At 54.3% G+C, this 65,890-nt stretch overlaps 14 protein-coding genes across 14 annotated transcripts; 7 read left to right on the forward strand and 7 right to left on the reverse strand.

Annotated features, from left to right (window-relative positions):
• Nucleotides 1-3,219: 3,219 nt before the first annotated feature.
• Nucleotides 3,220-10,280, forward strand: MONBRDRAFT_22491 (uncharacterized protein; the record flags this gene model as incomplete). Its single annotated transcript, XM_001742352.1, has 27 exons — nt 3,220-3,325; nt 3,417-3,523; nt 3,645-3,800; nt 3,884-3,939; nt 4,036-4,120; nt 4,219-4,299; nt 4,398-4,626; nt 4,714-4,886; nt 5,065-5,172; nt 5,261-5,312; nt 5,388-5,567; nt 5,680-5,801; nt 5,955-6,071; nt 6,186-6,259; nt 6,365-7,047; nt 7,165-7,220; nt 7,325-7,582; nt 7,667-7,717; nt 7,869-7,964; nt 8,082-8,135; nt 8,178-8,344; nt 8,498-8,671; nt 8,784-8,847; nt 8,961-9,050; nt 9,210-9,514; nt 9,739-10,072; nt 10,176-10,280. 27 exons carry the CDS (start codon nt 3,220-3,222, stop codon nt 10,278-10,280), a joined length of 4,083 nt encoding a protein of 1,360 aa, XP_001742404.1.
• Nucleotides 10,281-11,611: 1,331 nt separating this feature from the next.
• On the forward strand, nt 11,612-12,769 carry MONBRDRAFT_1400 (uncharacterized protein; the record flags this gene model as incomplete). The annotated part of the gene is made up of 4 exons (XM_001742353.1): nt 11,612-11,995; nt 12,117-12,227; nt 12,439-12,537; nt 12,659-12,769. Coding segments are annotated over 4 exons (705 nt in total), but the record flags the coding sequence as incomplete, so codon positions are not given.
• Nucleotides 12,770-13,329: 560 nt separating this feature from the next.
• MONBRDRAFT_22493 (uncharacterized protein) lies at nt 13,330-14,558 on the reverse strand (the record flags this gene model as incomplete). Its single annotated transcript, XM_001742802.1, has 6 exons — nt 13,330-13,392; nt 13,491-13,528; nt 13,681-13,765; nt 13,883-14,005; nt 14,115-14,345; nt 14,430-14,558. 6 exons carry the CDS (start codon nt 14,556-14,558, stop codon nt 13,330-13,332), a joined length of 669 nt encoding a protein of 222 aa, XP_001742854.1.
• Nucleotides 14,559-15,203: 645 nt separating this feature from the next.
• On the forward strand, nt 15,204-16,883 carry MONBRDRAFT_13314 (uncharacterized protein; the record flags this gene model as incomplete). Its single annotated transcript, XM_001742354.1, has 7 exons — nt 15,204-15,272; nt 15,368-15,412; nt 15,570-15,669; nt 15,767-15,816; nt 15,936-16,046; nt 16,151-16,220; nt 16,318-16,883. The coding sequence occupies 7 exons, from the start codon at nt 15,204-15,206 to the stop codon at nt 16,881-16,883; spliced, it is 1,011 nt and encodes a 336-aa protein (XP_001742406.1).
• Nucleotides 16,884-17,930: 1,047 nt separating this feature from the next.
• MONBRDRAFT_22495 (uncharacterized protein) lies at nt 17,931-21,837 on the forward strand (the record flags this gene model as incomplete). The annotated part of the gene is made up of 4 exons (XM_001742355.1): nt 17,931-18,275; nt 18,360-18,420; nt 18,515-18,709; nt 18,866-21,837. 4 exons carry the CDS (start codon nt 17,931-17,933, stop codon nt 21,835-21,837), a joined length of 3,573 nt encoding a protein of 1,190 aa, XP_001742407.1.
• Nucleotides 21,838-22,317: 480 nt separating this feature from the next.
• On the reverse strand, nt 22,318-27,417 carry MONBRDRAFT_22496 (uncharacterized protein; the record flags this gene model as incomplete). Its single annotated transcript, XM_001742803.1, has 16 exons — nt 22,318-23,568; nt 23,953-24,020; nt 24,154-24,256; nt 24,361-24,474; nt 24,586-24,753; nt 24,901-25,005; nt 25,143-25,210; nt 25,294-25,360; nt 25,545-25,632; nt 25,732-25,943; nt 26,042-26,176; nt 26,284-26,376; nt 26,512-26,781; nt 26,910-26,960; nt 27,049-27,111; nt 27,220-27,417. 16 exons carry the CDS (start codon nt 27,415-27,417, stop codon nt 22,318-22,320), a joined length of 3,054 nt encoding a protein of 1,017 aa, XP_001742855.1.
• A 1,186-nt stretch (nt 27,418-28,603) lies between these two features.
• On the reverse strand, nt 28,604-29,330 carry MONBRDRAFT_22497 (uncharacterized protein; the record flags this gene model as incomplete). The annotated part of the gene is made up of 4 exons (XM_001742804.1): nt 28,604-28,669; nt 28,816-28,889; nt 28,987-29,069; nt 29,209-29,330. The coding sequence occupies 4 exons, from the start codon at nt 29,328-29,330 to the stop codon at nt 28,604-28,606; spliced, it is 345 nt and encodes a 114-aa protein (XP_001742856.1).
• Nucleotides 29,331-29,892: 562 nt separating this feature from the next.
• MONBRDRAFT_5363 (uncharacterized protein) lies at nt 29,893-37,685 on the forward strand (the record flags this gene model as incomplete). The annotated part of the gene is made up of 9 exons (XM_001742356.1): nt 29,893-33,669; nt 35,279-35,498; nt 35,596-35,738; nt 35,908-36,302; nt 36,441-36,580; nt 36,676-36,809; nt 36,987-37,190; nt 37,281-37,412; nt 37,527-37,685. 9 exons carry the CDS (start codon nt 29,893-29,895, stop codon nt 37,683-37,685), a joined length of 5,304 nt encoding a protein of 1,767 aa, XP_001742408.1.
• Nucleotides 37,686-38,373: 688 nt separating this feature from the next.
• MONBRDRAFT_13685 (uncharacterized protein) lies at nt 38,374-40,405 on the reverse strand (the record flags this gene model as incomplete). Its single annotated transcript, XM_001742805.1, has 6 exons — nt 38,374-38,791; nt 38,886-39,502; nt 39,599-39,670; nt 39,826-39,983; nt 40,103-40,205; nt 40,316-40,405. 6 exons carry the CDS (start codon nt 40,403-40,405, stop codon nt 38,374-38,376), a joined length of 1,458 nt encoding a protein of 485 aa, XP_001742857.1.
• An 889-nt stretch (nt 40,406-41,294) lies between these two features.
• On the forward strand, nt 41,295-51,597 carry MONBRDRAFT_22501 (uncharacterized protein; the record flags this gene model as incomplete). Its single annotated transcript, XM_001742357.1, has 37 exons — nt 41,295-41,480; nt 41,589-41,656; nt 41,766-41,886; nt 41,981-42,109; nt 42,251-42,567; nt 42,809-42,880; nt 42,938-43,079; nt 43,176-43,232; nt 43,344-43,507; nt 43,641-43,996; nt 44,151-44,166; nt 44,350-44,523; nt 44,670-45,606; nt 45,790-45,903; nt 46,052-46,579; nt 46,700-46,794; nt 46,880-46,958; nt 47,393-47,479; nt 47,566-47,817; nt 47,899-47,974; nt 48,101-48,172; nt 48,268-48,331; nt 48,442-48,568; nt 48,698-48,841; nt 48,921-49,062; nt 49,163-49,272; nt 49,443-49,526; nt 49,639-49,790; nt 49,879-50,039; nt 50,148-50,248; nt 50,338-50,403; nt 50,485-50,586; nt 50,724-50,798; nt 50,894-50,989; nt 51,088-51,144; nt 51,224-51,312; nt 51,432-51,597. 37 exons carry the CDS (start codon nt 41,295-41,297, stop codon nt 51,595-51,597), a joined length of 5,778 nt encoding a protein of 1,925 aa, XP_001742409.1.
• Nucleotides 51,598-51,731: 134 nt separating this feature from the next.
• Nucleotides 51,732-54,017, reverse strand: MONBRDRAFT_19354 (uncharacterized protein). Its single transcript, XM_001742806.1, has 11 exons — nt 53,827-54,017; nt 53,665-53,747; nt 53,488-53,589; nt 53,304-53,401; nt 53,145-53,211; nt 52,975-53,064; nt 52,763-52,882; nt 52,498-52,654; nt 52,175-52,285; nt 51,947-52,065; nt 51,732-51,859 (listed from the first exon to the last, which is right to left on the reverse strand). Exons 1-11 carry the CDS (start codon nt 53,951-53,953, stop codon nt 51,797-51,799), a joined length of 1,137 nt encoding a protein of 378 aa, XP_001742858.1. The 5' UTR covers nt 53,954-54,017; the 3' UTR covers nt 51,732-51,796.
• A 5,546-nt stretch (nt 54,018-59,563) lies between these two features.
• On the reverse strand, nt 59,564-60,789 carry MONBRDRAFT_13656 (uncharacterized protein; the record flags this gene model as incomplete). The annotated part of the gene is made up of 4 exons (XM_001742807.1): nt 59,564-59,767; nt 59,936-59,966; nt 60,429-60,484; nt 60,691-60,789. The coding sequence occupies 4 exons, from the start codon at nt 60,787-60,789 to the stop codon at nt 59,564-59,566; spliced, it is 390 nt and encodes a 129-aa protein (XP_001742859.1).
• An 86-nt stretch (nt 60,790-60,875) lies between these two features.
• MONBRDRAFT_31020 (uncharacterized protein) lies at nt 60,876-62,169 on the forward strand. The gene is made up of 3 exons (XM_001742358.1): nt 60,876-60,946; nt 61,535-61,637; nt 61,780-62,169. Exons 2-3 carry the CDS (start codon nt 61,541-61,543, stop codon nt 62,073-62,075), a joined length of 393 nt encoding a protein of 130 aa, XP_001742410.1. The 5' UTR covers nt 60,876-60,946; nt 61,535-61,540; the 3' UTR covers nt 62,076-62,169.
• A 210-nt stretch (nt 62,170-62,379) lies between these two features.
• MONBRDRAFT_35693 (uncharacterized protein) lies at nt 62,380-65,716 on the reverse strand (the record flags this gene model as incomplete). Its single annotated transcript, XM_001742808.1, has 11 exons — nt 62,380-62,644; nt 62,747-62,809; nt 62,919-62,989; nt 63,155-63,267; nt 63,353-63,467; nt 64,113-64,235; nt 64,397-64,477; nt 64,593-64,718; nt 64,930-65,297; nt 65,394-65,524; nt 65,703-65,716. 11 exons carry the CDS (start codon nt 65,714-65,716, stop codon nt 62,590-62,592), a joined length of 1,260 nt encoding a protein of 419 aa, XP_001742860.1. The 3' UTR covers nt 62,380-62,589.
• Between the last annotated feature and the right edge of the window lie 174 nt (nt 65,717-65,890).

Raw genomic sequence — 65,890 nt, forward strand, 5'->3', positions numbered from 1 at the left:
GAGCGTGGTGTAGCACCAGCGCCCTCAGAAACGGATGAGGCTCTCTGGCATCGGCCTCTGTTAGGCCTGGGTCAGCGGATACAAGCCCAACCAGCGGCACATCGCAAGTTGCGCAGCTTGATCCTGCAGGGTTCTGATCATGAGAGCGACGCAGGTAGCAGCAGCGACGAGGACGCATCCACTGTAAAACGCGAGCCGGTCTCTGAACCCACGACTGATGTGATGGTAGAGGACCTTGGGGACATGGGCGCTTTGCCAGCCCAGCCTGCAGCAAGAGCCATCAAAGTTGAACCCGAGTCAACACCCACAGTAGACCCGGAGTCCTCACGTATCGTCACCAAACCGGTTCAGCCACAAACCGACGACGAAAGCGAGACCGACGAGGTGATAGTTGCCCACCGCGTCGCAGACGTGACAGTGCGCCCTGCACCCAAGGTCTCGACCTCTCAACAGCCCACCGCAGTGGCGCGCAGTGCGGCCGCCGACCACGCGAAAACTCACACCAAACCCGCCATGCAACCGGAAACGGAAGCGAGCCTAATGGCCGAGGCCACCCAGCTTGAAGGACGCGTGCGGCGAGCGGCTCGGACGGCCGGTGATGTGACCACGGAAATGATTCACGATGTGCAGCACATGCTGATGCTTTTTGGCTGCCCGTACTTGATTGCACCCCAGGAAGCCGAAAGCCAATGCGCTCAGCTCGAGCTCTTGGGACTGACACAGGGTACAATCACGGACGACAACGACGCCTTTTTGTTTGGCGCTGCCAAAGTCTATCGACACATGTGCTCCGCCGCCAAGACACCGGCACTCTTTGCTGCTGCTGATCTCAAGCATCTCCTAGGCATGGATCGCGAGAAACTCATTTCACTTGCTTACGTGCTGGGCAGTGACTACAATGCCGGAATTAAGGTGGGTAGGCAGCATGAGGTGGTGCCTTGCCATGCAAGCTATGTGAGTGCTGATGCTTTCTCTCACCAGCGCACTTCCCTGCGTTTTTGCCCTCTCCCTTTGGCTCCCGGCGTGTCTTGTTCTCCAATTGCAGGGTGTGGGACCCGTGACTGGGTTGGAGATTATTGCCGAATTTCCAGGTGGAGCGCAGGGTATGAGGGAGTTCAAGCAGTGGTTAGAGTCTTGCACTGGGCGCACTGTATACCCACCCAACCAATCCGCCACGCGCTGTCGCTTGCAAAAGCAATTGTTTGGAAAGGTTGAGTTTCCGCCCGGGTTTCCCAACCCGTTGGTGGAGCAGGCCTATTTGCAGCCGGTGGTGGATAAAGGCGAGGAGGCTTTCTCATGGGGTGAGATAGATCTGGACGGCTTGCGGGATTTTGTTCATCAGAAGCTTGGATGGGAACAGCGGCGTGCGGATGACTACGTTGTGCCTGTCATTCGGCGTGCTAATGAGAAGCGGTCCCAGCTCAAGATCCATCAATACTTTTCGCGAGCACGTCTCGAGCGTCCTGCGCGACGAGCTGGCCAAAAACGCCCGAACGTGACAAAGCCCAGTGATGCTGGAGCGGTCTCAACCGCCACAGCCGCCGACCTTGGTAGCATTCGCCTCGCACGCGCCGTGGAGCGGCTCAAGGGTGGAGCCGAGCCGGAGCAACTTACGGCCAACCCTGAATCGCCACGGTCGTCTCAATTATCGCGCAAGCGCACTGCTGGTGACCGCTTGAAGAAGACTTCCACGAAGAAAATGGTCGTGCATACGCCCTATCAACTTTATGCCCTGGCCATGCGCGCTTCTCTTCGTGAAAAGGGCTTAAAGGGCCGTGACCTTGTGAAGCACACGTCGCTAATGTGGCGCTCTTTGGCTGACACTGACCGGGCTGTATGGGAGACCAAGGCCAACGAGGAGCGGGCGGCACGACTGCGACGGTTGGCCGAGGCAGAGGACGATGAGGCGCTCTTGACAGCAGTGGCAGAAGAGGCCGAACAGGAGCTGGCGTCAGCAGCGGCGGCTAACACGGCTACAGCACCCGCTGGCAAGCAAGCAGGCGCACCGCCAGCCAAAGCCCGCAAGGTATTGGACGCAGATGCTTTTTTTGACGCTTTACATGCGTCGCCAGAGTCGGTGCCGGCCATTGTCTCAGTGAATCGTGGTCCCGTGTTGGTGCTTTGGGCTACCATCGTGGCCAAGGCCAGTGGGTACGCTTGGTCTGAAGGATTGACCTTGGGTCGGGCTTTGGCGAATGCTTTCGCAGCCAAGAAAGGACAACATTTGGGTTTACAGCTGCACGGTGGCGAGGAGGTGGATGCGGAGACACTGGCTGGGCAATTTCCCACGGGGCATGTCATCACGTTTATGGGAACCCCGTTGGCCGTAGTCAGGCAAGACGGGCGACTGCGTGCGGCCTCCCAAGGGCGTGTGTTGGATCCATTGGATGTGCTGGCCCACCTGCGTCGGAAATTTGGTGATGCATTGGCCGTTTGCGTCCAGGTCTTGCAACAGCTGGCATCGGCCATGCCCAACCCCTTTGTACTGCAGACTGAAGCTTACCGCTTGTATTTGCAGTTCCGCCCATCCGTGGCGACTGGCACCGCGGGCTGGGGCCAGGCGGGTGACTTTGTTTTGGCGGTGGTGCGCCAGCTCGTGCACGAGCGTTTAGAGCACCAACAGCTTCAGGACCACGACCCAGCAAGTCTGTCATGATTCGTCTGGCCAGCGTTGGCAGTCTGAGCGTTTGTGACATATAAATAATCCAATTTGGGCAGGCCTGAGGCCAATCAGATCCCATATGAGGTCAAACGCATGATGCTTTCTTGTGCCTGTAAGTTGTCTACGTAAAAGCGAGCATAGAGAGTTTAACATTCAAGGTGTCAAGTTCATATTGGAAGGGCTGTATTGAAAATCCAAGGTGTTGCTTTCATGTATTTTTTGAAGGAGAGAGAGGCTGAACCTCTTGGGGCAGACATCACGCTCGTGTTGGCTAGCTAGCTTCCCGCATTGGTCCCGCTGGCGTGGTAGCCCAGCAGGAGGCTGGTGGTCTTTCATCCTGGCCTGCTGTGCTGCAGGCGAGAGGCTCTTGCTGACGGGACAAATGATCATCCACAAGCCTGTCTGAGCCGTCAAGGGCCACAGCGCGTGTTGTTGCCACTGTCCTCGCCGGCTGCTCTTTTCCGCGCTAGGTGCAGCGTGCGTGCGGCTACAGCAGTCGTCCACGGCCAGTGGTGGTACATTGGGTGTACGGCATGACCTGAACCAACACGCCCATGATGGCTGCTCCGTCCGAGCCACCACCAGCACTGGTGGACTTTATGCTGGTGGCTGGCATAGACCCGGAGAAGGATTTGGAGACTGACGTCCAGCTCGATGACCAAGGTATGACCTGCACCTGCTACTGGCTCTTGACCCCGACCCAAATGTTGTTGGTCGAACAAGAACTTCACACCCGCCCGTGATGCATCCATAGCCATGTCCTATAGCCCCACTAGACGTCCGTACTTGGCCCATGTCTTGGATCACTTTCCCCACCACCGCCCATGGCACCCTGATTTTGACCCAGCCTCAATTGCCTTGGTGAGCGTGTGCGACGTGCATCTTGTCGTCTTGTGCCAAGGGGAAGCCCTGCTAATGATAGCAACAGCCGAGGACCAGCTCGCTGCCACCAAGGCTCACATACGAGCCGCCCGCGCCATAGGTCTGTTTTCCGCGTGGTTTGCGCTTCAAGCGAGCCAACGACAGTCGCCGGGCGTCTTTCCACACGTTTGTGCTGACCAAGGAGGAAGGCACACGTATCTATGGCGCGGCGTTGCTCGTGTATGAGAAGGTCACGGACGAAAAGATCCTACAAGCGGTGCGCACAATCCCACTCATGGACTTGCCCAAATTCCAGTGGCCTGTTTCACGTTCCATCTGATCTTCTGCACCCTGTGCTAGATGGCTGTGCTGACCACCATGTACAACGCACAGCAACAGCATGAAGCCAAGAACAAGTGGGTAATTTGGGATGTGGCATAGGCCTCCTTATCATGCTAGAGAGCCTCATAATGCTCATAATGCTTGGTTTGGTTTGGCAACATTTCAAGCAGAAACCGCCTAGCCAGCCCTAGCGAGTCAACGGACTTTGCCACGGATGAGCTTTATGCTCCCAAGGCCATCTGTATTTTGTCTCGCGTATGCCGAAAAATCATTGCACTGGGTGCTTCCGCGCACTTCTTCGTGGGCTCTGCTTACAGCACCCTCACAATAGCTTCTGTGGCCTTGCTCGATAGCTGCCTGCCGTGGCGTCTCTGGAAGCATACTTGCGCCAGCTTTATGTTTTATCACAGCAAGACGATAAGCCGCCGCTTTTGGTGCGTGGCAAAATTCTTGTACATCCAGTGTGCCCTCCCAACACATCTTCTCTCGGCCCTCGTCTAGTGGTCAGCACCAGTTCATCACCGGTGCTTAGGTCGAGCGCTGTGTGGCCAACTTGTTGCACAAAGTTCCCTTTGTGCCACCAGGCTGCACCATCTCCTTTGGCGTGGCCTCAGACATTGTGTGCCACCGGCCGGGCACTAAAGGATTTCCGATGTTTGAGTACTCCATGCAGCGCCTGTTTCTTCTCTTCAGCCCCGACGTGGTTATTAAGATGTTAACGTGTGTTCTTTTGGAGAAGCAACTCATCATCCGGTCGACTGGTACGTGAAGTTTGTCTTGGTGTTGGAAAAGTCTTCGGTGTGTTCACGTCTGCTCACACCTTGGTTGGCTGACGCCGCCTGAACCAGATTACGAGCTCCTTGTGCTTGTGGCCGAATGCATCACCGTGCTCATGTACCCCTTCAAGTGGATCCACGTCTATGTTCCCATCCTGCCCTCAACGGCGCTGCATTTTATTGAGGCACCTGTGCCCTACATTATGGGGCTTCACGCAGACGTTCAGATCGATGCTGCCGTAGAGGTGCGGCTCCGTGGTCACAACTATGGCGTTTGCTTGCTTTCTTCTTTGACTTGTAACCGATGCTTGGTTCTGAATGCCGTGGACGACACTGCTCTTTCTCCCCGTCATAAGCGGTGGTCTCGGGTTGATTTTTTTGACCCTTTTTTTACTGAATCTTGTGCCGGTGCGCGTGAGCTAGGCTCCTTGCGTTGTAGATGTGGTGCGTGGCCGGTTCACCATGCCTGAAGACGTGCCGGCCTTTCCCCATGCCAATAAGCTGGTAACAGCTTTGAACGAACTCATCAAGGTAGGGCTTACATGGCCGTTCCTTGTTCGAACACATTGTTTTGACCTGTGCCCTTGAATCAGTTCATGGGGTTTGTGGTCGCTCGCAGGCCAACAGCAGCGGCAGCTTCTCCGCTTCGATCGCAAAAGGAGGCGTGAAAGGTACGTTAAGAAACACATTCGGCGGCAACAAGGAGTGCGGGGTGTCTTCACGTGCTCACGCGGATCAACGCTCAGGTCTGCGTGCGTTGGTATCCGGTGCCACGCTGCCTCAACAACCGAACAACCCTGGTACATGGGCCGATCGTCAATTTACGCTGGCTGTACGAGCTCTTCTCCTATCAACCTGGATGGATATTTTACAAGGCTACGACACCTACATGGTCACGCCTGAGAGTGCGGAAGATTGGGCTCAAGGTGTGTCACAAATTTTGAGCCATCCTGGTCTTTCAACTCCATGATGTCTGTGATGTGCAAGACTTTTGAATTTCCAAACCTGACAGCATACTGAATGGAACGCGGTGTGTAGGGCGTATGGGTGACAACATCTTTGACAAGCTTGCTTTTCTCAGCGACCAACCAAAGTCTAGTGTACCATTTCTTTCCGAATTTGTCGAGACGACTCTTTTCTCAAATTTTGTGATGGAGGAGGTGAGTGTTACGTGATACAAGGTCCTCGTGCAGGTCGACAGCTTGACAGACTCATTGTTTCTCGCGCGCTCTGATGCTCCTTGCTCGTGCACTTTTTTTTTTTTTTTTTTTTTTTTTTTTTTTTTTTTTTTTTTTTCATAAAACCTGGGGCAGATGGACATTCTCGTGTCTGGTAGCGTGAAAGACTCGCCCTTCCACGCAATGTTGCAACCGCCAGATACCATCTCGTCAGAGACGGAGGCGACCGGTTTCTTGGGCAGTATTAACAAGGTATGTATATGGTGTCTTTTCGGCCAAAATATCGCTTTTATGCATGGCTGTACCTGCTGAGCGGCCCATCTATGCAAAGCCACTAACCTGCGCCCATCGCGTTGTATGCTTCAGCACTTGCCGGAGCTTTTAGCTGATCGCTATCACAAACCCATGATGCAAATTGTGAAGGAGTCTTTGCCTCCTACGTAAGAGTACCATCTCTGCCAAGTGCACATATTCTTCCATGTGCAAGATAGCAGATGCGCACAATCTCACCTTGCTTCCGTCTCCCTTTACGTGCGTGTCCATAGCCTAAAGGATCACGACATTATGGTGGACTATACTGTCCCTCTGCCCGTGGATGCCCATAACGAGTCCACGGGGCTTGGGCAATGTCGTCGCCCTTCTCTCTCAAATGGCGCCAAACTTGAACCCCCCATCCGAATAGCCAGCATCTCCGAAACGGAGGTTTTCACTCCCGAGCCGAGCAGCGAAAGGACGCAGGAGCTAGAGAAGGCGACAGATACCCTTACACCAAGTCACGACGCCCACCTACGACGGGCAGCGTCTGTCAGCTCTTCAACATCGCGCAGCAGTCGACGTCTGCCCCGCACTCCATTGGGCTCGGGCGCTAACACGACAACACACACTGCCAGCTATGTGGGCCCTCCCAAGTCGCCGCCAGCTCAAGCCCCGTCCCGGTTGGCATCAGAGTCGGGCTCGCAGACCGACTTTTCAAGGGATCTGCGCACCTTGAATCACAGCGCAAGCATGGACGACAAAGTAGAAATCCAGAGTGCACCCACGCCACCCGAAGGCACCATCCCAACTCATACGCGGCGTGGATCAGCCCCAGCTGTCTTGTCACATTACGAATACGACCAGGATGCCGTCGTCTGTGGGCGTCTGCCTTTTACGCTGCACAACACACCTGAGATCATGGTCGAAGATGCGCACCAAGCCTTTCCTTCCAACTTGGTGCATCGCAATCAAAGTACGTCGGTAACATTTCTTGACTCGAAGCACTCGCAGAGCAGCAGCCACATGTGAGAAATGGCATCGATCATTCCCTGGTCACTTTTTGTTTTTTGCTGGCTTGCCCTTGGCACAGAAAAGCGCCGCACTTTGCGGCGAGAACGAGCTAGTGCGCCTCAGAAGAAGTCACCGGTACGACGATGCGTGGCGTTGACGTTGGTCTTTTTTCGTTGTTTGGTTTGTTAATGTGCTCTCATTTCACAAAATTCACAATGCGGGGCTTGCCGCTTGTTTAGGATACATCGCAAGATTTTGATTCGGTGTTGGATGCCAAGCACTCGGCCACTGCAGAGGGCAAGGCCCTACCCAAACCTAAGACAGGGCGTGCCCTCGGGGGCTCAGGTCGTCGCCGACCGCCGGCACCGCCGTTACGGGATTTGCGGGCCAAATCCAGCCGACTGGATGCTGTCACACTCAGCAACGCCATCATGACCAACAACGAGACAAGCCAGGCCAAATTTGCTGCTGCTCTCATGGAGGAATGTGCTCAAAAGGTTAGGTTTCATTCATTTCGACTGCTGTGCCGAGCGACCTCCCCCGTTGGCTGACTGCTGGTGCTCATCTTGCCTGCGCAACAGGTGAAAAAGATTGTTCTTGCCACGATGGGGTCTGTCGTTGCCTCCTCTCTGGTAAGCATCTGCTCGTCATTTGCTCGTGCACTTCTAAACATCAAGTCGACGTCGCCTTGTCATCGTACGCGGGCATGGTTCATCTTTCTGATTCGCAAAACTTGAATTGCCTTGCTGGTGTGGCTGTGTTGATCGATGCCAAAATTTGCAGGGTCATCAAGACAGTACTGTTGGATTTGAAAACACCTTGATTGCTGGCTTGTGTGAGCTGCTGGAGCGTATGTGGAAGCATGGCCTGAAAAGCAAGGTCAGTCATATCAACAGGTGACTGCGCATGCAGCTATACCTCGGCGTTCATGTCCTGTCTTAACGAGTGCAAATTTTGCTTTGTTGGGTGTTATGCTGCGCGGCTGCTGCAACGCAGGGCACCATCTGGACAATTGTGCGGCAATGCCCTCGCGCAACCCTGCCGGGCGAGGTGAGCCTTTCTTGGACTTGTGATATTTCCACGATTGCCCAGCTTACATTCGACAACCTGTGTTTGCATCTTCTCTGGAAGGTCGCGCAAGCTTTGGATGAGGTGGCGGCATTCAAGTTTCTTCATTCTGACATCGGACGAGGTCGTGCATGGATACGTTTGTGCCTCGAACGGAAGTGCCTCAGCGAGCACATGGAAGTTATCTTGAGGTGTGTCGGCAGGCACTGTAGCGGAACATGTTGCTATTGCCGTCGTCCGTTCTTTCTTCTTTCTGGCACCACAAAAGAAGAGGAAGAGACTGCGTGCGCTCTGTCTTTTTTCCTCTCCGCATAATCTTGGTCATGCCCCCGTCTTGTGCACAGCCATCAAGGTGTCATTGCGGCCAATTACAAACCGTACGCCTTCCTTTGCCATCCGGAGTACGTGGAGCAGCTGTTGTCGCATCTTCTGTCACTAAGCACCGTGGATGTGGCCGCCTTTACCGTCAATTATATACCTGCGGTCATCATTTACAAAGTCCGCATCGTGACGGAGAAGTACGTGATGGTGCCTTGGCGTCAAACACACACACTAGACTGCATGCCCCTTTTCTCACGGCGGTCTGCGCACAACTTGTGGACGGTGGGTATTGCTGGGGATTACACGCAGGGGATTTCGAGCCGGGACATCTGCCAACGTGTGCATTAACATCAAGGGAGATCACGAAGAGACGGTAAGCATCCCTGTGTGCAACTTGCTGGACTTAGCAAAAGGCCGCTGCCCGTCTCGCGGGTTGTGCGTGCCAGCCTCTTTTGACTGATTTGTATTGCTGGTGGTTGACAATAGGGACTCTTGGAGCGAGGCAAAGCACAGTCTTTTGCTGGGGGTGCTTCCCATGTCTTCGAAATTTCGCACAAAAATCTTGGACCCTTACAGGTTAGGGCTTGAGAAGCCATTCGGGACCACGGTGTTTCTGTCGCCATTTCCTGTCTTCCATACTTTTTTCGTGGAGGATTCATTCGTCATGGTGCTCGTGATGCCCGCAGTATGTCGAGCTCGGCCACGACGGCTCGGGCATGAACGCATCTTGGACAGTTGATAAGTCAGTGCGAGGCCATGCTTCCGGCTGCCATATTGGCAAACCCGCCTCGTCCATGGGATGAGCTTTTGCTCATCCGCGATGCCATTGATAGGGTTGAAGTGACGAACCTTTTGACCAAGCGCATGAGCACCTTTTCTTGCCAAACACGCCTTCAATTCGAGCAGGCCAACAAGGGTCGCTTTCACACGAAACGCTTCTTCGTGGACAACCCCAATGCCATGGGTGAAGACCGACAAGCGATCAACACAAACGCGTCGCATCTCACCGCAGAGCAGCTGGCGAAGATTGACAACCTTTGGTGTGTGGCTCGATTGGCTGGGCCAGGAGTTGCATCGAAATGGCGGCGCCGTGTGTCTGGTTCTGCAATTCGTTTGGCCTGTAATGTACATGTGTATTCCCCTTCATCTTGTGAGGAGGTGCTCACATTCCCATCCGGTTGCCCCGTTTTTTTTTGTTCTGCCTCTGCTTATTGGCAATGGCGCTTTCGTTTCCCCGTCTTTTCTCCAATAACCACATCTATAGTGAAGAGTTTGCAAACTCCATCAATGCGATCGTCAAGCACTTGTGGGAGCCGTCAGGGGAGGCTGGCAAATCACGCTCGCAACGACGGCCCTCGATGGCCACGCCAGAGCAAATGTTGGAGCGCGCAAGCCTGGTGCTAGGGGCTTCGCGGCTATTGCTTGGTCAGACTGTTCTGCCCGAATCCTTGGCAAGTCGGCTGCAAGCAAACAGACCGGACGTGGCGTTGGGGCTGGCCACTGCTCTCCAAAAGCTATTTCAGCATGGCTTCAAAAGCCGGACTTTGATTGGCCACGAGCGACACATCTGGGAATTCTGGCTTCGGTGCCAACACGAGGTTAGTCAACGAGCGTTGACGAGCTGTGTCCCTCCTTCTCTCCGAGAGCCACCTTCCTCACAAAAAAAAAATAAAACAAACACGGCAATGATCACGATGGCAGGTGGGACGCGGGATGCTGGAGACTGACCCGGAGACGCAGTTATGTGCTGCCGTGACGTTTGCCAATGGGCAGGATTGGCCCCCTCAAGCCAAGTTTGAATGGTGAGTGGCCGTTCGCCGACGTCACCAGCTTGTAGATCATTTGCAGGCATCGCGGATGCTCACAATAAACTGGTCTTCAACGTACAAATAGGGTGGTTTGCGCTGGCGCTGCAAAACGTTTGCTGCACGTCTGGCTGGCGCTGGCTAGCCATGAGGCGCGGCGATCCAGTCTCTATCACCCCTATGCGCTCCTACGCTCGCCTTCGCATGTGGAGATGGTGCAGTCTATGCTGCGATATCTCGTCGAGTTTGACTTCAATCTTGGGGACCAACTCGTCTTTGTCCAGCGCAAGCGAACGCATGCAGGATGGACCCTGCTCAGCCTTCTTCCGCATCTTGTGGACAGCGACAGCGAGGACGACGACGCTACTGCTGAAACCTCTGGTCTGATGCAGCGCTTTTCAAGACACAATTTGAGCTCACACGAGAGCGGCTCTCCTCGATAAACCGTCCCCGTTGTGTAATCTCTCCTTTTGCGTCCTTGTGAGTGTTGGTTGAAAGGAGTTTTCAAATTTCACATCTGGATGTTCGCTACCCATGCTCAGTGGCAGCGTGAGACTGAAGTGGCTTCGGCGCTCCACTTCCACTGGCGGAAGGTGGTTTGTTGGTGTGCGTGGGATGCTTAACATGTAAACACGCAACCACGACTTGCCAGAGTCATCATAAGCAAAGTGATGGAACATAGAGAGAAAAGAGAGCATGGTCGTCACCTGTCGGTCTGAACTACTCTTGGCGAAGCCTGTTCGCTTCTTGATTTTTCAGGACTGGAGACGGACACGCTATAGCAATGCTGCTCTCCCCTCAACAAGATACAGGCCGCGCTGCACCCTCTTTCAAAAGAGCACATGCCTGCTCTGAAGAAAAATTTAAAAAAAAACAAGAAATTGTTTTGTCATCATCACATGGGTGATTCACTTGCCTACTTGCTGCTTGCTGAGTCGGGGGACGGCGCTGTTTACCAACCGACTTTTCTCAACCAATCATGCTGGCTCAACGCTCGCTGGCCGTGGCGCGACGCGCCGCCTGGAATGCGCCTCGCCCGGCTGCGCTCGGGGCTTGGGGTCTGCACCCGGTGCAGCGTGAGGAAGATCAGCGCATGAGCATGCCACTTGGCCGTCGCCATGTGTCTCAACTGGCCTGTTCGCCCGAGGTGGGGTCGCAACGATTCAGGATGCTAGCCCGAGCAGGAACTAGACTGTGGCTGGGGCTAGGCTGCCATGCGCGACCAGGTGCCTGTAGGGCTTCTCACCCCATTATCTTGTCCCTGGTTCTCACACCTAGACGCTGGAGACGCTAGCGCGCATCCCCCTCCACATTGGTGATGTGCAAGCGGCTGGTCTTGGTAGCTTTGCCACGCCGGTGGGCCTGATTCAGAACTTGGTTGAGTTTAACACTGTGATGCTGGATGCACCTTGGGCCGTGGGCATCTGTGCCACCACCATCTTGATGCGCACGCTGATGCTGCCGCTGGTATTCGGCAGCATGCGGAACAACACCATTCTCATGAACATCCAGCCACAGCTGCAGCTGCATTCGCAGCGTATTCGCGAGTGTCAAACTCGCAATGATCACGACGGCGCTGCCCAGGCGGCCGCTAACCTCAACGGTCTCTTCAAGGAACACGGAGTGCATCCGCTCAAGGGTCTCCTGCCCCTCTTTGTACAAGCGCCAGTCTTCATTTCTTTCTTCATGGCCCTTCGCCAGATGGCGAATCTTCCGGTATGAGCTGCGATGGCGTGAGGTGCACCATCTTGTACAATGGCATTTCAAGAAGCAAAGACCGCATTGCTCAGCGTGGGGTCTTGTGCCGCTTTCCACAACCGTGCACGTCCTTTGACAGATTGAAAGCATGAAGACTGGTGGACTTTTGTGGTTCACGGACCTCACGGCTGCCGATCCCTACTATGTGTTGCCCGTCATCGCCAGCGCTACCATGCTGGCTACTATTGAGGTGGGTAGTTGCCTATGTGGGCGCCGGCGTTGATTTTCCGGACCAGATGGATTGGCCGTAGACCCACTTGAAGCTGCCTATCGGTCTTGCTCCTCGATCACCTTGCTTCTTGTGCCAGCACAAGATTCTCCGTGTCGTCATGCATAAAGGCACGATGTTGCTTCTGTCTTGTCCTCTCTCATACTGGGCTTGGCTTGGGAATGCCGCGTAGTTTGGCTCCGAAGGCGTCAAGCAGAACAATGTCATGATGAAGAACGTTTTCCGTGGCCTGTCCATCGTCCTGTTGCCCGTCACCATCAACCTGCCAACAGTATGTTTATGTCTATGAGCATGGTCGATGAGCAACAGCTTCATGGATTTCGATGAGCGCCAGATGACTTTGCTCACCACTGTGAACTGGTTACTTTGCCTTTCACCTTGCGTTGCCTCAGGCCATCTTTGTTTACTGGTGCACGGCCAACATGTTCTCGCTCTCGCAAATGCTCATGTTGAAGATTCCCGGCCTGAAGAAGAGCCTTGGCATCCCCGAACAGATTCAGCACCCCACCCCTGCCGGTTCGCAGCAAGGCGGGTCTCCCAAGGGATTCATGGATGAAGTTGTTTCCGGCTTCAAGGTGTGCTGCGCTTGTCCTGGCCCAATGTGGCAGTGAAGGGTTAAATATTTTGCGTCTGTTGTCTGTGGCTGTGTGTCTGCGTTGATGCAAGGCCTGTCCGGTCGATTGATTGCCTTGGTCTTTTCTCAACTTGACTTGGCGTGTCAATTTCTAGGCGGCCGCTGGCAAGCAGGGCAACTCGGCGCCCGAAACCGTCTCGGTGCCTCCTCCGAGCAGCAACAGCACAATGACGGCATCGCCCAAGGCTGCGCGCACGCCACGCAGCAAACGTGCCGGCCGCCGCTAAGTGGTGGATGAGAGGCATATGCTCTGCTCTGCCATTTCTCTTCTTTCGTTGGGGCTAGCTTGGCACAGTGACTGCATTTTTCTGATGTTAAATTTTTGTATTTCGTTTTTTTCTTTTTTTTTTCGTTCTTCTCTGTTGCCTTTGCTTCGTTGATGGCGGACAAAATGTTGAGACGGCTATTCACATTAAGGACAGGCAAACGCTATTTGTTGATCCGCGGCTTGGTGCCACTCTTCTTCTTGCGTTTCTTGGTCTTGGTGTTGACCTGGGAAGACATGAAACATGGCGTTTGCAGACAAGGAGGCAACATGAAATTCGACCGGTTACAAGGAAAAATGACTGTGGGCTTGATTGACGGCTCACCTGGGGGGGAATGTGAACGCGGACGGGCTCAATTTTGTCTACGAGGCGAGCCGAAACCAATCCAGGGAGTCAAGTGAGAATGAGACACGGTCTTTGCTCAACGCCATCACTTATCCACGGAATGCCATTGGCCGCGCAAGCCATGGAAGGTTGAGAGAAGCGTGTTGCAGATCGAAAGAACCGGCCGCACATTGCTTCAAAAAGGTTTGGATGTCATGATCCGGTTTCATGGGAATGGTGCGCCAACGACTCAAGAGCTCCGGGTCCATGGGAAGCTGTGCAAAGCACAAAGTGAGAGCCTTGTGTCAGCCTTCCAGTTTTGCGCCGCTGCCCATTTGTCACCATGGAATTGTCTCTTTGGAGAGAGTGACAGAAAGCAAATGACTGCTTACCTCAAGCGAGCTTTCGCGATGGAAGAGTACGGGCACGGCGGGATGCTGCTTGCGCATGACCTGGTACACCTCGCCTCGTGCGATAAGATTTTGGGCATCCGCCTTGGCGCCTTTGTAACAACTCTAAAAAAAAAAAAAAAAAAAAAAAAAAAAAAAAAAAAAAAAAAAAAAAAAAAAAAAAGGTCAAAGATAAGTTCGAGGACAAAGGTCCATGAGTGGGACGATACCGCACCGCTATCTCGTCAAGTCGCATGCCTCCGAGGCCCGACTCCCAGAACTTGCGCAGCTCGCGACGAAGGCCATCGAGGTCATGCACATCGTAAGGCGCCTTGTAACTGATGCGCTGGCCTTCAACAATGACACTACGATTGGGCTGTTCGAGCGCCTCGCGCAGTTTGGCCATATGCTCGGCAGGGCGAGGCCGCCCTTTCTCATCGACATCGGCACGGACGGCTTTGATGACCTAGGAGGAGGCAGTTTGGACAGGGTAAGGGCCGCGCCAAAGTTGGTACGGCGGAAGGCCAGGACACGGGCGAGATGGACGAACATCATCGTAATTGAGCTCCTCTTCTGCTGACTGGCTGACGTAGTCGGTCACAGCTTTGATAATCAGGGGCATGAACACGCCCAAGTCGGCATCCGCCGACTTGGCACGCTTACTTGGAACAAACGCCATCCTCTCCCATCCGTCCGGCACCCATTCAGCGGTGTGATGCGATCCAAAGTGCCCCCTACCCCCCCACCGAGCTCGTCCACTGAGACAGGAGAGAGAAAGGAAAAAAAAAAAAAAAAAAGTCGCGGTTCGTCAAGAAAATGCTGACAAGCTTCAAGAGCCTTAATGTCTGACAAATACACAAAAACGTCTGACAAATCGTGAACTTGTCAGATAAAATGTGGCGCTGAGGCGCGAAAAAGGAGCACACCATCTCATTCTTCTTCTGCGATCACCGAGGGGCCGTTGAGAGGTCGGTGCGCAGGCGTTGTGCTGGCGGCGGGGGAAGGCGTTGGGCTGAGGGATTGGGGCGCTGGTGGCGGGAAGTTGGAGGCCAGGGTTGTGATCATGTTTGTATCTGACCTTGGTCATTTGGTTTTTGCCAGCGTGTGCGACTTTTTTTCTGAGCATTGGCAATCAGTTTTTTTTTTTAATGTGAGCCCCCTACTCGACGATCCACGAACCATAACGGTGAGGCGGCGCCTTCTTCAACCGGAGCATGGATACCATTGCTTTGGGCAGCGGGCTGCATCAGAATTCTGCTCTGTTCGTCCGTGGGCGCGTTTGTCTCATATACACCTGGCTGCTGCAGAGCTGCCAACCAGAAGCATGGACGGTGTGAAAAAAGTTGACTTTCACACTCACATTCTCCCTCGCGAAATTCCCAACTGGAAGGAGGTGCGTTTGCGCCATGAGCAAATCGGAGCGAGCCGCCAGGCCGGGCAGGCGTGCAAACTCTTCCGACTTGCTCTCACGAGTCCCGCTGCCCGCAGGAATTTGGCTACGGTGGCTTTATTCGACTTGACCACCTGGAAAATGTCGGTCGATTTGTTCCCACTCGAGTGGCCTGCAAATGCCCTGCATGCCGGTCCATTGGCCGCCGTGTAGTTTTGCGTTCCTTGATCTGGTCTCATGGTTTGATTGAGGGGCTTTCTCTCTCTTCCTCTTACTTTGCCTCCTTCTTGCTTTGTGCAGGGAAACGCCAACATGATGAAGGATGATGGCAAGTTTTTCCGCGAGATTGAACCCAACTGCTGGGACCCTGAGGTCCGGTTGAAAGAAATGGCAGAGACAGGTATGCATTGAATAGCCGATTCGCATCCAATGCGTGCATGCCCCTGTTTGGCAGAATGGTGGCTTACGAAGGACCGTCTCTTGGGTCTGGCGTGTAGGCGTTGACGTGCAGGTCATCTGCACCGTGCCCGTCATGTTCAACTACCACGTACGGCCTCTCCGTGTGGTTGACCTCCGAATGCCTTTCTTCTTCGCTGCTTAACTGCTGTGTACACCGCGCCCTGATGACTCGACACACGGCTTGCCTCTGTTGTGTGATGTGTTTAGATTAAGGCCGCAGATGGCCTCAAGGTGGCACGCTTCCTCAACGACGACGTGGCCAAGACATGCGCAACATACCCTGACAAGTTTATTGGGCTGGGTACTTTGCCAATGCAGGTCCGTTACCTCGCCCTTCCCTTTGCTTCCCTTTTTTCCCTTTTTCTTTCTTTCTCTTGTTTGTCTTTGCCTGTTGACATACAAGGATGTCTCTTGGCGGGTAGGATCCAGCTTTGGCGGCCGAGGAGCTGCGGCGTTGTCGCAACGAATTACACCTTGCCGGTGTGCAAGTTGGTGCGTTTTGAATGTATTTGGAGGTCCGACCTCCCCGTATGTGGGGCGTGGTGGCCGTGCTCATGGACGCACATTGGCTTGGGCTCTCCGGATGCAGGGTCGCACATCAACAAGTGGAACCTTGACGCGAAGGAGCTTGAACCGTTTTGGACCGCCTGCGAGGAGACGGACGCTGCCGTGCTGATTCATCCCTGGGATATGGAGCAGACGGGCCGTTACGCCGACTACTGGGCCCCGTGGCTTGTGGGCATGCCGGCAGAAACCACGCTGGCGATTATGACCATTCTGATGGGTGGGGTCTTGGAGCGCCATCCCAAGTTGAAGCTGTGCTTTGCACATGGCGGTGGGAGCTTTGCCTTTACTCTTGGGCGGATTCAGCATGGATACAACGTTCGGCCAGATTTGTGCGCAAAAAAATGCAAGAGGGACCCCCGCTCCTTTGTGGGGCAGTTTTGGGTCGATTCAGCCGTGCACGATGCGGATGCGTTAGCCTTTTTGGTCAAGATCATGGGCGAAGACCGCGTGATCATGGGCAGCGATTACCCCTTCCCCCTGGGCGAGCACCATCCTGGCAAGGAGATTGAGACGCACACCCAATTGGACGAAGCGCTCAAGAGCCGTCTCCTGGCGCGCAACTGCCTGCAGTTCTTGGGCAAGATCTAAACCGTTGCAAAAAAATCTTGTCACGCTGATTCACAACACATTTGTTTCTATCTTGTGCCTTCATCTCTTGGCCGGGTTCTGTGTTGCTGCGATGGAGAGCCATCATCATTCACAGTGTGTGTGTGTGTGTGTGTGTGTCAAGTGATTCCAATCGAGATCCGACTCTTTATTTTTGGGTGTATCCGCCATAAATAGGGAAAGGTCCTTCTGGAAGCCGATGACCCTAAATATAACATATTACTCTATTAATAGACCTACCTGGCCAAAGTTGGCCTCGGAGTTATGACCTTGTGCTTTTGATCGCTCTCTCGCTCGCGTCTTGTCCGCAGATTGGGCCCTTTGCTTGGTTTCGCTCTTTGTTTCAAGTTGTTTTGCTGCCTCCCACCTTGCGCGTTGTTGATCTGTCACGCTCTCTCTCCTCTATTTTCTCTCTCTTCTTGCTCTCCTTGCTCTCTCTCTCTCTCTCTCTCTTTGGGGGCGCATGTCTATCATACCTGGGTGGATCCAAACGAACGCACCCGCTTTGAACCTTGTTTCAAGCACAACCTTGCGCTTGTCCCCGCCATGAGCTGGTCTCCATCCATTTTTTACGCACCACCACCACCACTACCACCACTTGATTGATTCACCTCTTGAGTTTTGTTTGTCGTCAATCCGCCCGTCCACCCCGTGCTGCTGCGCTGCCCTCGGCCTTGGGCTTTGTGGTTTTTCTGTCTTGTAAGAGTGCGCGATCTACATTATTACCAGTCTGAGCCTCTACCCTGCTCGTTGGCTGCCGCCCGCCTCGCCGCCTCGCCTCCTTGCGCCTTTTTGTTTTTTTTTATGTGTGTGTGTGTATCTAAAAATCTGACGGCCTGCACCAGTCCGAGTGACCTCGCGTGCATCTGATCCTTTCTGTATTTGAGTCCCTGTACATGTTCATAACAACCCTTCCACTTCCTTCGCACGCACGATTTGCTCCGCCATACCCAGCACCATGTCTGCTACTGTATCAGGTTGGTTTCCATACCAATGCCCAGGTGTTGCCCCCATTTTTTTTTCCTTCTCATGGCTCGTTGGCTCCCTCACCCTGGCCCCGCCACAGTGTCCCAGTGTCTCGAGCTGCTGGGTGCCCAACTGGGCAAAAACATGAGCACGAGCCGCAACGAGTTTGCCAATTTGAAGCTGCCAGCCGATCTTCAAGAAGCCGCTCGCCAGCTCGACGCTGCTGCCATCTTTGACGTGGTGGATAGCCAAGGCCGAGTGGCGCTGCACCTCGATCTCATGCCCGAGCTGACACGCCTCCATCGCGTGACCCAACATCGACGCTCGGGCCTGCTGAGTCTTTTTCTACCTCGAGCCACTTTGGCCCGACTCTTGCATGGTCTTGTTGACACGTTGGGACACGATCAAGTAGGTGAAGCTGTATCCCCACCTGTGCATCAAGGCTCTGCGTCCAGTTTTGGCCCTTTTCCCTGACGTCAGTGTCATCTTTAGGCCAGCAACGACTTGGTCGTTGGCGTTCTTCAATCCAAAGCCTTTGCCAAAGCGACCCAAGGTAGGCTGCTTGCTCAGATTTCTTCCCTGTTCTCGTCGCACGCCTCTCTTGCTTTCATCACTCTCATCGCATTTTCTCATCGCGCATTCATTAGAACGCGGAAGAGCGGTTGTCAAGTTGCTGGCTAGCCTGCTGGCTGGCGTGGGCAAAAACGGCCAGTTTGGCTCGGACATGCGCGGCTTTGTGGAGCCTCGACTAGCTGTTCTCAACCTTGGCCTCGCCTCGCTCGGCTTTCAAGTCGAAATCTGCACCAAGACCACGCGTGACAACAAGCAGCAACACTCGCTGAGTACGTCAATGGCCCCCTTGTGCTGTGTCCCGTTTCGCGTGGAACATGACTGTCTGCATGAAAGATGACAGGCGCACGGTTGCTCGTCCGCCACCGCCTGTGCTCACATCGCACCACCGCCCGTGTTCACATTGTCGTCCTTTTGCTTCCTTGCAGAGGTTGGCCTCTTGGGTCCGGATGGCCATCGGGCTCAAGGTCAGCAACCAGCTCAGCTGCTGGCTGGAGCCGTTGTGCCGTACATGCGGGCCGTGGCCTCGACCAATGGCGATACTTCCGACGCTTTGACCAGCCCACCCCCAACCTGGCCTCAGCAGGATCCTGCCACCGTTGGCATGTCGACACCGCTTCCGCCCGATGTGGTCAGCTGTTCTTCTCATGCAGACTCTGGTCTGGATGCTGGAGACGAGGTCGCCGCACCTTCTTCTTCTTCTTCTTCCACTGCAGACTCTGCAGAGGCCATTGACGAGGACTTTGTTCTGGACGACCTGGACGATGTTGGCCTTGATCTTATTCTGGCTGGCTCCGCTCAGACCACCCCTGAGACCCAAGCGGCGCCGCTCAGGCAGGATACAATAAGGCTGGCCCGCACGCACTCGACGGCTGACCCAATCCTCCCGAGCGATTCTACCGCCGCCCCACCTCCCAAGCGCTCGCGACCGGCACCCGAAGTTACCACCTCCAACCCGATGGACCTTTCCGTGATGGCTACTCGAGCTGTCCATGAAACGCAAGCCGATGCTGACATTGCTAGCATTCGCAGTGACCTCTTGTCTGTTGATGCCGAGCCATCGATATCGACGGCGTCGTTGCCCGCATCTGAACAAGGGCTGGCGTTGCCCGCGCTGCCCGCGTTGCCCGTCGACTTGGTCCGACGCGACAGTCATTCTAGCGTGGAGGAGCCATTGCGCTCGACGCCGACGGACGCGCATTTGGAAGCATCCCCCGTTGTTGGAGGGTTTTCCACAGCCGTGGCCAACTGGGTCCTCGAGATGGACGTGGACGTGAACTGGGAGTTGGACGCGTGGGACGTTGGACTCCAACCCCATTCCCAATCACAAGGCATCGGGCTCCAGCCTGTGGCTGCACCACCACGCCCTGATTTGGATGTAAATCAGACACCGATGGCGGTGGAGGTGCCGCGCTCGGAGTCTCAAAGCCCGCAATCCTTGGCCAGATGGCCACGGGGTGCCGTGCGCTTCAACCGAGACTCGCTGCAACCGGCCGCTAGCATGGCCACAAACACACAGCAAGCACCATCTTTGGAGCGCCGTGCACCACAACAACCATTCCGTGGCCGTCCTCTGGCACCCACACCGGATGATTTCAGTGGTGGCGTGGGCCATGCCTTGAACGATGATGTCGTGCAATTGGCTTGGCCAGGCCCTGAGCTGCAGGAGCTGCAGGAGCAGGGCACCAGCGCCCAAGGATCCGTGACCTCGGGCTTTCATGCCGAGACATGGCAAGAACCGACTCCACAACAAGCCGCTGCTGCAAGGGCAGCTGCACGCTTTCAAGGACAGGCATCGGCATCAGCCTTTGACGAGGCCGGTAGTCCGTTGCCCCGTGTGGCCACGATGCCGACCACACCCGTCATGGTTGATGGACAGGAACTGGGCGGGTTGCAACAGCACGCCTTGGCCCCACGCACCAGTGATGCCGCTGAGGCTAGGCCTCAACAAGATCGCCGCGATGGCGATGGCGATGGCGATAGCAACCATGGCTCCCGCCTGTCGCGCGAGACGGATAATCAAGAAATGACTCAAATAAGATCCCACCCAGGTCAGATTTTGGACAGCGCCAAAGTCACCCATGCTGCGGTCCGCCTGCCCTATACTGACCTGATTGCTCACCTCATCCCTATTGTTGTTTCACTTCGCATCGCAGCACGCCAACTTCAACCCCACCTGGATGAAGCTTCCAGCCTGGACCTGTCCGAGGCTCGGGTCTCTGGACAGCGCCAAACATTGGACCGACAACAGCTCGAGGAGCTTTCTGGCCCACCGGGTGCCCTTTCCGACTCAGCAGGTCAAACTGGACCGCTTGATGGCGTTTTCCTGGCAACCCCTACCATTCAGCCTGTACCGAGCTTTGCTGCCAATGGCAGCGAAGCTGCTGGTCTATCCACCAGCTCGGACACTCAGGCTCGAGAGGCCACGGGTGCCAGCGAACGAGCGCTTCAGGCTCAAGGACCCAAGCAACCACAATCGCGACGTGATGATCGACGCGATGATCGACTTGCAGATGCTGCGGCCCATTGGGCTCTGGCCGGCGAACAGACGGCCGTTTCGGAGCATCTGATACTCGATGAGTTGTCGTCGCCGTCCTCTTCTTTTTTGCAGGGCTGGCCCGAGGCAGTGGCTTTCGACCGTCTTGGTCGCGTCGTTGGCGATGCCGTCTGTATGTTGGCAACGGCTGGAATGTTCAAACGAGCCTTCCGCCCACAACGCGATCGACCCGCATCCCAGCCACAAACTGCACGTCGGGCGTCTGGGCGAGGTGCTGCCGAAAGCATCGACACCGTTGAGGGCTCTGGCTCTGCCAGGCCCAGCATGGCTGTTCGCGAGTCGCCTCAATCGACGGCAGCGCGACCTCTCTCGCTGCTGTCGTCGGCGGCCACGCGTTCAGACCAGCGCGCGTCCGACCACGCGCACGGCAACGGTGCCGTGTCTTCTCTGCAAACCCAACCCCGCTTCCAACCCCAGCCCCAGCTTTCTCAGTCAGTCTTCGACACCGTTGAGGGCTCTGGCTCTGCCGGGCCCAGCATGGCTGTTCGCGAGTCGCCTCAATCGACGGCAGCGCGACCTCTCTCGCTGCTGTCGTCGGCGACCACGCGTTCAGACCAGCGCGCGTCCGACCACGCGCACGGCAACGGTGCCGTGTCCTTTTTGCAAAATCAATCCCAGCCTCGGCTCGCTCAGTCGGCCTCATTGGCGACTGCGCCTCAAGTGAAATTGCGAGTGCGCATTCGCGCCACGCAACACGCTTCATCCCCTACCGGTCAAGCGTGCTTAGAGCATTGCCACCGCATTTCTCAGTCATGCCTCTCACACAAGTGTCTTGCTGAGCTCGGCTCGACTAAGCTTGATCTTTCAGCTTGGACCCAGCAGGTGATCAAGGCAACTCGTTGATTCAGCATGGCCCTGGCCATTGAGGCTTCAAGAGGCAAAGCATTAAAAAAAAAAAATTGCCCTTTTCCTTTTCCTTGTTTATGTTGTGTGTGTGTGTGTGTGTGTGTATTGTCTCGACCACTGTCCGATTTGCTTGCTGCGTGTGCGTGTGTGTGTGCGCATTCGTTTGTTTTGACCCCCAATCGAGCACTCATGGTTCAAGAGTCACACAGAGCATCGACAGAAGAGAGTCCAATGTTTAAGATACAAAGATTGGTTGGAAATTAGAGAGAGAATAAAATTGGTCATAGTACATGTATTATTGTGGCAAGTAGATGCAGTCTCCTGCCACCCACACAAGGCAAGTGCTGAGCCCACCAAAGCCACGACCACTCGACGCAGTCTTGAAAGAACGTGGGGGAACAAGAGCCACAATTGAGTGTTAAATCGATAAAAGTGTGGGACCCCATCCGCTTCCTACCAGTCAACTGACAAAGCTCACTACGCATCCTCCAAAACCTCTTGAACGGCGTTCTTGTTCGCCTCGTACGCCTCCTTCGACTCTTTCCAGCGTGAACTGTGCTTGACCAGGTAATAGGTCAAGAAACGCTCGTCCACACAGGCACGGAGACCCAACTCTTTGAGGTTGAGTACATACGTGCGGTCAAATTCCACGTCTTGAGCACGCTTGCGCTCTGTATACATGACATCCCCTCCAAAGTGCCACCGATCAAAGATGGCGTGGCCGCAGTGAAAGGCATAGGCAAAAGGAATGTAGGCCTTGATCACGTTCTCTGTTAGATCAGTGCGCAAGTTGGCGCCATCCTCAAGCTGTGCATAGCAGGGCAGGATGGTCGAGTTATCCGTCGAGTAGATCCGCACCAGACGTGCACTGTGCCCGATAAAATGGCAGTCATGCTTGGTAAACAGGTACCGCGCAATTTCATGTCGCTGCGTGGCCACGCGATCGTCGGCATCCAAAACGGTCACGATACGCATCATGGTTTGGCTGACGGCAGCGTTCCGGTTGGGCCCGGCCATCAGCTGGGCCGCCCGACCGATAATGACCGTGCGATTGTGGACCAACGGAGCCTTGTTTAGTTGAAGCAAGAATTTATTCGCATGTACAAAAGAAATTTCGGAGGCACCAATCACCACCTCATCGGGTGGCTGTGTGCTGTTCCACGCCGTCAAGACGCAAGCCTCAATGTGCGGCCAGTGCCCGGGGTACAGGCCAACGGCCAATGTCAGAGTGGGCCCCACCTCAGGCTGCGGGTCCTGCTCCCACGGCGCCAGACCTTGCTGGTCCCGGGTGCTGGTGGCCGAACTGCACCCGTAGGGTTGATCCACAGCAAAGCTTACTTCTCGCGAAATGCGTTCGCCCGGTGGGAGCGCGCGGCCCGAGAGCAAATCCGCCATCACGGCCAAGGACATGTAATGGGCGTGCAAAAAAACGGCAGGCAGCAGGTTGCTGAGGCTTTCGGTTGATTCCAAGCTCTTCAGGACTGGACAGATGTGGTGGAGGATCTCCATTGGTTGTAGCACGGCCACGGGCACGGTCTCGTCGAGCAAGTAAAACCCCACCGACACGGTGTTGCCCATGGTGCGATTCAAGCTCTGATCGGCGAAAAGTGGCGTCAATGCATCTGATTGCTCACCCAGATCGGTCCAGATCAAGTGCGTGACCGTGTCCGCCTGCTTCTTCATGACCTGGCACATCACCTGCCAGGGGGCCAGGTCCTCCGTAGCTCGCTTCGGTCGTGGCGACCAGAGCGGAGTGCAATCTGCCTGAAAAACTGTGCCTTCGCGGCATGCCAGCAACGCGTCACCAAGTACCGCGTCTGGTGCCAGCATCAGCGCCAGGCCCAGTGCCAAGCAGACAGCCCCGTGCATTGAAACCACGCCCATCCTGAGCAGTAGTGGCCGGCGTCTGGTCGTCAAATCGACCAACTGTGCCAAATGCACACACACAAGACACAAAAGGTGGGAGGGATGTGGAAAATGTGTGAAATTTTCACGTGTCAATTGGTAGCATGTCAAAAGTCACAGAGGAAGAGAGAAGAAAGAAAGAAAGAAAAGGGAGGCGGGGGGTGGGGAGGAAAAACCATTCGCCTCTCGTTTCTAGTTTGGTGCAACGGTGGTCGAGAAGGCTCGGATCCATTCCTGATACTCGTCCTGGTTAGCCTGAAACTTGATGACCCGATCTAGCAATACACGGAAAAGATGCGTGAGAGAGTGCAAGAAAGGCAATGTTGAACAGCCATGCAAGAAAACGCTATGAAGAGCCCCCTCCGCCTCGCCCGCCTCCCCCCAAAAAGGTGGTCACAAGACACTTACTGCCTTCGTCAAAGGCCAGATGAAAAGAGTTGTGCTTGGAGTTGGGATCCACAGACAGCTGAAGATCTGCAACATCCACCTGTAGCCACGGCGTGTCGGAAAACTAGGTACAACGGGCACGTTGATTATAATGCACATCCCATGAATGCATCACGATGGCGACCAGCAGCTTGCATCACGTGGCGTGTAGCTGCAATCAGGACTCACCGCCTCCTTGCGTGTCTGGCCCTTGCAGTTGACGCGCTGCTTGAAAATAAGCACGCCTTTTGCGCGCAAGCGGACCCAGCTGTGTCCGTACATGGACCGATAAGCGGCCATCAACTACATTGACGATGATCCGATCAAAAAAAAAGAGTTCATGTTCATCCAGAGTAAGCGGTGCCTGCTTGATCGGTCACACAACAAGGCAGCCTGAAGGACAAAAGCACGTACCCGGCGTTGCTCACGATGACGCAGATGGCCCTCCTTTATCAACTCGCCATATTGTTCTTGCTCCGCGTCCATATCCAATGAGGAGACCGGCTGCTGTTTCTCGTTCAGAGGGGACGTAGCCGTAAACGCCTCATCCTCCTCACTATCGGACGCGTCGCGCATCTCATCCTGCCCAAGCACGCGCACACACCCCACGGGCCAACGCAAACAAAGGATTCAGAGAGAAATTTTGTCAGCACGCCATATCTCGACCGGCGCTTGATTGGCTGATACGACTTGAACCACAAATAGCAGCGATAGTCTTTGCAAACCAACCGGGCGGGAGGAATGTGCAGAAGATTGAGGCTCGTCGTCTTCATCTTCCAACAAGGCGGAGGAATCGGCATTGGCCATGCTGCTGGCCGCAGACGTCGTGACAATCTAGCCACCCAAACCAAGAACAACCCATCCGAGTTGAGCCACCAAAAAGACAAGGCAACACCTGATTCCCCCATCCGCCATCGTGGCTCCCATTCAGCTAATTTGCAAAAGCGCCGCGCAAGCAAAGGTATACTGACCTCCTGTGCTTTGGGTGCAGTGTTCCAGAAGACGATGGCGCCACCTAGCGATCGTGTCTTGCGATGACCTACGAGGTGGCACACGTTCATCTACATGACCCCTGCACACAACATCTGAAGCAAACGGCAAGGCTTTCGATGTTCAACGCACCCTTGTTGGGTGTTCTCGAGCGGAACGGTAACGAGCTGTTCTTGAAAGTCCGCACGGCAGCGGAAAGCTGTACATCAGGATCGAATACCCCATAGGCACATGACAAGTGAGGGAAAAAAGAAGAGGAAGAAGAGAAGGAGGAAGAGGAGGAGGAAGAGGAGGGAAGGAGCAGGAGAAGGGGCTTGGCCTTGCTTCAGAGCCTCTCTGCGCTCATCAGACGGAACACACGTGAAGCAATAAGCGATACAAACCCGGCCATTGACAAAGCGAAAGGGCAGGTCCACCGTTCGCTCCTGTGACTCATCACTCTTGCGCCGGGGCTCGATTTCCAGACTTTTCCTGTGCACTCATAGAGCAATGCTCGGCGCCATGAGACCGTGCGTCCAAAGTCATGTGCTGCTAGCCGTGAGCAATGCATCAGACAACACATATACTCACTGGTAATGCTTGTTGTCCAGGTCCTGCATCTGGGCTTCGTCGATATTGATGGAAAGAAGTAAATCGCGAACAAACCCAATCACAGGGAAGCCGTACTCAGAGGCCTGGAAAGCTTCAAGTTGAGAGAAGATGCGGTCCTGCTCCTGTACCCCGGCTGCGCAGCCATAAGCCTCCTCTCGCTTGGAGGCAGTCTTGTTGTGCATCAGATCGGTCTGCGAAGAGCCGCCCACTCGGAACAATGAGGTGGGCAAGGTACCCGGCAGTGACATCAACCCTATCGTGGTCGAGCTCAACCATTGCTGCCACGCACCAGGAACATGCCGAGATACGGGATGCAGGGCAGCTTCGTGGTGGTCAGATGCTCGCGCACGGTGGCAAAATTGTCGTCTTCGGACAAAAACTCTTCAAGGCGCTCAAACCGCTCGGCGTATTTGTCGCGCAACAGCTACAATTGGGCCCGCAAATAGGACCAATCAGAGAGAGCAGACTAGAAGCCAGGGTAACACATCCAACTGTTTCGCCAAGGCACTAATTGGGCTTGGAGCTACGCACCTGCCACGTGTGCTGCAAGCGGTAGACCGGGGTCATGTGTAGACCAGACATGACAGCCAAGAGACTGTGCAGGTTGTTGTACTCGTGTAATTTCTACGAATACACCACCAATCATGGAATATCAATAAAAAAATGCGAGAACACTACTGTTTCCACTGTTCAGCGCAGATCACAACAATGTCGTCCAGATGATAAGATGTGGTGTCATCACTCGGCAGCCTAACTAACCCGCGCGAGTTTGATACAATGTGCCAAACGATCGACACGAGTTTCATCCGGTCCAAAAAGGATGGTCCGGGCGATCCAGTAGCTAATCTGTTGTGCGAAGAGTGGCAAGGGGGTACGGTTAGGAAGAGGTGAGTCAGCGGAGAAAGGTGTCGAGGCTTGGGCTTGGCCGTCGTGTGTGTCACCCACATTGTTAAAGCGGTGGGTCATGGCCATGACATTGGGAGCACGTTCCATCTTGTCCACTCGTGTCCAGGCACAGTTGACTAGTTCCTACATCCGGATACCGAGTGGCAACGCATGGAAGAGAGCTTAAGCTGCAGAAAAGGGCCTCGAAGTCAATGTGGCACCAGAAGTTCTGGGGTGGCCTGTGGGTTTTGGTCGGAGAGCAGGGAGCAAACCTTTTTACTGATGGCGCGAAAGCTTTGAATGTCCAGCAAAGTAAGTTGTTGCTACAATATGAAGGACATACACAGACACACACGTTGTGAGGCCATAGGTTTGGAGGTTTTAAGCAACAGGGCGTGAGGTTCAGCTGACCGCAATGTCCTCTGGGGGGATCAGTTTCTCAATGCGGTCGGTAATTTGTTGCTTGGCGCGTTCCTAGCAGAGGCAGACAAAAGCACCAAAGGATTTTGGTTCATCGCATGATGAGAGATTGGCGTGATGGATGCTTGAAGTTCTGGCATTGGGAGGGCCGGGCATTGGTACCTCGGCCGAAAGTGTGTCGTCAAACTCTGAGGCAAAAGTTTCTTCAGCATTGAAGATGGCATCCTCTTCCAGGCGCAGTTGTTCATCTGTGAGCTCTGAGTGCATGGCTTCAAGGTCAATGGCCAAGCAGGAACGTCGACGATTGAGTCTCAGCTGACGCGAGCGCGACGGGGTGGTTGGCGTTGGCGTCGCAGCCATGGCGGACTTGCTCGGGCGTTCTCAGGCCGGGACAAAAAAAAAAAAAAAGGCAAAGAGAAAGGGCGTGGATCAGCTGTGTGCTGAGAGGCCTGGGCCAGCACCAAGTGTTCATCAAGTGACCAGCATGGCGCGGCGGGAAGATCAACCAACAGCGACTTCCGAGAAGCAGCCTGTTCTGCAAGTATCAACTCGCAAGAGGCTTGCGGGGCTCGCTGTCTCACAGGCCACCGTCTACAAACTGGGCAGCGCACAAGCTAGCGCAAGACTACGTTCTAATCCCCAACCTCAGTTTCCCCCTCCCCCCCAAAAAAACCCCCTAGTCGAATCGGCCAGACCCCAGTCTACAACCCGAGTAGCCAGGCAGAGTGGGGGCGGGGCAAGATACACACAGCCGCGCATAGAAAAAAAAAAAAGAAAAAAAAAATTGATCAAAATCGGTGCCAACACTGCTCAAACAGTCTGACGACACACACACACACACACACACACACACACACACACACACACACACACACACACACACACACAAGAAAGAAAAAGACGAACAAAGACATAGATGCAGAGAAGAGAGAATAAGGACCAAGAGAAGGTGGAGAAGAGAAGAGAGTTAACTTGGTGGAGAAGAAGAGAGACAGAGAGAGCGCGCGAGTGACAGAGAGACAGAGAGACGGGGAGCGCGCGCGTGACAGAGAGACGGGGAGAGAGCGAGAAGAGATTGATAAGAAAGCGCATAATTATAACATAGTGAGAGACATAAAGGCATAGTCAGTCGTCAGAGAAGAAAAACAAAGAGAATGAAACACTCGGACGAGATGAAAGATGGCTGTTGTGGGTTCGGCACGAACGGATTGATGTGGCTGGCTGGGATAGGGACAGGGCAACGAGGCTGAAACATTATTTGGTGCAGATGGTCGAGATCACCTGCACATTGACCCGAGAAACCTTTCAAAGGCTTGACCTTGTCATGAGCCTGACACCAGGTGATGATAGAGCCAACATGGCAGACTAGGCCGGTTACAGCTGATCGGTGCAAGGTGTAGAAGATGCAAAGTGTCGAGTTGTCTTCGCTTCGCCTTGGCCAGCGTGGTTGGGCAATTCAGTACCACTCTCACCCCAAGTCTTCTCCATCATTGGCTTCATAATATTCACTATTTTCGGACACGGCCAGTTGTGAACAGCTGCGGCACTACTCGTCAGTCTCCAGTTCGAAGAGAAGCTCCTTGCTAGGAAACTCAAAGTGCTGTCCCTCGGGCTACAAGAGACCACCAATCAAGCGAGAGTACCAATGCCCAGAGACAAAACAAGTAAGAATTATGTCATGGTCGGAGTCAGCCCACAGGCAGCGTCCCTTGCCTCCCTGCCTCCCTGCCAAAGCTATGCGGTGCACATGCCACATACGAGAGTCACATAGGCGAGCTTGTAATCAGCACGTTTGTTGCGATGGTTTGTGCGACGATTCCTCTTGGTCTTGCCTAGACAGATGAAAGCACGCGCAAGGCATGAGCCAGTCTCAACCAGGCGCTTCTTCAAGCCACTCTCAACACCGTTGCTGCGCATGCGGTATCATACCAAGGACAATCTGTGTGTTGACGCGCTCAACCTCCAGGCCGTAAATAGACGAGAGGTAGTTCTTAATCTCTGGCTTGTTCATCCTGCGCATCAATGGCCCAGGATTAAAGGACGTCAAGATGAGTGTTGAGCAGCCAGGGTCGGGAACAAAGGCATGCTGGGCGAGCTACGCAAGTCGAGGGCGCGGCACAGAGCAAGTCAAGGCAGCTGAGGTGCACGCACTTCATGTCAACTCGAAACACGAGGTCGTTGGGCGCCCGCTCGCGGCGCACGGCCTCATTGCGAGGATAGATGGGACGCCCACTCTTGGGATGTGTGGCCACCTGGCCCTGCTGAATCGGCATGGGGTTGCTTGATGGCCGTACCAACGCCACCGTATACTCGGGCATAAATACTCGCACACCTCGAAAGGCCGTGCTGAGAGCCTTGTTCGCTGCCATCGTGTCACACACACACAAGAAAAAAAAAAAAAAATGAAACGAAACCACAAAGAGACCTCGAGATGAAGCTAAAACTATAGTTGTGAACATGTGGTTCCTTTGTGTCTGCGTGCATGCAAATGGTCGTGTTGGCCCGTGTGCCACTCGTCTTGCACACTCTTCTTCCTGTACCTCCTGCAGCGTGAGCTTTTCTCATCCCGCTGCGCTGCGGATCCACCCGACCAACCTTCAACCCCGGGGTGTAACAGTTTCCCCGCGGCAAGAGTTTCCAAAATTGGTACAAACTTCATCGAGAGCAGCACAAGGCCAAAAGAAAGGCTCACGCATGTCATCAACGCACACCGACACCAGGCCTCACTGATCGCGCGGGCTGCGCGCGTCATTCGCGGCCGCATCAGGTCTTGGACTGCGTGCGCCTGTGCATCAGTCTACCTGCGGCTGCACCAGGCGCCCGGCGATCCCAGTCATGTTGTTCCGCCGCCTGGGCCGCGCCGGAGCGGCCTGCATTGTGGCCTCGGTGCTGGTCAACCTCTTTTTGCTGGGCTACTACCTGGCCCCAACAAGTCCAGATGCTGCCCAGCTCGAGTTGCCTCGTGTGCGCCAGGTCGGGGAGCATCCCGCGCCGGGACATCCAGATCCAGTCGGAATCCATAAGGCCCTCGACGTGGTACCTCCACCTGCTCCTGGCCCTCGGCCCCCACCTCCTCCGCCCCCACCAGGTCCGCTGCCCGTTGACCCTGTGGTCAGCACCAAGCCACGCACTACACCTGGCTTGATCTCAGTCATTACCACCAAAGCTGCTCCTGCTCCCGCTCCCGCTCCTGCTCCTGCTCCCGCTCCCGCTCCAGCTCCAGCTCCAGCTCCAGCTCCATCACAAAATGAGAAGATTGTCGCTCCCAAGGAAGAGGATGATGACAATGACGAGCCAGACATTAACGAAGATCCAGATGAAAACCTCGAAATGGCCGTCGGCCAGGATGTAGCCGAAGGCAACCTCGATACCTCACGTGCCAAACAGCAGGTCAACACAAAGGCCAAAGCAAACAAGGATGCGGCAGCCAGCAACGATGACGGTGAAGAACGAGGCGCCACAGATGATGACGAGGCCAGCAACACGAACGATGAAGAGCTCAATACCGGAACCACCTCCTTTACTTATCGGGGTCTGCTGGAAGGAGCCACTAGTCCGCCCCTCATTGGTGTCATTACGGGTGGCAACAAACCCTCTGTTCAAACCAATCGTCAGGCCGTGATCGATACTTGGTTCTGCGACACTTGCTACATGGTGACACGAGAAGAGGTCAACACCCCACGCGTCATACGCCTCTCAGAGTATGCTGAAAATGGCGGTCACAAGGGCCTACCCCGCAAGGTCAAGCACATGTTTGCCGAAATCCACAACGCATTTGGACAAAAGTTTGAATGGTTTATCAAGGTTCGGTACCCGCTCCCGCCACCTGCTCCCATGCTTGTGCAGTCTTGTAGTCTTGTGCTCACCACAAGTGCCCAAACGCTCCCATTGTCACAGGCTGATGACGACACCTTCTTCAATATGCCACGCTTGCTCAAGACTTTGAGTGCGTTTGACAGCAGCATCCCCGTCTACTTTGGCAAGCCCTTTGCCACCAAGCTCTCGGGCGTGGCTGGTCCGGGGCCCCTCTGGAAAGATTTTACGGCTCTCAACTTTTGCCACGGTGGTGCTGGCTACGTCCTCAGCCGAGCCCTTCTCGACATTGTGGGCCCGTACATCCGCGACGCTCCCGTCACCACCTCCCTCGAGGATGCAGCCGTTGCCTCCGTCCTCTACATGTACTCGGGTGTCAAGTGCATCAACATTAATGCCCGTATGTTTGGTGGCTTTGACTTGGTGGCCAATGCTCACGACCAAGACCTGATCCGCACTCAAATTCAGGGCTATGAACGCAGTGACCCCAGCATTCTACTCAAAACGGCGTCCATTCACTCCGTCAAGGCGGAAATGACAACGTATCTGGATCGCATGTACCGCAACCTTTACGCCAACACCAGTGCCGACCAGCTGCGCCGTGTTGACGACTTGGCTGAACGTGACCTCGAAGCCAAGCGACCCACCTTCACAACAGCTTGGAACTGTACCCTGTCCGCCCCTGCCGGTAGTCACAAGGCCATTTGCATGCAGTCTGCACTCAAGTCCCGACCTCCCAGCCGACCTCCGGCCCTCGACGTCGCCGAAGCCCTCAAACTCAAGCGACCCGCTACCGCTCAGCCATGCCCGGCCCCTGATGCCCGGCCTTCCGCGCCTCACGCCTGGCTGCGGGCCAGCTGGACCTTGCCCACTGCCCAAGAATCAAACACAGGCACGCAGCCTCTGGCTGCAGAGCCAAGCCACTTGCGGCAGGCCATCCTGGTGGCTTTGGATGAGTTTGAAGGCACGGCACTGGCCTCGCTGCGACTGCTGCATCAAAGCCTCCGTGCTTCGGGATCAGCGGCTACTCTCATTGTTTTCAGCACCGAGCCAGAGCGTCTTGCCAATGGTCCCGAGGCCACCGCCTGTGGGGTGGAAATTGTAGGCTACGACCCTCTGCTCATCGGCCAATTGTATGCCAAGCGCAATTCGTACAAGATTACAGACCAGATGCAAGCCCTGGCCGCCTTTCAGGCGCACCTTCGCGAGCACGAGGCCGAGTACGACCGTGTCTTGGCCGTTCCTCTTGACACAATCTTCCAGCATGACCCGTTTGCTGCCCTGCCTGATCGGGATGGCATCCTGCTTTTCATCGAGGATCCTGTTGTCGTGCACTACAACCCACCTTGTTTTGGAGGGGCCATCAAAACGCACGAGGTACCTGCTGAGCTCTCCATGGAAACCTTTGCCGGTACACCCGCCGCTGTTGTCGATATGCTGGCCATTCTACTGGACGTCAATTATCGCACCCGGCAATGCCCCTTCAAGGTGGCCGCCATGATTGACATTTACCAAAAGTCGGTGGCAATCCACCACCCGGTCGCCGTCATCAACCCCTGGGACGGCCCTGTTGCCTTTATCAGCGAGCGCCAGCCCGTTCGCGCCATTGCCGCTCCTCCCAACTCTGCGCAGACGCCTGGACCGGGGAACATGCTGCTAGTGAACCAGGCACGGCGTGTGGTGGCCTGGGTGGTGGCTTACCGAGCGCAGGCCGAAGCCCCACAAGAAGGTCCGGTGGTCATACCACCGCAAGACACGATCAAGACAGATCTTGAATTGGCCCTCGAGCAGACGCCGGACAAGCTTCACTCGGTGCTGCGAAAGATTGCAACTTTTCAAGATCCCAGTCCGGCAGAATGGCTGCCCGACAGCAAGGCATATCTGCGGTGGTCGGCCCTGGGTGCTCTTTCGGCCCGAAGTGCGCCACTCCAGGCATTCAAGCCTCTATGGGAATTACTTGCGCGAGCCTCGACGTTCTCGTCCATGGCGGACCGCCCTATGGCCCAACGCGTAGCATTGCCCAGCACGCATAAGACTGGCAATATTGTGGCGCTGGGCCTGCTTTTTCGTTTTGCAGCTCGCCACCACCGCCACATCTTTCACCGCGGGGAGTGGCCTTTTCTGCCACTCGAGGTGATCAAGAGTCCAGATCCGTCTTTTGCTGGTCAATACGACATGGTCTTGAGCCAGCTGTGTGCCAAAGGGCAGTGGCATTATGCCGAATTCGGCCATGCCGACAAGATGTACACGCACATCCTGGGACCTGATCATCGCCGTGTGTTGATGATTGAGGACCCGGCTCAACATTACTTGAACTGGCTTTACTTTTACGTCATCCCCAAAAAGCGCAAGTTTAAGCCACAAACGATTGTAGCCCAGTATGTGGAGAGCCGCATGAACCGCAATCTGCAGCTCCAGGAGTTTGCCGTGCGGTCGGAATCTCAATATCGTGCTTTTCTGCAAAAGTACTTGAGCAAGTTTGACGTGGTCATTTTGCGCGAGCGGCTAGACGAAGGCTTGGTCCTGTTGCGCCGCAAATTCAACTGGAACTTGGAGGACATTACCTATGTCAAACCCTCGACCTCAGGAACACGGTTTGATGGCAAGTTTTTGGCGCGCACACCCCGCGTGGACGCATTACCGGAAGAGCTTCAAAAGGGCATCCGGGACCTGGTACAGCTGGATCAACGGTTTTACGACGACATGACCCAGCGATTCGACGAGCAGGTCTCGCAGCAGTCTGATGACTTTCACACCGAGGTTTGTTGTGACCGCGCTGCTGGGGATAGTCAGAGCCAGGTAACAGGAGGGTGGGAAGGAGTCGAGTTTACAGTGTGTGAACTGACGATCATGTCTGGTGGGGGGATAGGTAAACACGTTTCAAAAGGTCCAGTCCACCTTGACTGAGCTGTGCCGCCGGCACAACGGGCACCCGGTCTGCAAGTGGTATCAGCTAGATGAATACTCTATGTTTGGTATGCTCGGCCCGGAGGGCTACACCAAGGCCGTGCCTCTCATATAAAGTCTTGTGTTTGTTCGTGATGGCCGAGTTGATCAATAATGCAATGCATGATGATGAGTGAAGGCATACCATCCACCAAGCGCGTGTGTCGGCTGTGGGCGTGTGCTTGCCCTAGAATCATGATGGGCTGTCCACACTCCACGCACAGAAGATCTTCATCCACCACCACAGCCGGAAAAAAAAAACCCATTTGTACATCATGATCAAGCACCACACACACTCAACTGCAGTCAGATGTAGGCCCAAAAACCTACTACATATGTGTGTGTGTGTGTGTGTTCCTCCAAAATAAAAGTTTGTGTGAGAGTGAGAGATCTACAGTTTTTTTTTTTTTTGGGGGGGGATCGGTGTAGGTGGTGTAGTGGGTAGGTGGGGTTTCTGTCGATGGCAGTGGGAACGTGGAAACGTGGGAACGTGGGAGCGCGTCCATGAGTTGGCAGAGGGTACCAAGCGATGCGATCTTGAGAAGAGAATGTGTTGACTGTGTCTGGTCTGGTCAGCTTTGAAGATCAAGAGGAAGATGCGTCAATACTGGTTGTTCACGTGTCAATGTTTGTGTTGTAGTATTAGGCAACATGCGCTGGATGCTTGGCCTGGCCGTGACCGCCCTCGTCGCTGTCAGCGGTAAGAACTACCATGCTTCCAGGAAGCCTTTCGCTTTCACAATGAGCTGATTGGGCCCAGGGAAAACTTCTTGTCGCAGTCACGTCGGCGCAGCTTCTTTTGTTTGAGCACTCGTGCGTGGCTCGTGCCACACCACTCTTGTGCACATCCACATACATGCACGCTCCTGGGGGGCGGGAACTGGCATCTGAGACTCGAGCATTTCTTTTCTCACGCTTGTTGGATCCGATCAAATTCGTTCCTTGCCTTTGTACGCCTTTGTAGACGGGGCTTCACCCTGGGATTGCGATGCTCTCGTCCCGGGCGTGTGCGGATTTCCCTTCCCAAATAATTTTTGGCGCAGCGAGACAGGTCGTGTCAATGTGTCCCTGAACACGTTCCCCGTTTCTCGAGAGGGCCAAGACATCAATCCAGAGCAGGCGGGGATGACGGAAATGGACGGATTTTCTCCCTTCCCCATGATTAGCACCTATTTTCACGATCTCGATGACAGCCAGCTCGCACACTACTGGAACATTGAAGTCTCAGAGGAGCCTGCTGCCCTTTCCATCCTGCTTGAGGTCGACACGGGCAAGATGATCCCTCATTGGGTTGAGCTTGATCATTCGGCCGATGACTTGCATCCCAGGGTCCGTCTGTGAATGTCATGCCTTGTTGCTATAGGCTTGAAATGCTCGTGTGAAACATTCTAGCGCACACAACCCTGTCTTAAGCTCACCTAGCCCTTCGTGCTCGATGCGATGCAACTGGTGTTGATCCCAGGTCTACAACCGCTCGCTGATCATGTGGCCAGCCTATCGCCTTCGAGACAACACGACTTATATTGTGGCCTTTCGGGGTCTTACCACTACCGCGGGTGGACCTGTGCTTCCATCGAGCGCCTTTGCAGCACTGCGAGATAACCTCACTTCAACCAACCCAGCCGTGGAAGCCCGTCGTACCAAATACGACAACTTCATCTTTCCAACCCTGGCTCAAGCCGGTGCGTTTTGTCTTGTCACGCATCGATTGAAAACGTTGGTTCAAGCACATGGGCTTGGTTGAGTTTTGCCATCTCATGGCGCTGCTCACGTCTGCAGGCATCTCGCGTTCCAGCTTGACCTTGGCTTGGGACTTTACCACCGCTGGTACCCACGTCCTGACAAATCGCTTCTTGTCCATGCGCGAGGATGCATTCAAACGCACCACCGACGGCATTGACTTTCGCATCACGGAAGTCAAGGTGCGTACCTGCTGGCATTGGACACGCTGCTTGGCATAGTATGGGACGTTGACGTTAACTTGGACTTTTGTGTGTCTTCGCCGTTGACTTCTTTCGCTTTCTTTCTTTTCGTTTTTTTTTTTTTTTTTTTTTTTTTTTCTTTTTAATCTGCCATGGTGCCGTTCCAAAGGAGAACACCAACGATTTCATCGCTCGAGAAATTCACGGCACGATGGTAGTACCGTGGTACCTCACAATGTTCGAGTCAAGCCCAGCAGTTCGCCTCAACGTGCAGACCAACGACCCAAACACAGCCGTTTACAACGGTGATGGCGAGGTGGAATTCACCATGACCATTCCACGAAGCCTTGTCGAGTCGAAGACACAGGGCATGCTGGTGCAATATGGTCATGGTCTTTTTGGCGCTCAGCGCGAAGTCTTGACTGACTACCTCGCTGAGCAATCTAATCGGGACGGATACATTCTCTTTGCTGTCAACTGGCTTGGCATGTGCTATGAAGACGTGCTCACCATTGCCTCCATTGTCTCGGAAGACTTGACCAACTTTGCCGCCATTCCTGATCGGTATGCGACGCCTTCAATCAAGATCGTTGCGTGCAAGGATGGCAAATGGTGCACCTCTTTGTTTTGTTTTGCTTTTAGTGTCCAGAAAGCTAATGTGTCACTTTGCTTTTTCAATTTTTTTATTTTTTTTTTTTGCAGTTCACATCAGGGCATGTTGAACGCTTTGTTGATGATGCGCCTGGCATCGTCCCCGGCGTTTTACACGTCGGAACACCTGACATTCAATGGCACTACGGTCATCGACCCGACTCGTCGCCACTACTACGGCAACAGCCAAGGTGTGTGCTTCCAAGTTGTCAAAGTGTCATGATGCTCGCGAGGCTCGCGATGCCTTGTCACAATGGAATTCCGGTTGTGCGACTGGGTGCTACAGGTGGCATTTACGGCAGCGTCTACATGGCACTCACCACGGACGTGGTTCGAGGTGTTATCGGCGTTCCGGGTGCGCCATACAGCCTCCTCCTGCCCCGCAGCAAGGACTTTGCCGTGCTGTTTGACATCCTGAAGGTTCGTGACGCCACTTGGCTTCCACGGGACAAAAGCTGGCTGGTCAACCTGTCATTTTGCGAGAACTCTTGCACGTATCAACTGAGTTTTAGATTTGCGCCAAATCTTTGTGGCTTTTCAGGTCCAGTGTCTGATGTTCGGTCTTGTTGACCCTTTGATCGCCTCTCTTTCAAATAGGCTCGCTATGATGACAGCTCGGACCGTGTTTTCTTGCTATCTTCCATGCAACTTCTTTGGGATCGCATGGAGCCCTCAGGCTATTTGAATCGTGTCTCACGAGATCTGCTCCCAAACACCCCCAAGCATCAGGTGCTGGTGCACTATGGTCTTTCCGATGCACAAGTTTCCTGGCTGGGTGGCTTGCAGCTGGCTCGCTCCCTGGTATGCGTCTTATCCACATGCCTCTCAAACAGCCACGGTTGAGCAGGTCTTGCCGCCTCTTCTCATTCTCCCGACGCGACCGCAACTTAGGATTGTCACATGTTCTCATCCAATGTCCACGAAGGCAACTCAAGCCTTTACGGCTTTCCAATGCACGACGATGCCGAGGTGATTAGCGACGATATCAACTTTGCCCTGGGCTTCTATTGGAACACCCCACCGGTATGTTATGGAAGAATCGCGATTGCACAGATACCACCGCCCCTCGCACGTTCTGAGATTGGATGCCGCCTCGCCATTGCATCTTTACATTTGGTACCCGGGACGCTTTGCCAGGTGCCGACGGTCAATGTTCCACCAACTGAGGCCGACACCCACGGCAAAGAGCGCCGCTCGTTAGCCGCCCAGAAGATGATTGCCCAATTCTTTCACAACGGCACCATCTATAACCCGTGTGGCGGCCCTTGTGTGAACGAAACTTTGGCAGGTGTTTGATTTGCGCGTTTTTCGAACCCTGGTGGACATCTAAACATCTAGGTTTGGCCCGGTACAAGAGCGTGGCACACGCGCCGCTTTTGCTTTCTGTTTTCTTGTTATTTTTCTTTTTTTTTCTCTCAAATACGTTTGTGCGTTCGCATGTTATGTTTCTTATGACTGATTGGATTGCTACCATCCTTCATCAATGATTTAAACCGTGAGAAGGCCATGCTTCACCAAAATTGAAGCGGAGGGCACGAGTTGGCTCAGTTTTGGGGCAGTTCCCGCAAAAAAAGTGATTTTTTTTTTTTCCTCCCCCGAAGGTATCTGCCCCAGGCTCCGAGTTTTAGTCACTTTGGCAAATCTATCGACTTTATCGCACCGGTATTTGAAGATCTGGTTGACCTAGCAAAGCGCCAAAATTCTTCATCAGCAGATCACTTGATAATCCGCTTTGAGGCTAACATTCGTCTTTCAGTCACGGTTGCTCTGCTATTCTGAATCCACCTTTCAGGTGCCGCCATCATCTCGTTCCAGATGAAAGAGGGAAGGAAATAGAAGAAAAAGAAAGAAGAATAGGAAAAAAAAAAAGATTGAAATTGTTTTGCGAGTGGACAAGAGAGAGAAGAACACACCACACTCTTCGCCAATTTGAAATTTTACGGCAGGCAGACTAGCTGCGACATTCATGGGTATGTACCCCCCTTTACTTGACCCAAGCACGTTTCTTGTGGTCACCACCTTTCTTGAAGTCACCGCCCTTCTTGAAATCACCACCCTTCTTGTAGTCACCCTTCTTGTAGTCACCCTTCTTGTTCGATTTGCCGCCGCCCTGCAGCTGCTCGTTCATCATGCGCCTGAAAAGAGCGGGAATGGATGAGTTTGAGTGGTGAAAAGCACCATTGGGATGGAGATGATGCAAGCTTTCCACGATTACGTACGTGCGGTATTGCAGGTTCTTTGTGCGATCCAACACGTGCTGGTACACCGTTGTCACGGGTTTCGTGATGTGAATCTCGCCCGAGGCCGGGTCAATTTGCGCATCCAACTTGGCGTCACGGATGAGCTTGACGAGCCACTCCTCAGCATCATCCTCCGACTTGCCGAGGCGCGTGGCCGCATTCCTGTGCAGCAGCAACAACGCAAAACGAGCGTGAGAACAAGCGGACCAACCCCGCGCCAAGCGTCATTCTCCCAGCCAGCCGCACGGCAGCTTACTTGATGCTGACGCGGCTGTGAACGCGAAGGTAGACCTCGAAGAGGTACAATTGTGCTGTGTTGATAAATTCGTCCGTCATTTCAGCCAGGAAATAATCCTTGGAGAGGACCTCGCGGCACTGCTGCAGCTTCTCCTCAGCCGTGACAAAGTCAAAGTCCTTGATGAGGCTGACCAGGAAACCGACAACAGGGTCGTCACCGAGATCCTTGTCTTGGCGCGCAATGCCGACAAACTCCCACATGACATCACGCTTCTTGCGCCTGCTCATGATGGCCACAGCCGTGGCGTAACGGAAGAGATGGGGTGCGATGGTTTGCATGGCATTGGTGCACGTCTCCTTGTTCATGAAAAGGTCGACGATACCATCAGGGCCATCAGGCTGGTTGAAAAAGACGAACAGGCTCCAGTGCAACAGCCAGTTGCGCTGCTGCAGCTGTTCGACAGCCGTCAATTCGTTCTTGCCACCATCAATATACTCCAGGAGCAGGTACATGTCCTCCTGCGCTGTCTGCCAGTTGCCACTGAGGATGGCAGCCGCGAGCTTGCCCCACAGCGCGGTGAACTTGAGCTTGTCATCGGTAGACACGGCACGGTAGTTGTAAAGCAAGCCATGTGCCTATCCATTAGGGTGAGGCCAACAGTGAGTTGGGTCAACAGGCCAAGGCAATCAAGGTCAAAGCAGGATAAGCAGTCGGGAACGACGCCGACACACCAGGTCGTATTGGCCGCGATCAAAGTAAAACTTGCTACCATGGTAGAGCAGGTCGGCCGTGTTTTCGGTAAACTATTCCATAAACGGGCATGCGAGTTGACAGGATCAGGTTTCTGGAGACAAGGGCGAGGGAAGACTGCGGGTTCGAGGACTGCTGCCACCACAAGCCACGACCTGCCTCGCAACCACCTTTCATTCAACTGGCACGAGAAAAAACAAAAGCTTACGCCGTAGGGTTCCAGCTCTGACAGGAGCGAATCCTTGTTCTTCGTGGCTTCAATAATCGAGAGGACCTCGTCATTCTCAAACATCTCGAAAACTGGCTCCAACTGCTTCTCCCAAGTCTTCTCCTCCTCACTGATTGAGCGCATGCGGGCATCCAAATCTACACAGGGCCAGGGAATGAAAGGATAAGTCGGAGATAGACTTGATGTGGATGGAGCAAGAAAAGGCCTCCGCTGAGAACGCCAATTATAAAAAGATGTTGAGCTCAAGTCGACGCACCCTTCTTCTCGGTTGCGTCAGCAAGCTCCAGCGCTTGCTCGATGAGGCGGGTGCGGCTCAAGACCTGCATCTTGGCGCGCTTGAGATCGGCCTCATTGTAGATCTGGTACGTCCCGCAAAGCATCATGCATCACAATGAGAACCCTCGAGATACCTGGACAAGAGCAGCAAGTGGTACATGTTCATGGCTCGATCGGGGTGCAACCATCATACATCGAGGTCAACGCAGTGATCCAGGAGCGGCAGAATAAGGTGCGGGTCCAGGTTCTGGCAGATAGCCTGGGTCAGATCGTGTGCCGCCATGGTGCTACGGTATAGGGTAGACCACCTGCCAAGGGTGAAAAGGGAAATTGCCATGAGCTCCCATGTACACTCAGCATCATTGCCAGAGCTCGCGTCAAGAAACGCCGTCCCGTGTGTGAATGCAGCATCCCACAAAGTAAACAAGGCTACATGATGAATGGACAGGCCAAGGACCGAGCCCATGGGTACAAAAGAGGCGAGAGAATTTGCCTGACGCCAGTCAGCAGACCCAGCGCGTCGAGGTTCTCGCTCGCCCGCGCTCGCGTCTCAGCAGCAAGAAGAAGCGAGCTCACAATTGGTCTAGAAAACGGAAGATGCCCTCAACTTCAAACCCATGGCCCAAGCACCACATGCCCCCTACTTCTCCTGCCCTCAAAACACCAGCAGGCTGGCTGCCCTTTCCAAAGAGACAAGCCATACACCGGTCGCGCCATGATCCAGGCGAGCGAGGGAGCGCTCGAGGGGTCGTTGCCTTTTCTTGTTTCACCGTTCAAGCAAGGGTTAGACCACATGCGTGTGACTCACCACGGTGTCGGGGGTCGGGCTCTGTACCAATCTACAAATTATGACCCCCACACAAGAATAACGCACTCACTGCGTTCGCGTTCATAAAAGTCCCATTGGCCGATAAACTTGACCGACCCCTCGTTTCTTGACTATAATTTCGCAGTTCTGTGTGTGTGTGTGTGTGTGTGTGTTGTGTGTGTGTGTGTGGTGTGTGTGTGTGTGAGAGCTCGTGTCTCTCAAATTAAATTTTTTTTTTCGTTTTTCATCTCTCTGCTCTGTGGACGAGTGTGAGGTGTTGGTGTTGGTGCTGTCCCTGCTCTTGGGCTGGAGAAGAGAGCGGTAGTGGCCTCTGGGTGGGCGTTTTGCTCCTGGACGGCCCATCATGAGCGCCACAGTGGGTGCCGGTGCTTCGGTACCTGCAACACCAAAGTTGGCGCTCTTCAAGGCGCAAGCTGATGGTCCGGAGAAGGCTTCCCCCCTGCGCCATGTGGAGGGTCCGACACAGGCAGCCGGTGCACCACCAACCTTTTTGCGCCTGCTGCGCATCTTCGACACTCCAAAATTTCAGGTAGCTTGGCACGGCTAGCAGTTGATGTGGGCTCTGACTGAAAGAGAGCTCAACCAATGTCTCAGTGCTCACCACTTGATCCTCGCCTCTGTGCTTTCCCTTGCCTAGCCATCGCTCGTGTCCAAGACTCATCTCAAAGAGATGACCAATCTTCTGGACTTCTTCAAGCCCGCCAGGTTTGATTGCCAATTTGTCTCCTCTGTGGCCCAGTCGGGCTGAGCAGCACGGGGTTGGCCTGTAGATCATGGGCCGCGCTCATCAGTGCTGCGTCTGTTGTCTTGGCAGTGACTCTTCAAAGCAAGCCTTGCGCCAGGAGCTTTTGCCCAGCTCTCTGTCTGCTGACTCTGCCGAGCATGTCGTCAAGAAGAGACGCTTCGAGTGGATCGACTCTTTGGCGTATCTTCTGGTCAGTCTGCTCGCTGTCCCCATAGTGCTGGCCAAGAGTCACCACTCAGAGCGTTCACCGAGGTGAACATCTCACGCCAAGAACTGTTGCTTAGAACTTGCACCACGAGCAAGCTCGAGCTTTAGTCGAGCAGTACGTGGCCAACTCCCGGCCCTCCCAAGGCACAGAGCATTTGGATCATTACCTCATGTCCGAAGATCTTGCTGCCAATCTTCGAGCCAAGGTCGGCGTGCGAGTCCTGCATCGATGCACCGCGCCCATTGTCAAAACGCAACTATGGCATTTGGGCTCCCACGCTCATCGTCTCACACCGCATTCCGGTTTGTTTCTTCTATTCGGCCCGGGGAATGTTCACTTTTTCCAGCTTGTCAAGTTTTATTTGACCACTAGGCAGCGCGCTCTGGAGATGGTTGGCTTTATCCTTGCCAAGAGCGAAGAATCCGAGTACGGCACCCTGGCCTCCACGCTCTTGGCACACAACCCTCAAGAGCCGAGTGCACTCTTGGTCAATTTGACGCAACAGTACCTCAAACCATCACTGCAACTTCATTTTGCCTCGTTGTTGGCGGCGCGCGAAGACCGTGCCACAAAGCGCGCGGTATGTTGTGTGTGTGTGTGTGTGTGTGTGTGTGTGTGTGTGTGTGTGTGTGTGTGTGTGTGTGTGTGTGTCTGTGTGCAGGCGTGCGGGTTACATGTCTGCCACAGGCGATCACCCAGAGCTCATCATTCTCTTGCTAGGCTATCCTTCCGGTACTCCCACCCGCCAATGGCCGAGCCAAGCTGCTTCAAGGTAGTTCTTCTTAGTTCTTGGTAGTTCCTGGCAGTACGCCCTCTGCACTCATCCGTGCCGAAATTACTGCTCATGTACTTGGATTTTGGTTCTTTTCTCCGCATCCGAATGTTTTTTTCTTTTTCTTCACAGAGCTGCAGGTCAGCACGCCTACCCGGCCGCAACGCGCTGTGTCTCGCGCCACCACCAAAGATGCTGCACCCGGTATGTCAGGAGAAATGACGCGTCGTACTGTTGGCTTGTCGCGCACCACTTCTCCAGATTTCTCACGAAAATCTCAGCAGGATCCAAAAAGGATCAGGCTTCGGCTCAACTTTTGACAGATCGGCTTGAGGAGTTGTTCATGCACGCCTGCCTGGCAGAAGCACGGTTGCTTCTTTCCATCCTCTCCTTCGTCCTCGCAGTTCGTGACTCGGCTGGGTTTTCGCCAGCATCCAAGACACCTCCGATTGCCAACTTCTGTCTTACCTACACCTGCTTTGTTCGCTCTTTGTTGCAGCTGACGGATATCACAGAGCGTGAGATGAAACTGATCGTTCCTCTTTTTCAACAGCAGGTTCGGCTTTGACGTGCTCATTGCCAATGTTGGGTTTAAACCACGGTTCTGCGCAGCGCCTGCGTTTCAATCTCGATCAGGGTTCATGGGTCTCTTCATCTTTTTGACTAGATTTTACGACAAGAGGCCTTGTTTTCTGGGACAACTTGGTGGCAGACCAATCGAGAGCGCTGGCAGTCCACCGTGCGCTCCATTCGCGTAGAGCTCGTACTCGTCATGCTCTCCTGCATCCAAGCTCATCAACTAGATGACATTCTGAGTGATCTTGCGAGCTGGTATGTGCATGTCATTGATTTGCGCGCCGTTTCGACGAGCAAGGAGCGAATATACTCGGAGCAAGGCGCATAGATGCTGGTTGAAGCCCGGTCCAACTCATAGGCGTGGCTCGAAACTTCATTCCTACCACAGTGTCAATACCAAGCGAAGCGTCGGCTCTTCACTATTGGCCGGATATCTCGCCAGCGTGGCTCCACTGGACGCCTGCGTAGCTCGTGCTGCCGCTCAGCGCGTCGCTCCAGCCAAAGACGGCTCAGGTGCAGAGGATGCAGCCGATGCCGAGTGGCTGCTGCTTTTAGCCGTACCCATCCTCGCCTGGGCGGCGGTCAGCAGCGCCGTTGAGCGATTGATTGACCAAATTCCTTCCAATTTGGATGGTGCTGGTACTCTCGAGAAGCTTCGCCTGACGGACTCAACCACCCTGGCGAATGCTGTCTTTCTGCCTCCCGCCACCCTGGCACGCCTCACAAACTTGCTGCCAGATGCCCGTGAGTTTCATGCTGCCATATTGGCTTCCTCTACCCTTTGCTAATGTTTCAAATTCTGACTTTGTCTGACTTACCCCCCATCGTGCTTGGGCCTCATCCAACTTCCTTTGTCTTTGCTTAATGAATATCTGTTGGCAATCTCTGTGCTCTGCAGATACCAACGCGCTCGAGTACGGTGAAGTGTGGCCCTTGCTGCAGCTTTGTCTTCGAGCTGGAAATGTTGAACCGGCCCTGCAAGCCGGGCCCGGGCCCGACGCCCTCCAGCTGGCAACCCAAGCACTTCGAGCAGATATCATCGCTGGTGCTCTCGATGCTATTTTGACGAGCTTTGCCTTTGGTACCGCCACCAACAGGCATTATGGGCACGTGGTCACGCTCATTGTCATGCTACTGGAGCAATCGGCCCGCCTTCGCCAAGATGCAGCAGAGGCCTTGTGGCGCTTTGTCACTCAGCCCGACGAGCCTGCTGCCGCGAATCCGGCTGACAGCAACCAAGTCATTGCCGTCATTTTACATGCTCTTCAAACGTACGATGACGCTTCCCCTTCTTCACCCATTGTTTCTGTCTTTGTGTGTGGAATGGTCTATCTTTGACTGTTGAATGCGGGCATGTGGTGCCTCACACCGAAAACGCTCACGATTGATTGTCGGGGCCTGATTTGGGCGGCCTTAGGTTCCCCGTTGACATGGAAGCTTTCCCAGCGTTGTTGGCAGCGCTATCCACGGTGGGGGCTGGTGTCAATGCAGCGTCTCAATACGAGCGCGTATATGACAGCATCTGTACCATGCGTGGCTTTGCCGCATCCATGTCAGCACGCCAGCTGGGGGTGGACTATGAGCTTGACGCAGCTTCGGGCGCATGCGTCCTTCTACGCCCTCAGACTTTTCGACTCGGTGAACTGGAGCTGCAAGCAGCGGCCGGCACTCAAGGCACCATGACAGTGACTTCCGAGCAGCAAGATGTCATTGTTTACTGGTACATTCCATACAGTGGCTGGTTCCTTTTGACCGAACTGGCCGGAACAGTCCTGTCCCAAGGGGAGGTTTCCGCCCGTTTGGCCTGCAATTTGACATCAATTGTGGCTAGTTGCTGCTACCATCGGGATCTCAGTGCCGAGCTACACGATCACCTCTTTCACATCTATCAAACGCTTGGGCGGCCCCACCAATCCTCGCTCCTACTGGACTGGGCCTTGACCAAGCTTGATGCAGCCAGTCATCTTTCCCCCGACATGCTTGGGGTGGCTGCTCATGCTTTACGCTTGCTCGTGTACCGTGCCACGGATGATCCTTTGGGAGTTTGGCAGCGCTGCTCGGAAATCCGTCTCATCTCAGCTGACGAGGAAAACATTGCCATGCGCATTCTGTACAACATGGAGCGTCAAATGGGCCGCTTTGAGGCCACAGTTCAGCTCATCTTCCTGACGCAGCAGGTGCTGGTCTCACTTGCCGATTGTGAGGAGCCAAATGATACGCACACCCGGGCTTCATTGGTGAACATGGTCAAGTTTTTGCTTCTCCAAGTGTTTTCTGAAGCCCCGCATTGGCAAGCAGCCAGCCTCGAAAACTATTTGGGGCTGATCCATGCTCTCAGCACCTGGCTTGGCGCGGTATGATCATTGTCGGAAAAAGACAGTTCCTGTTGATACTTCATGCCAGCTCTTGCAGCGGCCTGTTCGATTCTTGTCTCTGCCAACTGGTTCTTTGTTTGCTCTTCCTCTCTCTTGTTTTTCTTTCATTTTATCTTCGGCTTCTCAACTTCTTTTTCTTCTGTGCGCTTCCGGGCTATTTAGATTTTGAGCTTGGAAACCTCCAACCCGACCGTGCGCCACGTGCAAAAAGCCATTCATCGTTACCTCCATGATGATGCACGCGCAGCGCAGGCTCTAGTGCATCTCCTCCATATGGTGCGATGATCCTCGGCCCTTGAAGTCGCTCGTCATCTTGTGTCTTGTCTTGCTTTTAAAAGGATTCGCAACCCGTTTTTTCTTTTGGAATTTTGATTCCCTGCCGTATACATTCACTGCTGTGTTTTGCGGCATTTTCTGTCCTTAGGTTGCACAACTCTGGCAGGCACCCGCCCAGCATGAGCTGTCGCGGAATCGTCAATTGGTGGCCGATATGCTCGAGTCCTTGCTGCTAGTTCTTTCGCGGTTGTTGCGTCGTGCGAGTCGCGAAGCAAAACCAGGGGCTCCTCTTACAAAGCTGGAGATGCAAGTTACCATGCCTGATCAAGCATCTGCACGCACTGCGTCCATGTCGCAGCAACTGCCGGATATGGCAGGATCGAGCAGCCGTCATCCTCTGATTGCCGTGGCAAAGCTCATAACGGTTCAAAACGAGGAGGCCATTCCTATGTTCGCAGCCCAAGTCTTTGCTCGCATGGCCAGCGTCGCCAGCCGATTTGCAAGTGATGGTGGCTCAGCTTCGAGCACCAACCCTTCACACGTTTCAGTCAGCAGCATCCTAGGCAACGGCGTCCATGAGTTGCGCTATGCTTTGCTTTTGCGTCTCGAGTCGGATAGTCCAACTACGCTACGCATTGCCATTGTACAGTTGATTGCAGAGCTTGTCCACTCTCAGGTACGCTGTGGCGCAAAGACGCCGTGCACTGTGTTCGTTCAGCGTGTGCATACACATTGTTGTGCAAAACTTCTGTGTTGACGAGTCGTCACCTCATGCGACCTCCGGGAATTTGTGCAGCCAAGCGTGGGACGCTTGTTTCTGGATGTGCGCAGAGCCAAGGCGCAAGGGGACGACACTTCCAGTAGTGGTGGTCTTGTTCTTGGACCCAACAGGTTTGTCGGGTTCCGTGCTGGTTGCATGTGCCTTTTTGGTTGACATGGTCTTGGCTCCAGGGCTTCTCACTTATGGTGCGCGTAGTTGTCTTCCCGAGTGCATCTCCATCGTCACTGAGCCGTCGTGGATCGAGGAGCATCCTGACTTGGTGGCAGCGTGTCTGGTATGTTTTAATTTCCTCGATCATCCCTCATGCATCACCATAGCGGCCATCGCAGCTTGTGCTCATTGCTTTTTCATTTCTTTTTGGCATATTTTCGTGCCGCTTTTTTTTTTTGATTTCTCTATTTCCGTACGTGCGTGTGCGGGTGTATGTTTTCTGCCTTACTTTTTGACGGCGCCAGAACCTGCTCCTTCGGGTGTGGTCAGGGCCTGCAGCAGATGTTCTTCGAGATAACGATGAGCTATGGACAGCCTTGGGTCGACTGATGAAGCGCACACCGGAGCGAGCCAGCTCCGTCCACACGGCCCACTTGCTAGAGGCACAGGTATTGCGGAGCCTTTGCACCTGTTGGAATGTGGAGACCTAGCAGTTGACTGAGTTTTATACTTGCCCCTGCTCATGGCTCGGCGGTTCTGTGATTTGAATGTTGGCAGGCGTTGGCTTTGGAGCTCATCACGCTCGAGACATACAGCTGGCGAGATGGGCTACCAAAACATCTGGTCCAAGTGTTCCAAGCTTTGGTACGACAACATCATGTTGAGCAATCGCACGCACGTCCACTGCCCCTCACCTTCTGGCGTCATGCCGTCGTGCCCTGGACACGCAGAACAAGGTGCCCGAGCTGCCATTGCAAGGCAAATTTGAGACAAAGGCGGTTGCTGAGGCCACTGTACTCTACGTCCGCACCTGGATCAACTTTGTGGGCATTTGTTGCGAGCACGAGGGCAGCGAGACAGTTGCTGAGCCTGGACCAGCGCGGCCCGCGTCTCTCGGACGACTCACTGTTCCGAGCAACAAAGCAAAACCCTACGTGATGAACGATACCCAGTATTGCAAACTTGTTGTCAAATGCCTCGAGGTTGGTCTTGAAAGGATCCCAGAACTGCACAGCAGCTTCTTCCCTTGAAAGCACTCATTCCGCATGTGGGCCATATCGCAGCAAGCACGTTTCCAGGCCCAAGCTGGTTGCGACGCAGAGAGCAGTCCAAGTGCAAACAGCACAATGCAATGGTTTGGTATGATCATCGTTCGCGGCGGCCCGCTCAAGCTATGGCTTCTCGACACGTTCAGGCACCAGGCACCAGGCCTCCACGCACTGATGCTTGTGCCTATTTCTTTTTTTTGCCATACTTGATGGCTAGACGCAGCACATTACCATGCTCAAATTGCCGTGGCATTGGCGGAGACGGCTGCACTGCATTTGGGACGTATTCGTGAGTAGTCTGTGCCTTACGCGCCGGTCGGAATGCTTGCGACAACATCGGCTGACTGGGCACTGTTCCACTCGATTCTTGTCAACTGCTTCTAGTTCAACGCAGCGAGAGTATTCACAAACACGTGACCATTGAAAGCGTTGCAAGCATGTTGCTTGAGTACGTGGCAGACCATGACACCCGCCTTGTTTTCCTCTCGCCTTGCTGTTGGGGGTGTCAGTGTTCTCGTTTCGTGGGCGTGTCTTAGCTCATCGTTGGTTTTCCTGTAGGTTATCTGCTTTGTTGAGCATAACGAGCTCTTCCACGGCAACTTTAAGCGTAGTACGCTTCAGTGCATTACAGGCGCTGGCACAGCTTATGGTTGCGCTTTGGCCGCCGGTGTCCAAGCATGCCGAGGTGAGCTTCAATCCAGGTTTTCAAGATTGCCTCGGCCTTGGTACATGGCTTCAAATTTGCGAGTGCAACACAAGACGAGACCTGTTTCTCACTGCGGCGATCTACTTGTCTGGTTGCATGTTGCTTCAGCCCAAGGCAGCGGCCAGCGTACTGGCCGAATGCCAGCGTCACTTTGACGCCTTGGCCGTGCATGTCTCCGAAGGCCTTGTTCATGATCTTGTCAGCTTGGAGACGCCGGCCGTCAACGACGCCCCGGATGCTTCTACTTACGCGGTGGGTCAATGATGCGATGCTCCACATCATTGGACAGATTCATCGTGGTTTTCTCACGGCTGGCCGTGGCCGTACACAGGACAACGTTGGCCCAGCTGTGGTGGTGTTGACCTGGCTCGTGCGTGAGAGCACTTCTGGCGTCCCACTGCGGCATTTGTATCAATCCATGCTGCTCGAGCGGCTGTTGCACTTGTCCGACAACTTCATGCAAGTCCGCCAGCGTAAGTCTTTCGTGCGCTTTCTTCGGCAACGTCCAGCGCCCGTGTGCGTTTATTATGATGAAGCGCATTTTAATACTTGCTGGGGCACTCGATGCTGCAGATGCCAATTTTGTGCAACATGTTTTGCGTTTGGCTCTGACAATCGTTCACCTGCCGAATGGTCTGACGGCACTGGAGTACGGCCAACCCGTCAACGAGAAAGGCGGTTTGGTACGCTTCTGTGCTTGAAAGCGGTGGCATGCAACTTCCTTTGTACACACATCGCGTTGTGCAACAAGCAGCGCCTCTCTCTAGTGAACGCTGCACATACACACTTTGCTTCTCACCGCGGTTCACTTGCATGCCTTGGATGGGGTTGACTGCAAAATCGACATTGGCAGATGTATCACTTGAACAGCGGAACTGCTGCCATGTGGCGAGATCACGCCATGGGGGCAGCTTCCTTGGCCCCATACCTGACGCGGGTACGTTGAATCATCTTTCCATGCGTGCTCTTGAGCTTGTCGAGTGCCACAACTGACGTCTTAAATTTTGCATGCTTGTGTATCCATTGCGATATGGGATACCAAATCACAGCATGCCTCCGCTGTCAACCCATGGTTCACTGTCTGGCGCTTCAGTCTCCAGCTCGTGACGGCCATCGTGAGCATGAACTCCTCTCAGGCCGTGAATCTGGGGCTCTCCTTTTTCACGGTGCACTATGAGCGTATGCTACAAGGCCAATCTCGGTGCGTCAAGGGGTTCTGCGCGTTGTATAACATGCCCACACCCACGGGGCTGTGCCTCACCTCTTGATTGTGGGCCACGATGTGCTAGGCTGCGCCAAAACCAGATCACCTTGCTAGAGCTTGAGGAATTGTCCGACATGATGCGACTTTGTGCGGCATTTTCGTGGCATACTCCACAATGGGTAGCTGCCATGCCCATTCTTCTTGATGATGGCCGCTTCATTCGTGGGCTTGCGTTCTTGTTGGACGGTACGTTCTTCTGTTGGATGCAGGGCGAACCTTTTCCGTGTGCGCCCATATACCGGCTGTGTGGCGCCTTCCTCAATACTGGCTTGCCATGTCAATTTGCATCTGCAGATCTCAATGTGTTTTTGAGCGGATCGGCGACCAAGATCAGCAGTGCCTTTGTTGCTGTCTCTGTTTCGGAGGAAGAGGATTTGCACCGGGCCAGTGACAGGGTACGTCGGGGCTCGGATTAATGATTGGCTGCAGACCCAAGCTTTGCGCTCATTGCTCACGACTTGCAAATCGCCATCGGCTCCGATAGTTTTTCACACCCACGCCAACTGCCATGAGCGGTGAACAAGCGGCCTCCACAAACATGTTCTACCATGTTAGTTTGTCAGGTCCTATTCCGTGGCGTCGCAGTGTCCAACAAAGAGCTCATGCCGTCGCTGGTCACACCCTCGCATAGAGCATCTCTCATGAACTGATTCAGGTCATGTGCAACGTGGCCGTGACACTGACCCATCTCACGTTTTCATCAGACCAAGTGCGGCAGGCAGCCGACCTTGCGGTGGGTTTTCTTGCAACTCGCCCAGCCTGTATGGCACATGTGCCCGCGTCAAAGTCTGAATACGCTCACACCTTGGATTTTTTTTTTTTTTTTTTTTTTTTTTTTTTTTTTTTTTTTTTTTTTGGTTACTGCTCCAGGCCATGGTGTGCTACTTTGATGCCGGAAGCCGGGACACAGATACGGGCAGCCTGAGCACGCTATTCATTGCTCTGGTCTGTACCTCTGTGCATTCGTCCAAAGATTCCTGGTAGTCTGGATTGGGTGGTTTCAAAGCCTTACTTGTTCCTCGTACTGACCGGCCGTGTAGGACACATTGCGCGCCGTATCGCGCCGTGGGGCTCGGGCGGTGTCAGCTGCATCACCATCGGGCTCGCCCAATCGCCAAGTCGTTGGCGTTGGCGAGGTAAGGCGTGGCATCTTGAACCAGAGGCATGCGACAGAAAGCTTGCGCGTTGATTGTGGGCTCGCTTGATTGCTCATTTGATGCGAGGTCATGTCTAGGACATCACTGAGTTGAACGTAGCCATGGATCATATTCTACTGATCCTCATCACACAGGTACAGGCCAACAGTAGACTTATTGTGCATGACCACGCATTCCATTTTGCTCACAAATCTTTCAAACGCAACAACGCAGGTGCTTCACCATTGCCGACACCCATCACCAAGCTTTGATGCCAAGACTGTGCATTATCGTCTGAAGCAGACCCTGAACAACATTTCCAGGTGTGTGTGTGTGTGTGTGTGTGTGTGTGTGTGTGTGTGTGTGTGTGTGCCAATATGAGATAGATATGGAGGAGCAAATTGGGGCTCATCGCTGTGCCGGTTGGAATTGGTTGCCACAGATTACGCGGTGGAGCACCCCCATCTCCCTTGGGACGTGCGACTTCACCATTGGCTTCGCCACCACCAACGCGCGATTGCATGACTGCAACAATGTTTGGCGACGACCATGTGATTTTGGATGCCACCTACGAGTTGGTGAGGTCATTATCATTGGCCACAAAGTGATCTTTAGGGTGTGATTTTTCCTGCTTGTGTGCATTTGCCTGACTTGCCATTTTTCGTTGGCGAAATTTGAAACTTTGAGGAAAGTCGTGAACGTTATGCATGTCGGACCACAGTCATGGATGAAATCATTCTTCACAGTTTGTCATGGAATTTGGCCTGTCTAATTGTGGCGGCAATGCATGCCAGAACACGGGCAAATCTACAAATGCTTGAGCACGGCGGCCACCACTTCCTTGGTGTCGGCCTGACCACCGAAATCAACCTGGGATAGGGGATGCAATAAGAAAGTCGAAGCAAAGCGTAGACAGGGAAGCATGCAAGGCTCCAAATAAGTGATGTGACGACATACCGGTACAATGCCACTCGCGTACATGGCCCGAAGTGCGTTTTCCAGTCGCTGGCTTGCCTCAAATTCACCCAGATGTGACAGCATCATGCATCCAGACAGAATCTGGGAGGTGGGGTTGGCTGGGCAGAGCAGTAAAAATTAAAAAAAATGAACAACCACCCAACAGATATGACGTGGCTAAACAGCCTGCTGTCCTATGTGCTGATGCAAGCCACCGACGAAGCTTACCAATGCCCTTGCCCGCAATGTCTGGCGCAGAGCCATGTGCAGGCTCAAAAAGAGCCTGGTGAGTGCCAATGTTGCCCGAGGGACACAGGCCCAGAGAGCCCACCATGCCACCTAGACATGATCAGGTGATGGGCATCAGAAAAACAAGCAAAATTCCGATGCGCCTGCGATTGTTATGCTGTGGGCGGGCTTGCATGGCACATACCAAGGAGGTCCGACACCTAAGACAACGAGAGCGGGAGAGGAGAGGGGAGATGGGATTGGAGAGCTGTGAGACATGGACATGGACATGGTCATGGTCGAGGGCGCATGGTGATCATGACGGTTGATGCGCAAGGAAAGTGGATTTACCAGATCGCCGTAAAGGTTGGGGCAGCACAGGACGTCAAAGCTCTTGGGTTCAATCATGAGCTTCGTCAAGCACGAGTCGGCCAGCTGGTCATCGGCGATGATACCACCCAAGTCGGTGGCAGCCGCTCGCTGGGTACACATGTGGTGGGGGATATCAGCAAGCAAGAACAGGTCCCATGCACGTGAGTATACGAAACGAGACGGAGTGGAACAATACGGCCCGAGAATGAGGCCCACCTCGTGGAAAGTGTTCAAAAAGAGGCCATCCGATTGCTTGCAGACGTTGGCCTTGTGTAGGGCCGTGACACGCTTGCGTTGATTGTCACGGGCATACTTGAAGGAAAAGTCAGCCACGCGCTGCAAGCAGTGTGCCCATGAAAATATGTCTTGAGGCCAAGAGCAGGCAACTGTGCAGGTGCGTGGAGAAAGCGGGTGGCTTTTGGCCTCACCTCAGAGGCACCGCGGGAGATACGCTTGACGCAGTGTACGGTGTCAGCGTCCACCCAAGTCTCCTCGCCGGTGTACACATCTTCGGTGTTCTAGAAAGACCAGAACAGTGAGGGGCCAATGCAATCGACACGGAACAGTCAGTAGATCTGGGTTGGCAATACCCACAAACCTCGCGGATAACGACAAGATCAACATCGTTAAAGGGCGCACGCACACCCGGCATGGAGCGGACAGGGCTGCAAAGGGCCACAGGTGCACAGGCTACCATGAACGATCACACGCAGGTGGTGGGCTTGGAAGCAGCCACCGGAAAAGAATGATCTCGTACCGAACGTTGGCAAAGAGTTGGAAGTACTTTCGAAACACCTGGTTCCCGCTCGTATAGCGCTTGCCTCGCACCTCAACGTAGGCATTGGTGTCCTTGGGCTGGTTTAGGAAGGGGAGTTGGGGAAGACGCGTCAAAAGGCCACGCCCTGCGTCAAGGCCGGGCAAGAGATGGGCAGAGCACGTACAGGTACAGTCAGTGGGCCCTTGAAGAGCACACCAATCTCCTCGAAAGCGTCCATGTGCGAATCATCAATGTACACGCCGGTGTTTTGCATAGCCTCATACCCCTGAGAGCGAAGAAGCGACAACACATGAGTTGGTGTATTGTTGCAGTTTGGTGAGCCAGGCATGAGGTAACATACCATGTCCATCTGTTCCCAGCGAATATTAACGCCGGTGGCCTCGATGCACTCTTTTGCCGCCGATACAATCTCACGACCAATGCCTGCCGATTTCAGAGGCATCAACACAAGGTCAAGTCGACGTGCCACAATCACACACAGGGCGGCTCGGCGGGCGCGTACCATCTCCATCAAACGTGAGCACGGTGTGCGCCTGCGTCGACTGTGCACGCTGCGCCAGCGCCCGCACCATGCCGGCACTGCGCATCGTCGTCGTCGTCGTCGCTCTCAACAACATGCTCCCCACCATGATTCAAGTCTTGAAACAGAGAGAGAAAAACAGAGAGAGAGAAAAACAGAGAGAGAGAACCCAGAGAGAGAGAGAAAATTGGTGAAAATCGATGATGGATTGAGCAAACGTGCACTTTGTGTGTGTGTGTGTGTGTGTGTGTGTGTGTGTGTGTGTGTTCATTGTCACAATTTTCTTTGACATCATCATGTGAATCTGTCTTGTTCGTTGGATGTTCCCCCCTCAAGTCCGATGAGTGCTGTTCGTTCGTGTTGAGGTTGCACGAGGAGGGATAAATGGTCTCAAGTTGACACCCTCAGACATTCAATAGAAGAGACGCCATCGATTCCGTCGGATTTAGCCAGCCAGCTCGTCCGCAGCAGGCTCATCAGCGGCCAAACCCATCTGCTTAAGAAACTCATGTTCCGCCTTCAGATACGACTTGAACAGCTCATCGGCGTTATCACTTTGAATTACTCCTCCAGATAGCTGTGCGTGGAAACGGCGGTGAGTGTCGCGTGAGGGCGTGCATCAAAAAAATGAAAAAATCACCGGACAGAGCATCTGGGTAAGCACAAAAAGACGTACGCTGACATCGGGGGTTCGACCTTCTGAATAGTCTTGAGCAGAGCCAGAGGCGTCGCGGTCTGCGACGTATTGAAGGCGTGCACGCTCACGATTGACAAATTCCTTCAAGACCTCATACTACCACACGTCCGAGCGAAGAGAAGCAGGGTGAGTCACACACACAAATGAACAGCCGAGTAGTTCATAAGTATACATGGGCACACCTCATTTGGCTGTGGAAAGGTCAAAGTTTTGGGCAAGTCCACGAGATGGAGGGTCCCCGAGGCAGAGCCGACGGCCAGCAGTCGATGCAGAATGCCTGCGCCAAGGCGGGTCATGTGCGCATGCTGCACTGTCGTGATGGCATCAGGCGCGCACATGGGCTGGCAAGAGGCTGGGGCATACGAGGAGTCGGAAAGGTCCCAAACATCCAGCATGCCATCTGCCCGGCCCACGTAAAAGACCGTCGGTCGTTGCAACGACCAACAAGCCGACGAAAACAGTTTGCCTACGCCCAGATCACCACAGCAATCGCAACAACAAGACATGAGAGCATGCAAAGAGCAATGGGCCACGGCAATAAAATGGCGACAAGTTGATAAGGTAGCATGGTCACGCAGACATCCTCCGTACCGGTCACCATATAGCAGAGCAGGACACTGTCTTCATTGTCAAGGAAGATGGTCAATACGTTGTCGCCAACCGATAGCACCACCTCGGGCATGAATGGATTACGCTGTTCATCGAAAATGCATTGCACCAATAGACAATGAGAGATCCAAGCGGCACAAAAGCCGAAACATCAAGTTTGAAGCAGATGCCGAGAGTGGCGACGAGATGGAGCAGATAAAGACACCAACCTCGAGCGCGAGGACTGGACCTCCATGCATGGTAAATTGCCGGTCGATCTTTTGGACTACCAAAAAGGGACAAAGTACCAGGGACCACAGATGAGTGAGCCAATGTGAAAAGCAGATTGTGTGGCATTTGATAATGCCTTCAACCCTTCAGCACAGGTATCCTGACATTGACGGCAAGTTCAAAGCGCAGGTCTGAAGCAAGCAAAAAAAAGGTTTCAGGCCAAACGTACCACCCAGTCGGCCGGATTCGGACTCGGGGGGCTTCCAATCCAGCTGAACCACCGTGCCATGCTCAGTGCCGACCAAGAGCCGGGAGCTGTGAACAAAGTCGTGCACCTCACTACGTTGACGGTGGCGCTCTAGATATCCGAGCAACCGTACACAGAGTGGATAAGGAACGGATACGGGTGGCAAAAGGCTGAACGGGAGCAGACTGACCAAGCTCGGAGGGCAGAATGCCGCGAAAGGTCATGGCGAGTGTGCTCGCATGCAAATTTTGAATGCTGTCGGTTGACAAGTAGATCTATGATGGTCGACATTGTCGAGTATCCCGTGAACAGGCGGGGGGTGCAACACACTGAAATGAGCAACATGTGTATGTGCGTGGGCACATTTTTGATTTCAACAAAACTCCAGGACAGGGGCAAATCAGAATCACATCTCTCTGACCTTGAGCAAAGGTGCCCACTTGAGATGCAAAGAGCGCAGAGGAGGCGGGGTCGTGGGGTTTTCCTTCAGGTCACCCCGCAAATCCCACACCATGCCAAGACCATCATTTGCCACTGTCACCAATTGTACCGACTCGGGCGTTTCGGGTTCCTCTTGAAAGAACCCACGATGGTCAATCTGCACAAGAGCGAGATGAATCCACGGTTGATTATGAGAAGACACCAAAAAAAAAAAAAAAAAAAAAACATCTGATGCCTAGGGGCAGACTTACGCGGACTGACGGCGGTAGCCAATGGAGCGCCGTGATTGGTCCCTTATGCGAATCCTCAATGGCCGTGGAGACGGTGTAGGTTACCATAGCCAAGGGGCTGCCATCTTCCTGGCTATCCGGGTCCGTTGTATCCTGCAGAATCCAGTATGGAGCCAGGGGGCGAGGCGAGGGGTGTGTTCGTTGAAACAAGAGCAAACCACGTGAGTCGTTGCACATCTCGTTGGTCCTGGTCCTGCCTTGAGCAAAATTTGGCGGCACGAACCTGAGTGCTGTGACCCTCGCTGGTGTTGAGCAATTTCTCTTTGCGGGAAAGGTCCCACAATGCAACCTGCCCGTTGTAGCAGCCCGCGGCAAGGAGGTGCTGGCCCGACGGGTTCCATTCGAGAGCAAATACATCGTCTGGGCTCTCCAAGACCAGCTGTCAACGGCATTGGAGCCATGCACAGGCGTAAGGAGTCGGGCTCATACATAAGCAACGGGCAGGCATGGCAAGGTCCAAGTCTGTCAGCCAAGTTTAGACAAACCAGGGGTTTAACAACGTCAAAGAGGCTCCAAATGAGCACGCGAGATTGAGGAACGTGGCTGTTATGTGCGACTCGTTCATCAAACGTCTCGGTCCGAGCATAGCCAATGGCCACAATGCCCGAAAGAGAGGGATGGAAGGCGGCGGCTGTCACAGCATGGGGGCCATCAAATTGCATGTATTTGAAGGATTGGTACTCCTTTTTCAACCCCAAAGTTGACGGAACATGTGGCAATGAGTGTTCCAAAAGCAAGGTCCAGCCAGAGCCACCAGAACCACCGATGCTGAAACCGACCTTGAGGCGAGTATCTTGCTTTTGGCCCAGCGTGATGGCGCGCCCTGTATCTAGGCTGCTCAAGCTATCCTTGTGCACCGATAGCACGACGTTCATCTGCAGTGCCTCAGCCATGCTGCATCGACGAAGCAATCGAAAACGAGGAGGCAATAGGTGAGATTAGTGACGACAGTAGTGAACAATAAACAAAACAAACATTCACAACCAAAACCCAAGAAAAACATCAAAAAACCGACGCAGCCCTCTTGTAACGTACCGCTTTTCCAAGGAAATGATCGAATCGTTCAAGGCGGGTCTGGACAAGTTGGCCACTTCAGGTTCCAGAGGCACGTCCATGGGCACGTACTGCGAGATTGCGTTCTTCATCGGAACCCTACAAGTGGGAATATTTTGGCGGGCATGGCAAGGACATGTGCATCAGCCGACGAGGAGTGGCGAGCGCTGCTCAGCAGGCAGTTGCGTACCAGCGAGTCTGCGTGGTGGCCGTGGTGACAACTTGGACGGCCTGCACACTCATATCCAAGGTTTTGCGGTGGATGACTTCTTGATCCTCGGGAATTGGCCGTGACTAGGTGTCAGGGTGGGTGCAAAGATTGCAGACAAGCATTGGGTGTGGAGTCGTGGGAAGCGGGACGAAATATGAGTGAGTTAGCGAGTTGCCTGACACCTGCGTACGGGGGAGACTCGAGGACGGCTATTCAGAGTTATGTATGATAAGGGGGCTTCAAGCTCAATGTCGCAAGCTAACCATGATTTGTGCAGCAGGCGGGTACTCGTGATTCGGGTTTTCGCGAGCATCGGTGATGCGGTGCGGGGCACCAAAGAGGCGGCGCTTGCGGCTGAGCAGGAGACGAATGCGCGGGCGGGTGGGTTGATAGTGGGCCTCTTCGATTTCAGCTTCAGATCCCTGGCTCACCCACGGGGCGGGAGCGCGTCGGTGCTTGATGGCGGGAACAGGGAGGCCAATGTCAAAATCGTCATCTTCCTCGTCTTCGTTTGCTTCACCATCATGGCCCATCTGACTGGCACCTCCTGTACCATCAGAGGGCGCAGACGGCTTGGGTGTAGTTGCCTATTAAAGCAAACAGTGACGCAGGTTTTGAGAGGGGCCACACCCAACGGGAATAACAACTGCTGTGGCGGCCACGGGCAGGCCATCGGCAAACACCAAGCGAGCTGAAATTCCAGACAAGAACACGTCGCTAGCCAAGATGTGTCCTCATAGCACATGTTGTCTTATGAGGGGGGTGCATGGGGATCAGCGCCAACCTCCAGAAAGGCGTCCTTGGCCGCTTTGGTGAGGCAAACGACATAGTTTTGCTCAAACTTAAAGTCGGCATCATAGCACACGAGGAGTTCGTCGTCGTCGTAGGCAAGAAGCTGCTCTTTGAAGACGCTAAAGTCTGAAACGGCGGCACGTGTTTTCATGTCGCTTCGCACGAGAGCGATGGGGATCAAGGCGATGGGCCGTTCTGGGGTAACATCTGTTCCTGCCGTGCACTTTGCGATTTCTTGCGAGGTGCCTAAAGGGGACCACGCCAGCGCAAGACGGCCAAGCGGTGAGCAGGGGCTGGGTATGAGCGATGTGACGTTTCCCCCACAGCCAAGTGCTTGGTGTCAACGTTTCCTAGCATCGTGGTGGAAAGGGGGGGGGAAGGAGCTGGCAAGCGAGCGCGCACGGCTCGAGTTGGATTGACGGGGCGTACCGGTAAGAAAGAGGGGCTGCACGTCGGCCGGGAGCTGATCGCCAAAGCAGTCTGGAAAAAGGGCTCCGAGGGGGATGTCAGGTTGCGCGTTTTCTGGCGCCTTGTCCTCTTCAGCCCTGGTGGGGGCCTCTGGTGGCGCCGTGGATTCCATTGTGCTGCTCGCGGGCGCCCCTTCTTGCTCAGATGCATCGGGAGCTTCGGCCTCCTGCATTAGAGCCGATGCTTCGTCAGCGCCAGCACCATCCTGATCGGGCGGCGGTGGTGCCGTCTCTTCGCTTGCGTCCATCACGATCACGATGGGATCCGAGGGCGAGGGGCAGGCAGAGAGGCCAAGACCAAACCAAATCCGAGCAGTGTCCCGCCCGCCGCTGGGTTCGTACGATGAAAAAGCGTTAGCGTTGGCAGTTGGTTCGCGTTGTCAAGCCGGCACCAATGCAACAGCTGTTGTCAACATCCCCGACGTACAAGGAGTACAAGGCCAATGTCAGACTTTTGGTCGATATGCGTCGATATGACATCCACAGCCACCACGTGAGTTAAGGAATTGAACGACCAAGTCTGGAAGAGCCGTTGCACCGAACTGGGCGGTCGAGTTCATTGGAAACAAGTGGAGAGAAAAACGGAGGAAAAAGGGAAGAAAGATAGAAGTATAGCATTGTTTTAGGGGATCAATTGAATCAACGCACGGGCGAAAGAGACAAGCCAACTTCGCCCAAAGAGCGAAGGCAAGGCCACTCCATTTATCGGCGACGGTTGTTGGAGCCAGGGGCCTGGACGTTGACGTCGAGAGAGGGCATGAGGGCCTTGAGCATCTCGGCCGTCTCCTTGTCGACGACGATGCCATCCTCTCCGGGCTCGAGGGCCGAGACCTCGGGCACGTAGTTGTCGCGGCGCTCGCGCTCCTCCTCTTGCAGGCGAATGGAGATGCCGCGGACGGGACCCTTCTACTCAGGGGTGAATGCAACGCACAATTCGGTCGGTATGAGCATACCAAAAGCAACAGGACAGGGCCATGGGAGCAAAAGAAAACGCTTTGACATCAAAAGCTTCCAAGAAGAAAAAGAACCCTCTCTCATGTCCAGTCCCATCCCCAAAACACGGGCCGGACGAACCTGGATGCGCTTCATCAAGTGGGTGATGAAACTGTCGTGCAAAGCAAAACGCACGTCGCCACGCAGGAATGCAAAGGAGATAACATGGAAAGGGAGCGAGGAGAACATGCACAAACCGGTGACCGTGAGCGCCGTGTACTCTGGCCTTCCTCCCTTGACAGGGCAGTCTCAGATGTTGGGGTCCAAAGCGCCGACAAGACGAGAGGAGCTGAAGCCCATGCATCGAGTCGACGCCCGGACAAGGCCCCGCACAGCCGAGTCCATCGCACGAATCAAAAAAATTCCTTCCTCCGCTCAAAGGCGGCAGTCGAGCACACGGCCAAGAGGGGGCAAGCGTGGAGGATGACAACGCCCAGGCCCGCCTTGCAACCCCAAAAGGTGAGCCAAGTAGTCAAGAGCCACCAAAAGCTCAACACGACTTGGGCACGCCCTTTGAGGGCCCGAAAGCGGCTGGGCGTGTCATCTCCATTCACGTCTGTCTGTGTCTACTCACCCAGCGATCTTGTTGCGCAGGCGCTTGCTGGGCACGATGGCGTACTCCTCAACCAGCTACACAACGCGAAGAGGAGAAACAAGACCATTGGCATGAGCAAGTCGGGCCATGTGACCAGACCATGCGAGGCGAAGGAACCGTCACATGGGAAGAAAAAATAAAAAAGGCAGTCAGATCGCCCAACGCAAACTATTGCCACATGCAACACGCAGAGTATCGCACAGTCTGCTTTGCCAAACGGCAGCCGGACGAGCCAACTTACGCGCTTGTTGGTGTCAAAGTCCATGGTGAGACGAGTGTAGTACTTCTCGATGATCACGCGAGCAGCGCGCTTGACGGTCTTGGTGCGAACGCGACCCATGCTGGCGGTGTTGTCGTCGGGAGGTGAACCGGTTCAACACGCTTGAAGAAAAAAGTGAATAAGTTTGGAACACTTTTTACCCACATGGTGACTTTTGAATAAACGAACGAGGAAAAATTGGTTCAGTCTTTTTCTTTTTGCGCGGCCGTGTGTAAAGGTTGGTCTGATCATGAGAAAACGTGGCCTGAAGCAGCGTTGAGCTGTCGACTGCCGCTGCCGTTGTTGCTGCCATGGTGGCCAGGGGGCTGGGATTTGATTGGGAAGGTCGGAGGCGTTTGGGTAGAGTGCGATGCCATTTCAGCTTGAATGGCCACGATGCACTCAAACTCAAGCAGTGCTTCAGCTGGTTGAGGCTGCCCTTGTTTTGAGCGAGCTTGGATAGCTTGGTCTGAGCTCCCTGCCCAGGGCTACGCGAGGATGGCCTGCTTGTCTTCATGGTTGCATCAGCGTGCACGGGTATCTCGACTTTCTTGACACGCTTGCTGCTGCGATGTGGCGAAGGTGTCGGGGGTCGGGGGTTGGGCGTTGGGGTTGGCTTGCATAACTCAACTCAGAGCCAGACACAAAGCCTCTTCGAGAGTCTTTCATAACTTGGGCAGCGCAATCGGTTTATGGCGTCGGGAGGGATGGTCATTTTTATCTCCAAACATGCACGTCAACTCATACAACATCCCACGATGCAGTTCCCCTACGACTCTTGCACCTCGGATGCCCTGCTCACCTTTGTCATTTTTGTTCAACGTAGATCACCATGCAGCTTTTCGTTCGTGCACAGGGCACCCACGTCTTCGAGGCCGACGCCTCGTCGACTGTCGATGATGTCAAGGCCTTTGTTGCCGCCGCCGAGGGTGCGTTAGACTTGTCATGGAGGGCTTGCCTTATTCCGACTGCCAGCGCATACGCGTGCCTTGTCCGCTCGGTGAATTGTGTAGTCAAAGCCAGGCGATCCGATCAACGGCTCACACCATGATTTTTTTGGGTCATTGATAGGCATCGCCGTCGAGGATCAGTACCTCGTTTCGGCCGGTCGCCCCCTCGAGTATGGCCTTCTTGATGTGTCGCCCCTGAGCACCATCGAGGTTGGTGTTCGCATGCTCGGTGGTAAGGTCCACGGCTCTCTGGCTCGTGCCGGTAAGGTCAAGGGCCAGACCCCCAAGGTCGAGAAGCAGGAGAAGAAGAAGGTGAAGACTGGCCGCGCCAAGCGCCGCATGCAGTACAACAAGCGCGTTGTCAACGTTGTCACTGGCCTCGGCAAGAAGCGTGGACCCAACTCCCAGAGCCAGTAAACTCTTTGCCCTCTCCCTCTTTGCCTCTGCAATCCAACAAGCACAGATTCTTTTGCAGCCTAGCCTGAATGCCAATTGACCATGTTTGTTGGTACTTGAAGTTGACGATTACGTCGGGTGTAAATAGCATGGTTCAGTTGACGATCACGTCGGGTGTAAATAGCATGGTTCAGTTGACGTTTGCTTGAGTCTGGGTTCAGGCCCGCATCGAACCGTGGATATCGTTTGGGATGTGTCTGATGGTGCAGAGGATGAATCATAGAGAGGGGGGAGGAGATTGGATGAGAGGATAACAATGTCATATCGTCTTCATTATGGATTGCGGTGCAAGAGGGGCGATATCGCTTGACGAACACAGGCACCGGCAGGTCTAAGCACAAAAAGGGTGTACGATGAAAAATGTTTCTAAATGTTCACTAATGTTCAGGCTTGACTCCATTTCTCCCGTCACAGGGACGGAAAGCGCAGGCTAAGGTATGGCATGGCTCACGGTCCCGAGGAGACCCGACTCAAACTAAGTGACGAGACCACCTTGAAGGGAGAAGAATACTCGTTTGTTATGGGAGTCACTGTGCTCCGGCAGGAAGTTTCACGCCCAGTGACGAGTGAGCACATTCACCAAGCAGCCAAAAGAACATCAGGCAATGAGGGGGCGAGCACCCGCTACGTACTCATGAGCTGTCAGCTGGCGCGGGGGAAGTGGGGCGGGTGCCTTGTCTTTTTCGGCCGGAGGCCTGGGCGCGGGAGCAGATGGCGGCAAAAGCAGAAAAACGTTTTAGCCTGCAGTTTGAAAACGCAAGCCCTCGAGATGATTGCAGTTTTTCTGAACAAGGCCAATCTTACGTCATGGTGGGTTTTTCCAGCAGCTTGATGCGTTCATAGCGATGCCAGGCTTCTTGAAAAGCAGGCAAGAGCTGACACAAGGCCACAGGTGAGACAACGCGGGGGAGCAAGGGTGATTGCCTTAAGCTCGACTAGCCGCACGGGGGTGACTCCCGCGCTTGCCCAGCTAGCTCGCTGGCTACAAACAAACAAATAGCAGAGAGAAGAACAACGCTGCATGGCCCGTTTGTCATTACCTTGCAGAGAGCCGTGCGCACAAGGCGAAGAGCGGGCTCAAATTCATCAAGACCAACAACGGTGTTGTTCTTCAGCGAGCTCAGCACAGCGTCCAATCGTCGCATGATTTGTGCTGCAATCGATCAAGCATGCAAATCAATGCAACTGAGCTCGGACCGGAGACAGATGGGCCACCACGGCTTTGATGGGGCACGTACCTGGCAAGCGAAGGCGTCGAAATGCATGTGGGGCCACATAGCTGCTGTAAATATCACGAAGCATGCCGAGTCGAGTACCTATGTAGCTGTCGGATGCCTTGGCATAGCGGTAGCACTGGGCGGGGCAGAACCATGGGCAGGGGCGTGTGAGCTAGACCTCGAGACACGCAGTACTCGGCTGAAGCGGCAGCTACGAACCGCGAGATAAAAGAGGAAGAAAGCTTCAAGTCCCTCGCCTTGACGAAACAACCACTTTCGAAAGTACTCGCGCTGTCCATCGCTCTCAATCAACTATGCACGCAAAGTCGGCAGCCAGGATGAGATGCCCATACAACGCCAGCGGGTCATGAAAAGGCATCGAGTCAAGTCGTAGACACGAAGAAGAGATGCCATCGAACCGTGGTTAACTGCATTGACTCGGCTTGAGAGCGCTCGTCTTCCCGCCGGATCTGGCGCTCCCGCGAAGCAGCCTTGGCCTACGTATGATGAAACGATAGCAAGATGAGTGTGCAAACACTTGTCTCATTTAAGGATGGCCCACAGTGGAGCACACGTACAGAACTGGACTTCTTAGGCTCTTCCTTGGCAGCTGCTTTGTCATTATTGGTGCTGGTGGTAACGACGTTCTATCAATGTCACAATAACCATCCAGCAAATGTCGCGAGTGTGTGGGGCCCGAGGCACGCGTGAAAACGAGTGTTGAGCGAGTGCACTGCTCAAGGTCGAAGGATACGGACATGAGCAGCAAAATACGACATACCCGCAACTTGATGCGCGCCTTACGATCCAAGCGAGGCAGAAATTGTCCTTGTCTGCTCGGTCGTCGAAGACGAATGCCTCCTTTGCTCGGCACAATGTCCGTAGCAGTGGGCAAGGTTGGGAGCTAGAGGAACAGTTTTCAGTGAGGGCATGTGCATAAGCTTGACCCAAGGATACACATTGGTCGCTGCAGAACTTTCTGCAGACAAGGAAAAAAAAAACCGCCAACTCCGCACACAGCATAAAAAAAAAAATCAAGTGGACAAAACTGATAGATCATTTTACCTTGGCAGCACTATCTCGGGCGCCACCTCGGCTTGCCTTCGCTCCAGTCAAAGTCATTCGAGAGGCCACTGAGTAGGCCGTCTGTCGAGCGCAGGCAGGGGCGGCAAGATCGCGGTCGACAAATCAATAAAAAGCCATGGGGCAGGTGGTACATGACGACGAGCCCTGGGGGTGGGGAGCTTAGAGTGTGACGCACCGTGGCCCGGTCAAGGCAGGCAACAGCACGGATAGCGGCACCGCGTACACCGCGTTGAAGCTCAGCACAGGCGCGCGCAAGGTCGACCAGGGCCGTATTCTCGGGCTGCAGGCGCTGAAGCGTCAGCTGAGGTCGGTGCACGAAAACGTGAGACAAAGGAGATGAGTCGGCACTTTGGATGGCAAACGCAAAGTCATAAGATCCAGATTGAGGGAGAAAGAAGAGAAAGAGAAAAGTGTGTGTGTGTGTGTGTGTGTTAGGAGGGGGAGGGGGCACTTGGGCACTTGGCAGAGCTGCAAAATGTGAGAAGAGGTGCACAACGCTCGAGGAGACAGACCTGTAGGCGGCCACCACGACAGCGATCGCCAATGAGCGAGATTTCAACGTCGGTCAACGGCCGGCCCATCTGAGCTTCGATGGCGGAACGAATGGCACTTCGATCACCACAGACGAGGCAGGTTTCTCGACTGAGGCTGAGCATGGCGATTTCGGCTTCGCTGCAAGCACTATTCTGCAAGTTGACGACGGAGGAAATCCACATGCCCTGCAAAAGCTTGTGCAAATCGCGAAGGCGAAAAGCAGCATCTCCAGGTTGCACCTGCTCGCTTCGCAGCGCACAATATTCATCGTATGCCACCTGGCTGTAGGGGTAGGTATCATCGAGGCCCTCAGTCAGGAGCAGGCATTGTCGCCATTGCTCAAACCCTATATGGAGGGGGGCGGGCCCGTTGGAAGCGCGGGCGTGCAACGGTCAAGCCAACGGACACGAATCCAGACTAGCACTGCAGGGCTGAGCCTCACCGTGGCGGTCTGCAAGCAGAAGGTCGATGATGCAGGGGTTTGGGGCCGCCAAGTCTTCAACGTCTTCAAAGATGCGGCCAAACGCCGTATGAGAAATGTTTAAATGGGAGCGCCCGTGACGCGGCGGTTTGCTGGTCGATATGTTGCGACAGCGAGCGGCATGTTGGTGAGCCAAGAAGCCAAGACGTTGGCAGTTAAAAAAGCCAAAAGGCGCGAGCCCATGATCAAGCACCAGAGCCCCTGCCCGAGCTCGAGCTCGCGGAGGAAGCCAATGGCCTGACATTGACAACAATGAACATCATCACATACCTCGCGGCCGCCATGGCTATTGAAACCAGCCGGAACCCTGTGTGTGGGTGTGTGTGCCGGCGTCCACCCTCTACCCAATAATAAGGAACAAGATAGACGAGTTGCAAATCCAAGAAGATGAATCAGAACCAAGAATCGCCAGCATTGATGTTCTTAGCCATCCAGCAACCAGCAGCCAGCAGCCAGCA

This window comes from Monosiga brevicollis, genomic scaffold, assembly GCF_000002865.3.
Source record: "Monosiga brevicollis MX1 MONBRscaffold_2 genomic scaffold, whole genome shotgun sequence".
In the NCBI taxonomy this organism is placed as follows: Eukaryota; class Choanoflagellata; order Craspedida; family Salpingoecidae; genus Monosiga; species Monosiga brevicollis.

What these genes read in the sequence shown, in the direction of transcription:
- MONBRDRAFT_19354 (XM_001742806.1), bottom strand. Translation starts at nt 53,953, where the DNA reads ATGGTGGGGAGCATGTTGTTGAGAGCGACGACGACGACGACGATGCGC. An exon ending in CAACTCTTTGCCAACGTTCG is followed by an intron (nt 53,212 to 53,303) that starts GTACGAGATCAT and finishes GGCCCTTTGCAG; the next exon opens with CCCTGTCCGCTCCATGCCGG. An exon ending in TCTCCCGCGGTGCCTCTGAG is followed by an intron (nt 52,883 to 52,974) that starts GTGAGGCCAAAA and finishes CACTGCTTGCAG; the next exon opens with CGCGTGGCTGACTTTTCCTT.
- MONBRDRAFT_31020 (XM_001742358.1), top strand. Translation starts at nt 61,541, where the DNA reads ATGCAGCTTTTCGTTCGTGCACAGGGCACCCACGTCTTCGAGGCCGAC. An exon ending in CTTTGTTGCCGCCGCCGAGG is followed by an intron (nt 61,638 to 61,779) that starts GTGCGTTAGACT and finishes GGTCATTGATAG; the next exon opens with GCATCGCCGTCGAGGATCAG.